Source organism: Manis pentadactyla, chromosome 8 (assembly GCF_030020395.1).
Source record: "Manis pentadactyla isolate mManPen7 chromosome 8, mManPen7.hap1, whole genome shotgun sequence".
NCBI lineage: Eukaryota > Metazoa > Chordata > Mammalia > Pholidota > Manidae > Manis > Manis pentadactyla.
Genome location: NC_080026.1, coordinates 134,570,493 through 134,631,440, shown reverse-complemented (window position 1 = coordinate 134,631,440; position 60,948 = coordinate 134,570,493). Strand labels below are relative to the sequence as shown.

General features: G+C 41.7%; 2 protein-coding genes across 5 annotated transcripts; one reads left to right on the top strand and one right to left on the bottom strand.

Moving 5' to 3' along the window:
• Nucleotides 1-2,334: 2,334 nt before the first annotated feature.
• MMP21 (matrix metallopeptidase 21) lies at nucleotides 2,335-11,813 on the top strand. 2 transcript variants are annotated; one of them, XM_036899053.2, is made up of 7 exons: nucleotides 2,335-2,878; nucleotides 3,264-3,804; nucleotides 4,815-4,954; nucleotides 5,172-5,313; nucleotides 6,310-6,564; nucleotides 8,732-8,904; nucleotides 9,155-11,813. In XM_036899053.2, exons 1-7 carry the CDS (start codon nucleotides 2,717-2,719, stop codon nucleotides 9,452-9,454), a joined length of 1,713 nt encoding a protein of 570 aa, XP_036754948.2. In that variant the 5' UTR covers nucleotides 2,335-2,716; the 3' UTR covers nucleotides 9,455-11,813. The 2 variants fall into 2 exon arrangements, with proteins under 2 accessions (XP_036754948.2, XP_036754949.1); XM_036899054.2 differs by lacking the exon at nucleotides 8,732-8,904 and having other exon boundaries at nucleotides 9,155-9,282.
• On the bottom strand, nucleotides 9,303-54,833 carry EDRF1 (erythroid differentiation regulatory factor 1). Of its 3 annotated transcripts, XM_036899045.2 has the most exons (26): nucleotides 54,526-54,833; nucleotides 53,382-53,590; nucleotides 51,792-51,858; nucleotides 51,126-51,251; nucleotides 49,992-50,116; nucleotides 49,604-49,757; nucleotides 43,628-43,729; nucleotides 43,237-43,358; nucleotides 42,453-42,564; nucleotides 39,633-39,780; nucleotides 39,445-39,553; nucleotides 39,034-39,145; nucleotides 37,333-37,593; nucleotides 35,130-35,201; nucleotides 34,680-34,830; nucleotides 32,484-32,672; nucleotides 31,951-32,151; nucleotides 30,341-30,559; nucleotides 28,577-28,800; nucleotides 27,159-27,317; nucleotides 26,858-27,007; nucleotides 25,410-25,563; nucleotides 22,720-22,835; nucleotides 21,688-21,839; nucleotides 12,306-12,460; nucleotides 9,303-9,442 (listed from the first exon to the last, which is right to left on the bottom strand). In XM_036899045.2, exons 1-26 carry the CDS (start codon nucleotides 54,631-54,633, stop codon nucleotides 9,396-9,398), a joined length of 3,744 nt encoding a protein of 1,247 aa, XP_036754940.2. In that variant the 5' UTR covers nucleotides 54,634-54,833; the 3' UTR covers nucleotides 9,303-9,395. The 3 variants fall into 3 exon arrangements, with proteins under 3 accessions (XP_036754940.2, XP_036754944.2, XP_036754945.2); XM_036899049.2 differs by lacking the exon at nucleotides 43,628-43,729; XM_036899050.2 differs by lacking the exons at nucleotides 51,792-51,858; nucleotides 54,526-54,833 and having other exon boundaries at nucleotides 53,382-53,505.
• Nucleotides 54,834-60,948: the final 6,115 nt, after the last annotated feature.

The following is a 60,948-nucleotide window of genomic DNA, read 5'->3' as shown; positions in this document are numbered from 1 at the left end:
GGGAATGACCCTGCTGGAGCCGAGGGCCCAGGCATCCCACTTGAGGGGGTGTTATTCACCCTCACCCATGTTACTCACGTTAGTGCCCTGACCACTCTGCAGCCAAGACAGATGACAGCCCATCAGCAAATGCAACAATCACTAGGCCACCGGCAATGGTGATCATAATCCCAAAAGTCAACAGTTTGCAGTGGCATCTGGAAGCTTCTCACACAGCCCTGGCAGACATACAGGCAACAGTGTGGCTTCCTGCTCCCCGGCACCCCAACCAGACACTCAGCATTCCCAGCATGCTTCCTCCGTGGAGGAAGAGTGAACCCCAAACCATAGAACCTTATGTGGGGAAAATATGAATTTCCCGGGGAGGCCTAGGATCCTAAGCCAGCCCAGGGTGGGGGTAAAGGGTGTTTTTGTGCTTGAGACGGGGCTGAAATGCCAAGTCCAGAGAGAAGGAACCCAGAAGGACAGAGACTGAACAGCCTTTTCTCCGTTTCTCAGGCAGTAATGTGCAGCTGAAAATGACAAACAGGCCTGCCCTTGAGCAAACAGTGAAGACTCCCAAACAGCGGGCCTCCTGCACTATGTTCACTATCGGAGTCAGAACTGACTCCGTCTGCACTGTATATCAGGCTTAAAAGCATCCTGGGGAAATAACTAAGGGAATCTTTTTCAAAATGTTACGTTGTTCAGTGCTGAGAACATGCAAACCCATTTTGTAAATGATGTGTTTTAGGAAAAAGGTTTTCCCACTGACCACTGGGTCTCTGCATTTAGGGGGATTCTAGAAACTTCCAGTCAAACCCCTCCCAAGGCTCAGAGATGGGGAACATCCTGCAGAGAGCAGGAACCAGCTTCTCCAGAAGCCCTGGTCCCTCATTTTGTCGTTACTGTAAGTCACGTGACTTCCTCTGCCATTTTTTTCCTCCTGGATCCAACTGATTTCCTCAAAATCTACTTTACCTGGAATAAGCAATTTGGCAGATCAAACACTCCAAGTCTTGGGAAGCCAGTCCATCCAGAGGCTTAGTAATAAACGAGGAGAGTGCTCTGAGAGGAACGCAAACACTCCGCATGGTGACACACTTCCTGCGTCCCGTTGCCTAGAGCTACATAAGAGCAACTACACAACACAGGGAAACGTTAGTGTCAGGACACACGATCCTTCAGCAGAAAACTCCTGGCACCTGCGGTCCTTAGGCGGGATCTCCTTGTCATTCGGATCAGCCCTCGTGGGAGTTTGCAGAATGACTTGGAGAAGCGCAGCCTTGGGCCAGAGCTGGTGGGACGGACAGCATCACCGGGGCTTTTAGCCCGTCAGGACCCTGGCTGGGCGACACCAGCTCCAGCTCGGAGCGCTCAGTTCTGTTCCATGTTGGAATTAGCCTGCCCCCCTTAATACTGACTCCCCCAACCTGAAAGGCACTTGCTTTCCCTATTTATATTCTTAGCCCGTCACTATTTGAATTTTTCCCTCATTGTTTTATTTATTGTCTGTCACCCCCACGTGAGAGAAGTTCCAGGAGGGCAAAGAATGAGTCCACCGCATTCACGTCCCCTGTCCCTTGGGCAGCAAGGACTACTTGCTGACTGGTGGACGCAGGAGTGACTCAGGACGGCCCTGCACACCGGCCCGCCTGCTCGCTCTTGTCAGCGGGCCTCTGACGTCGGAACTCCGGGCTCTCGCCCGCAGTCTTAGTGCCGGGAGGGCCTGACTCAGTTCCCTCCCTCTCTGGACGTGACCCGTCCGAAATCTCTGGCCCCTGAATCCGGCCCTGCCTAAGTTTCCCTCCCCCCGTCTTCTCCTCCTCCTCCAAAAGTCTCCTTGGTGTGGGAAATGTAGCGGGGCTGTTCTAGAACCCCAGGTAATTCTAGTCTGTCCTCACATGGAAACTCCTGACACCATGCGGCCGTTAAGTAGGAAAAATACCTATGTTCATGAAAATGGAAAGATGTCTGACGTTCCACCGAGTTTTATTTCAACTAATGAGAGAATTATGGTTTATGTGAAATTAAACACATACAAATACTTCTCCATGCCTGCACCATACGGGTATCAGCAAGGTTGTTCACCAAAACGTCACTGTCTGAATGATAGCTTTTCGTCCTTTACTCAGTACTTTTAAAATTCATATTTCCTTACACTGATTAAGTAGTCCTTTTATAAAGGGAAACAAGCACACACACACACACACCCAAGTCAGGGAAACAATCTCCCCGAACCCGAGCCTACCAAGAGAAAGACTGGACCCGAACCACGAGCAAACCGACGGGCGCGCTCTCCACGCAGGGGCGCTGCGGACACAGCTGCCGGGGCCGAGCTCCGCGCCTCCGGGAACAGGGCCGCCGGACCCCACGCCGGACCCACGGCCGCCCCGCAGCTCCCCCGCGCGGCCGGTCCGCCCGCCCGCACCTCACCTTGGAAACGGGATCCGGCGGCCGCCAGCTCGCGGACCCTAGCTGAGCGCACAGCAAACAGCCGCGGCGAGGGGAGGCGTTCGCACCCGCTCACGAGGGGCGCTCCCGGGGCCTTCAAAGGCAGCGCAGCCAGCGCCTGCCGCGGCCTCCTGCTGGGCACGCTTCGGGCCTGCGTGACGAACGCTCGGGAGCCTGGCGTCTCCCAGGGCTGCCCATAAAAGCACGGGGACCTGCGCCGCGGGAGGAGCGGAGCCCGGGCTGCACGGAGGCGCACAGGCGGGAGGCGGGGCTCGGCTGGGCCATGCACGCTGCCTCCATCTTCCCTCCGAGCTTGCTGCTCTGCTGGCTCGCCGCCCCCGCGCCGGCCCAGCCGGAGGCACTTTTCCACAGCCGGGACCACTCGGACCTACGGCCGTCCCCGCGGCGCCGGGCCCAGCCCATTGCCGACGTCCTCGCGGCGCAGGTAGGCGACGCCTGAAACCTCCACCACGCGCAGGCGCACACGCGGACACTTGCGTGCCTGGCTCACGCAGGCACGTGCACACCTAGGCACCTGCACGGAGCGGGGCACGCACGCACACGAAGGCACATGTACACACCTACACAGGCGCGTGCACCTACACACACACACGGACACCCAGGCACATGTAGGCCCCTGCACCGGCGCCTCCTCAGGTGCGGACCTCTCACAAGCAACCAATGAACAGGGCATGTATTGCTTCACATCCCAAGTGCAAACATGTGTAACAACAGGCAAATGCACAATATCTGGACACACGGATACGCACACATCGCTGTAATACGCCTTCAGGCCATGGCGCTGCCCTTCGATGTGCTTCCCTCCGCAGCGATTCCTCTCCAAATATGGCTGGGCGCAAGCACCCCCGGGGACGGGGTCCATGCCCCCAGCGTCACGCGGTCCCCGCCTTGAGGACCCGCCCAAGGGCCCCGCCAGCACCGCCCTGGCCCAGGCCGTGCGCAGCTTCCAGAAGGTCAACGCGCTGCCGGTGAGCGGGGAGCTGGATGCGGCCACGCTGGAGGCCATGAACAGGCCGCGCTGCGGCGTCCCCGACACGCGGCCCCTGCTGCCCGCAGCCCTGTCGCGCCCGCTGCCCCGGGCCCGCCCCCGGCGCTTCCTGCAGACGCTGCTTCCCGCGCCCGGCCCTCCCCAGGACGCCCCGCACGGTGGGGGCGCCTGGGCCTTCTCCAAAAAGACCCTGACGTGGAGGCTGGTGCGGGAGGGCTACAGCAGCCAGCTCTCCGTGGACGAGCAGAGGTACATCTTCAGACTGGCCTTCAGGATGTGGAGCGAGGTGATGCCGCTGGACTTCCAGGAGGATCTCACCTCACCGGAAGCCATGGTTGACATAAAACTGGGTTTTGGCCGAGGTAAATAGGGGAGACCGAACCCACCCTGTCCTCTCTCTAGGCACTGTGTCCCCCCACTTCCCAGCCTGAGGTAGGGCCCAGTTGGCATCACAGGCACCCCTGGTGGAACAGGTGACCTGGGTAACCTCTCCCGCTTGCCTGGGTCCCCTGCAGCGTGATGGCGCCACCCCCGGCCTCCTAGGGTGTTCTGAGATGGCTGCTGTCCCAGGCGTGGGCATATTGTAAGCCCTCTGTAGATGTTGCTTTAATATGAGTCATTGTAAGGCCCAGAAAGAGCCCTGAGTGGTCACCTGGGGACAGTAATGCAGGTCCCTCTTCTTGTCTAAGAGCAGGTCAACCCACAAGCATCGCTCCCAGAGAGCCCAGTGTGCTCATGGGAGCATAATGCAAACCAGCCTAACTGGCATCCTGCTCCTGACTGTCCTGTACTGGCCAGAGCCAGTGGATGGGCGCTTCTCGCCCAGGGTCACCTCCTCCTAGCTGGGCAGGATTGGACAAAGCAACCTCTCACAGCCCCTCCTGGGAACCAGGATGAGAACGGCTGCCCTGCCTTTCCCTGGATCCTCTTCCTAATGTGAGAGGTACACAGGGCAGTTTGTCAAAAAATGATAGAAATGGACAGAATGTGGCCACTGGGCAGAACCTCCTGTATCCCATGACCAACTGTTAGGGTCCAGCTCATATCTTGTCTCCTCCTCAAGCCCTTGACAGCACCCCCAGCCCCCGCCACACACACACACACACACACACACACACACACACACACACACTCTCTTCGCAGGCAGAGTGGACAGTCTCTCATCTAGGCTGCCACAACCTTGGTATGAAGCTCTGTTTATGTCTGTAGACTTTAAAAACACACTGTTTACAAACAAGCTGAATCTTGTGCACCCCTCATTTTGAGGAGTTAACCCAGAGTTGCTTCTGCTGCCGAGCAGTGAGGCCCCGGAAGGGGGAGTCTGTAGAGGGCATCCTGATACACCTGGGCCACCTCCCTCTCCCCTGGCCAGGCCGGCACCTGGGCTGTCCTCGGGTGTTTGACGGCAGTGGACAGGAGTTTGCACATGCCTGGCGCCTGGGCGATATCCACTTTGACGATGACGAGCACTTCACACCTCCCACCAGTGACGTGGGCATCAGCCTTCTCAAAGTAAGTGGTCTCACACTCTCGTAGCGACGGCGCAAAATGCAGGAGTCCGGAAATCCAGAGCTTCTCCAGGCAAGTGTGCACATCCTTCTGAGGAAGTTCCCCACCACTGTTTCCTTTCTGCTTAACAGGCTCCTCTGCTCTCAACTCAGGCCTGCCCTCTGTGATGGGTGGGGGTCCCAGGGTTGGCACCACACCAATGGTTTGTGTTCCCTTCTAGGTGGCTGTCCATGAAATTGGCCATGTCCTCGGCTTGCCCCACACCTACAGGACAGGATCCATAATGCAGCCAAATTATATATCCCAGGAGCCTGCATTTGAGTTGGACTGGCTGGACAGAAAAGCAGTTCAAAAGCTGTACGGTAAGGCTGTCGTGAGTGAGATCCTCCTCAGAGCTCCCAGAGGAAACGTGTTATCTCAGAGTGTGACAGGACCTCACTCGCTCCTCACCGGGAGGCTGGCCCCAAAGAGCACAAAGCAGCACAGCCCCAATGGCCACCGAGACCCTTCTAGCGCTGCAATGCCAATTCTTTCAGGTAAAGGTGACCATGGCCAGACTGTAGCCACAGGTGGAGAGCAAAACACTGCCATGGACGTTCTCTCCTGCGTTCTCACTTTCATGCGCTGTTATGTGACCTGGAGGAAGGAGCAGAACATGGTCATTTTCTGGACAGCAGTGGGCCCCCTGGGTGGTGGCATCTGTGTTGAGCTACAGGGAATGGAAGCCAGTGTAAGTTTGCTGCAGTCCCAAGGCAAAGAATGCAGCCACCTTGCCGGGATAAGCTTTATCGCTACTTGTTCAGGCCCAAGTGCCAGTGGCTATTTAATTGAAGTGATTAATGATTTAGCAGAGAGACTGAAGGGAAGGAAAGCTACCCTCCACTTTTCCATTTAAAACAGAGGCCACCCCCATTTCTGTTGTCAGCACTCAGCATCTTTGGAGAATAAATAACAAAGGCCAGGACACAGTTATTTCTGTCAGTGGAAATCTTACTCTTGCGTGTGTGCAGAACCAAACTTCTTCCCTCTAATGAACTCTGATCGTCCATCAGAAGAGGCATCAGCGATATTTAGGGTGATCATAGAACTAGCATCAAATTGAGACACTAGAGAGTGACCTGGGAGCACTATTAATATACACAGAACTCACGTGAGCCAGGACTGCTGCAGGCCACTAGGGTCCCTCCCTCCAGCTCCCTGTACTCAGCCAGGGAAGGCCTACTTCCAGTCTTACACGGTGTTCTGATTTAAGACATTTTAATAGAAAACTGGAGCTTTGTAATTGTCTCAAGTCACACATGAAAGCAGGAATGGTTGGTTTTGCTCCAGGTGAGAAGTGGCTGGATTTTTCTTTTAAGGTTCCTGTGAAGGATCATTTGATGCTGTATTTGACTGGATTCGCAAAGAGAGAACCCAACGCGGAGACGTGATGAGATTCAGCACATATTTTTTCCGCAGCAGCTGGTACTGGCTTTATGAAAATAGAAACAACCGGACTCGCTACGGGGACCCGATCCAAATCCTCACTGGCTGGCGTGGAATCCCAGCCCAAAACATAGACGCGTTTGTCCACATCTGGACATGGAGAAGAGATGAACGTTATTTTTTTAAAGGTAAAGGTTCTTCTGGGTGGTTCTATGCCTTGTTAAACAAATGCCTTCAGAACAAATGTTCTGAGTCCCTACCAGGGAATCTGTTGCAAATGCTTTCATGATCACCTAATTTCTGTCTGGTCCATCAAACCGGAAGCTCTTTGAACACAGCGATTGTGTTATATCATCCCCTGATCTTTAAAGAAGGCACTGAATGTCAAATGAATGAATGAATGAGGGAATGAATGAAGTGTGCTAAGCACTGAGGTGGCTGCCAAAGAACTGTGAGAAAGGGTCTTCCCTACAGAAGTTTTAATCTGGTTCTGGAGGGAAAAACCTTAGCTGCCTACCAATAGGAGAGTATGTTTGAAGCAGAGAATGAGCAGGTGAGGTGATTGCTGCCAGCTGGAACCCAGATGCCAGTGCCACCCAGGAGCTAGGGCTTGACCCAGACTTGAAGGATGGGTAGGACCCAGCGGGAAAATGATGCTTGGAATGGTGGCCTGTGTGCTGGGGGAGGCGGGGATGGGACTGATGGCTGGGGGTGGTCGGACGCCAGCAGCAGCAGAGCCTTAGAGCTTGAGAGTGAACAAGCATCTCCCGAAAACAGCCAAGCCCACGCAGGTTCAGAGGGGCGCTCACACGTGAGTTTAGGTTGGACCGTCGGGGTCAGCGTGAGCACGGGGAGCCTCGGACACCATCGGGACTGGGCTGCTTTCTGCCTCTTCCCTTATTTGCAAAGCACGTTGTGCAGGCATCTGTGCTGGTGCCACGGAGGCAGCCTGCCTTTGCAAACCAAACGTGTGATCTCCTCCCCTGCCCAAAGCTTAGGCTCCCAGATACGCGTTGTGCGCGCCCCTCTCCGCCTAGTCCTAGGAATACAACCGTTTTTGCTCCAGATTGGCTCCAGAAGAGTTAAGGCAAGAAAGAGCCTAACAGAGAGAACATCACATGCAAATCTTGCTGTGTAGGAAACCTGGGTTTAAATCTGCTCTTAATTTGCCTTCAGATCACACAAAGGAAGAATTATTTTAGTTCAGCTGATGCAGAGAAATCGCCTCAAGCTGGACTTTCATAGCTCAGGTCTGTGAGAGCTGGAAGCCCATCTCTGAGCGCTATAAGTCCCCAGTTAGAATTTATACTGGCAACAAAGAATCTTAATTACAGAATTGGGTCACCATGGGGGATTGCTATCATACAGCTGCATTTTATTCTTGGAGCTTTAAAAACATCTTAAATTTGACTTGCTGTGAATATTTTAGAACAGTAAACATTCCAGTCCTCTAGTTGGACATGTCACACTGTCCCCAAGAGTAAATTTTTCCAAATACACTCTTTGATTGCTAAGGAAGGTAACTGCTTGTGGTGGTTTATGGGTTGTAAACACCAAAGTACCAAACTCGGTGGCTTATTCTTTTCTATGCTGACCATATGGCAAATATTTAGGACTAGGAAGTAGTAAGGAGAGTTTAGAGTACTCCTGTGTTGTTTCAGAGCATAAAATTACCATGTAGATCCTGAAATGGAGCAGAATTACAAGATACTGTTTCATAGGGCAGTGGGAAGTCACTTGCATTGATTTCCAGGAGGCCCAGGTGGTATCCCTGGTTTAACGTAGGCTGTCTGAATTTGGGTGAATTGCTTCAACTCTCTTTACTCCAGTTTCCTCATTTTATACAGTGGGGCTGGTGGGAGAATAGATGATTGTAAAACCCTGGAAAAAGGTAGAATCCAATAGAAAATATGAATTTTTTTTTCTGTACAAAGAAGGCTTATATTGATTAGGATCAGAAAATGTATCAGGACAATTCATGGGCCCCCGTGTTATGGGAAGATCTTTAGACATAAGGAAGAAAAAAAATAAGATGCTTATGTGAAAAAGACCACATGATGTTTTTGCCTTTGACAAGTGGGCTGGGGTGCACGGGAGAGGTGGCCAACATTCTGACTATAGCAACGAGAAAGGTGTAAGGGAAACAGATTCTGGGGTCAAATCTACAAGTAATTCAAGACCTGGGGAAGTGGGGATTTGAGCAGAGGCTTCACTTTGCTGTTGAAAGTCCTGCTTTCTCCCGGAATAATGGCAGATCATCACAGCTGGCTGGGACCTAGACTGAAAGCTGTCCTTTGTCATTTCCGGTGATTTAATAGTAATAAGCCACGTTACAATTCTGTGTTTGGCTCTCAGGAAATCAATACTGGAGATATGACAATGACAAGGATCAGGCCCACACAGAAGATGAACAAGGAAAAAGCTACCCTAAATTGATTTCAGAAGGATTTCCTGGCATCCCAAGTCCCCTGGACACCGCCTTTTATGACCGAAGAAAGCAGTTAATTTATTTCTTCAAAGAGTCCTTTGTAAGTGGGCAGCTTTCCAGCCAGGTGTGGCTTCTGTCATCCCTCATGGACACCCACTCCTTAGCTGGAAGCTGTTCTCAGTTACTGCATACCTGTACGGCAATAGCAGATCATCCTGTCAGATGGAAAATTATTAAGAAATTCAAACCACAAGAATTAATCAGATTTACTTACCTCACTGCTAAAAATTAACCTAAAAAATCAATGATTTTTCAGAAAAGCCAGTCTTACCCTCTTGTTTGCTTTGCAGGTGTTTGCATTTGACATCAATAGAAATCAAGTACTTGATTCTTACCCGATGAAGATTATGAAAGCTTTTCCAGGAATAGAGCCACAAAACCATCCTTTCAGAAATATAGATTCAGCCTACTACTCCTATGCACACAACTCCATCTTCTTCTTCAAAGGCAGCACGTACTGGAAGGTAGTTAACGACAAGGACAAACAGCAGCGTCCCTGGCTTCCTTCAGATGGCTTGTTCCCAAAGCAGTCTATCTCTGAGCAGTGGTTTGATGTTTGCAACGTCCATACCTCCACCCTGAACATGTGAGGACAAAGACAGGCAAATGGAGAGTCAAGGGACTTCTCTTTAAGAGAAAGGTCTCATTTCTTTTACAAAGAAAAGAAACCAGATTTCTCAGTAACCAAAGCAAATAGGTGTCCCTCGGTTAAAAGTTAATGGGAAAAGCGTAATTTCAACTTTAAAAATACTTGACTTAAAAATAAATTTCTCAGGTAAAAGAATTCACCAAATAGGTTTATAAAATTTATAGGTTAAAAAAAAAAAACTCTGAGAATCCCTGGCTTTGCTTTCCACTCTCTGGGGCTCTGCAGCCACTTTTCCAACAGCCCCCCACCCCCCACCCCAAGCCATGGAAAGATGGGGAGGCAGCCATAGTCATGGGGCCCTTCACTGAAGCAAATGCCACTCCCTAAGGGTACAGAAATGATGTTCTGCACTGAAAACTAGGGATTCCGTGAAATGGTCACAGAATTCAGATTAACTACACCTCTAAACCTGTAATACTGATTTGTGTGTTTCTAGTAGCTGACCGTGTACAAAGGTTTTCCACCTATTTTTCTTGATCCTCACTGTTCTGGCAGTGTCAGGGCAGACCAGACCGCATTTCCAGTCCAAACACGGAGTTCACAGCTGTGCCCCGCCATGGGTCAGTGCAGTGGCGCTCTTGACCCCGGCCTCCATCCCCAGCCCAGCGCCCTCGGGCTCTCCGTTCCTGTGGTGCCCTTTAGTTTGAACACAGGCCTGCATCCAAATGGTTGTGCACATGGCAGATTTCTGGTTCACTGTAACTCATATAATGTGCTCCTCCCACTTCAAAGCAGGAAATACATTTATATGGCAGCTTATTTATGTTCTGAGGCCTAGACTACCAAAACAATTCTTGAAGCTAACTGGGTATTTTCCTTTATCAGTTAGCTCTAGGATGGCATTATGTCCCTTTGACTTTTACCTACTATAGCCATTACCTCTTCTCAACATGAACAAAAACCCCACTGTCATATGTAATGCTGTGGACACAATTTGGGCACTGAAATTAACTCAGACAGCTGTCTTGACAATGAGCCCACAAATACAATTCTTCTAAAGTAACAGCTAAAACACAAGTACTTTAAGAAGCTGTAGTTAAAACCAAATTACAAAACATTTTAAAAGGCCTTTTTTTTCCTCTAGGAATTTTCGTATTATTGCTTTGACAGGGAAAATAGCTATAATTTATATGTTCTTGCTTAAAAACAAATTTCTCTCTTGACTGAAAGGCCAAGGAGAGAGGCTAGAAGACAACTCTAATACTCCTAACTCTGGCTTATTTCCAAAGTAGAAAATCCTTTTTGAATTTATTAACCCAAAATTGGATATAATGAGTGGCAGTTCAGGGCTATCAGAGCAGCACAGTGTCATTCCCCGTGTGCCTGCTGCATTAGAAACAGAGTGACAGCCGTCTTGGTATGAGACCCTGCTGATTTTGCACCACCCCTTTATAGTTGAATCAAACTTTAAATGCCTCCATGATTAATTCTGGAAGATTGATGCAAGTCCATCCCAAGGACAACACAAACTAACAAGGAAGTGGACAAATGGCAAGAGAGAGTTCTGCCAAGCCATGACAGGTACCACCTCTTTCTCAAAGAAAACAACTAAAACTCAAAGTGTATGAGAAAGTAGTTTGTGAAAGCAGTTAGCTTAAAACAAATTTATTCCAATCATCTGGCACATCTGTTTCCTTCGAGTAGTAGCTGACAAGTGGAGGGGCTGCCAGCCCACGTGTAGGGTGCCTGGGGTGAAAATAACCTGCAGACAGCACGGAAGGGGATTGTCAGCAGCATCTCTTCCTATGTTCAGGACCAGGCCAGCAGACGCAGAGGCAGGGCCAGCTTCTCTACAGGGCATCATGCATATAAGTCTCAACTGACAACCCAACAGGAAAGTGTATGCTTCATTTCTATATTGTATTATCATTCTTGAACTCAAGGTTAACTGTGACAGGACAAGTACAGCGTCATACACTGTAGGCACTGGAAAAATAGAGTGCGTGTATGAAACTGGACAAGAGCCATGCAACGGCAAGGCAGAATATTCTAGTGAGAATTCAGTAAATGACAGTTTATTTTTTGTTTTAATCTTTACTTTTTAAAATTTATTAGTTAAACCAATTCAAAACTCAGTATGAACAATGTGAAGTGGAAAAATACAAAGACATTTTAAATAAATAATTTATTTATTCAAAATAGTGTTCTTACCTTATTCACAGTTTCAAGTTTAAAATGAAAAAAGGGGGAGGGGGGTAGTACCTATTTTTGATCAATTGCCATACAAAGTCAAAGAAAAGTGGATGGATCCCTTCAGAACATGCACTAAATAGAATTGCACAATGGCCAGTCTTAGAAAAATCCTGTGCTGAAGAGCTTAAAAGGAGCAGACCTCTTTCCGTGCGATTTAGAAGGAAACACTATGGATGTACAGGAAGTTTCTTTAACCCACCTGAACCACCAAAATTATTTGGATGATAGTTCCCTTCGACCAAAGTAACATTTAACCAAAATAATTATGTTTTAAACCACGTAGCCTAACATACTTCAAAAATGTTTAAAAGTGTAATTTGCATCAAGGATGTGCACTGATACCGAGGACCACATGCTTCTCAGAGAACTGAATGCTGGGAGCGTTAAGTCTGACTGGGATCTCAGCACTTCAGATGAAGCCAAAGGACTCGACCATGATTTGCCCATCATAGGACCCAAGAACTCTGTTTCCACTGCTGTGCCTGTGTTACGTGGCTATTACCCTTGAATTTAATGAAAAGAAGCACCGAATGGACACAGCAGCCCCAGGGACAGAAGGCACTGAAGCATCCCCTCCACGGCCCAGGCGGGTCACTGACCAGGGCCGCCCCCGCCGCGAGCAAGCTGATCCAGCAGGTGGACGAGGAGGTCGATTCTTTCCAAAAGGGCTGTGTTTTTGTTAGCCGTGGCTCTCAAGAGCTGGGAGTAAATGTGCTTGTTGGTTTTGAGGACTGTATCTTCTTCAATGTTACTGCTGCGTTAAAAAACAAAAGAAAAAAGGAGAGGTGAAGGGAACAGTGATGCCCACCAACAGTTCAAAAAGAGCTCGAAAAATAAATGGTAGCAGCCTGGCAGCCACTTCTGCCAGGGAAGCACATGTTCTATGAAGGCCTGTCCCATGCCCACCTCCCGGCCTCTGCTGCTTGTGGGCTTGTTCTTGGACATTTATTTACACACACCAATTAAAACCAATGTTCCTCCTTTTTACAAACACTTCAGAGCGTACGCTGCACAACGAACTGCTCCTGGCCGTGAATAAAGAGACCAGCGTCTCTGCCTTCATGGGCTCTGCATTCTCCCGAGGTGGGAGCTGGGGGAGACATGCAGTAAAGAAGAAGAAAGCAGCATCAAATGCTACAGGCCACGAAGACAATGCAGAGGAGACGGCGAGGGCCTGGGGAAGTGCACAGGATGTCCTCCCTTCTCTGCGCCCAGCCTGCGGGCCCTCAGACGGGGGTCACGAGCACACCCCTAGAGCAGCTTTGGGCTGCTACCCCTGGAGCTAGTCACCGAGGGCTGGAAGCAAAGATCTGTGACCCATAGTAACGCTGCAACCTCAGTGTATCTGAAATGTCGTCAGCGCATCTCCTCTGTGAAGACACCCCGGCTGGAGCTCTCCACACAACACTCCACTAACAATCATTTAACAAGAACTTCCTAGGTTTGCTGTTTGTTCCAAAAGTATTTCCCCCATAGGTTAGACCAATGGATTACATTTCTGTTACTACTGGAAAAGACTAGTACTTACATGGCAGCACACTTCTAGCATCCATTTTTTTTTTTAAAGAAAATATTCAGATGCATAATAAAAAAGAGAGAAATGTGGTATCCACATATAAATCAAGTATAAAAACCAAATGAGTATTCATATTTGAACCGACTGTTTAGAGTTCATAATGCATGAGCAAAACCGAAAGTTTCTGTGATGACTGCCCTTGCACTGTTCACTATGTAACTTATTCATTATGTAAGAATTTGTTCTCCATGTAAGAACTTGTTTGTTATGCCTCAGAAGATTGGAGACTGACGAAAATTAGGCTTGGGGTGGATTAATGATTGTGCATTGAGCATTGACTCCCCTATACAGAATTTTATTGTCGTTAACAACCATTTGATCAATAAATATGAGAGATGCCCTCACAAAAAAAAAAAAAAAAGACAGACTTCCAATGGTAAAATAAATAAGTAACCGGGATGTAATGTATAGCATAAGGAATATAGTCAAGATATTGTAACAGCTTGGTAGGGTGATAGCTGGAACCTAGAATTATGTATATAAATGTTTTATCACTGTGTTGTACACTTGAAACTAATGTAATGTAATACTGTGCGTCAACTACCCTTCAATAAAAAATAATTATTTAAAAAAAAAAAAAAAAGAAAATATTCAGATGTAATACAGACATCTGGCCCCACATGACCAGGGAACAGCCGACAGCTGTATGGCCCTGAGAACACAAGTCCACACTTGAGCCGCAGAATGACCCCTGGCCTGCAAGAGCAGGACTAGTAATCATACGTTACACATGTAAGAACCAAGGCAGGAAGGGCTAAATAATTTGGATCGAGGTCAAAACATTGTTTTCTGTGAATGCTTGGTTCCTTCCGCTCACCAGTACACAGATGATCCACCTTTGCTGACATGCCAGCCAAGTCAGACCTGCCAGGGGGCAAAGCAGCGCTCTAGGACTCCCTGTGGCCACATCAAGGCTCAGGCTGGGAGGCCTCCCCTCCTCTCTCAGGCTGCACTCCCTCCCTCAACGGGACCCGCTGTCCACCCTGGGCCGGCTGACTCTGGGCTCAGGCTGGACCGGTGGGGCTCTGCCCACACAGCCTGAGGGGCTCTCTAATCCTCCTCACCCTCTTACACTTTTATAGAGCAAAGCTCCTGATCTCTTCCCCTTAACACCCGCCGTGGCACCGAAGTGACTGTTTAAAATGCATTTACTATCTCAGTGGGGCCTAAGATGGATATGTTTTCATTTTTTAGAGGTTAACATTCATAAAACATCTGATGACCTTATAAGAAATTTAATCTCCTATCTGATAGTAATCAAGGACACAGCACCTAACAGTTAGAAATGGTGTTCCAAAAATGAATTATTTTCTGTGGACAATGATACATTTTAGCTGGATGCTTGAAGATAACTGATGACTGCTGGAATCACACATTAAAACCCTTTGATTTGTTCTAATCACAGTTCTGAATCTCAGATCTTCATCTTCCAGTTTCTACAAATCATTCCCTTAATCAACTCTCATCAATAGTTTCACTGAACCATGAGCTCTAATAAGAAGGGTTCCCTCTTTCCAAAGGCAACTTTCTTTTATCTTTTATTCGTCTTAACCAAATATTAACTGTATGTACCGGCCAAGAACAACCCATAAATCTAAAGGATCTGTTCTCTGCCTTGTGGTTGAGGGCTTCCCAAACCCTCAGAGGTTACTTCTGTTTTTTATAGTTTTTCATTATAAACTTAACCTCAGTGCCACCAAAAGGTCAAGTGGCACCAATATGCTGAAGCAATGAATATTAAAATACAGTACAAGAGCAAACACATTCCTAATCCAAAAAGGGAAAAACAACCCAATAAAAAAAATCTAGTGTTTCAAACAGGACAATGCTCATGAGGAAATGCCGGGATAACCTCAAAAGGAAAACAAGACTGTTTTAAATTAAATGCATCTTAATTTTCTTAGATTTCACTGCAATTCTTTAGGATTCTAAGAAAATTATGATTTTAGTTGCTAAGCTCAGTTTATACTATTTTTTTGGCAGGGGCGAGGTGGAGAAACAGTCAAAACAAAACAAAATAAACGTATTAGCATTTCCTTTCTTGAAAGTCTAGTTTTGATTTCTCTTTACTCCAAGAAGGAATGTTCCTGAATTCATGGTAAGCTAATGGGCCACAGCACAGGATGTCTCCCTCTCCACAACAAAATTATAGATGTTTTTATCTTTATATCAGTGAAACATGAGAGAAAATAGCCATTGACTTAGTAACCAGTATTTCTGTTTTGAAATCTGTCAATATATTAACTGCATTAACAAAAGTATCAGATTTAAGTCTTTTATTTAATAAACCTTGAAAAATTAACATATATTAGCTAAATAGAACTTTATGCATTATGCATGAAAACTTTTGATTAAAATGTTTTTCAACAGACTATTAATAACCTGAATAAACAAGGTTAGAGGATCTGCCTCTAGAATAAAAATTACTTGAAAAAAAGATTGATCTCCTACTAACCTGTTAGCCAATTACACCATCAATTTGTGAAAAATCATCACTGTTGCTCACTTACATTGCCATCTTGTGGAGACAATACACTTCTTAAAAATTTACCCACTGCTTTTCAAGAGGAAAAGCCATGAGTTTTCTCAACTGTGTGCCACAACCTACGCTGTGTCCTCTGCCTCTTAGTTCTCCAGAAGCTGCACGTATCTGTAACCAGCTGCACACACCTGTGTGCCCCCTGCTATGTCCCGGTCACAGGGCATGGGGCAGACGCCGAGGATCCACAGCAGGCCAAGATGGCAGTGCACTGGGTCCTCCCCAAACAAAAGCTCTCCCCGGGCCACACAGATTCATTCTGACACAATTTACTGGAGGGAAGTGGACGTATAGGTTAGAATGTATTGTAGAGGGCTGGAAAAAGTCATTCCCACCCTTATGACAAAGCAATAATAAATGCAGGACAAGCCACAAGTTCATGACTTTGCTTGAATCCATCAGAGAGCTGAGGTTGCAGGACAAACAACTAGTCTGAAAACTCAGGACAGACAGTCCGATATATGGAGAGGGAAAGTACTGCCTTACCTGGGGCAGATGCAGTCAGATACCCCTAAGGATTTAGTTGAATTAGGTAATGAGCTGGTGGAGGCTGAGTGAGGGCTGGTGAGGGAGCGGGGGCTCCTGGAGGCTGCAAATATGAGTTCATTCCATTTTGTAGACTTCTCTTCAAGGACCCCACACCAGGTGCACACACGAACGTGAGAGTCCTGAGAAAGTGACTCTCGTGTGCCTGCCCGCCTGGGCAGGGGAACCAGCCACAGCTACCAGAGGGGCACGCAACCCCAGACTCTCTCCCACGAAACAGAAGCTTAACCTGCAGGGTGCAGTGGGGGTGGGCAGACGGAGAGGAAGGCGACAATGTCAGCCCTAGGGCACTGGGTGAGTCACACGGACAGAGCAGAGGAACAGACGGACTCTACCCCTGGGGGAGGGATGGGGGCAGCATCAGGCCACACCTGAGCCTCGGGGACACAGCGTCTGCCCGGGACTGAGGCTTACCCCAAACACCTGAGGAGGCCTCGCCAACTCTCCCTCTTTGCTGAAGAGCTAAAAACACGGAAGGACAAAGAGCGGACGCGGCTGGGAGAGGCCTAAGAGCAAGAATGCAGGCCCCTTGTGAGGCTGGGGTGCCACGCTAAGGGAAGACCTAGAGCTGAAGGTGGAGAAAGACCCTCTGCAGACCTGCTCCAGGAACAGAGAGCATGCGGTGCTGGGAGGGTAGCCTCTGCAACAAAAACATCTCAACTGCAGCTCAACTCCAGACTAGAAAAATGAACTTTCCTGGCCTTGAAGGAAGACAAGGAAACAACACAGAACCAGACAGAATCAACAGAACCGGACTCAGATGTGACACCGATATTGCACTATCTGATAAGTAATTTAAAATGACAATGACACAACGATAAAGGCTCAAATGGAAATGTGGGCAACACGCAAGATCAGATTGGTAACTTCAGCAGATAAATGAACACTATACAAAGAACCCAGTGGAAATACTAGAAATGAGGAACATGGTGACAAAGAATGCCTTTAACAGGGCTCTGCGGGGAGCATGCGGCTGTTATGGCAATGCCCTGTGCATCCTTGGGTGCGTTAGGGCCTGGGTTTCAGTGTAGGTACCCCACACCGAGAGGTACAGTGGCTGCGAGGGGCCACAGACTTCAGAGGTCTGAGAGGTGCAGGGTACTTCTTCCTCACTGGCCTCCCGCCTATGCAGAGGGCCAGCTGCTGCTGCACATCTGGGACCAGGAATCGGCACTGCAGTGTTAGAGCAGAGTGGCTGAGGAGATGGCATCGATGGCCTGCCCTGGCCGTGGAGGATAATTAGTCTCCTCCCTTCCACAGGGCACGCTGGTGCCAAGCTGAGACCCAGCCCCAAGCAGATGGCAGTGCATGGTGCAACCTGGGTCTGCTCAGGTCACCGAGCAGCCGTGAGCAGGAGGTTAAGAACAAGAAGCCCCTCTCACCCAAATCATTAGGTTTTAGTAGGAGGTGGAACCCAAGCTCCTGAGGCACTTGTGCTAAAAATAGTTTTTACCATCTAAAAAACACTGACTCCTGGCAGGAGCACACTTTTGACACCGTGTTATTCTGGGGAGCTGTGATTTTGTTGTTGTGATGTGTCATCAGTAAATGCAAACAGATGACAAAGATCTGCTGTGATTTAAAAAAGTATCCCAACAAGGGCTGAAGTATAAGTTACTCAATTTATAGACAGAGTATACACCGGGTTGTGAGCTCAAAACAGAGACAAGGAGAAGCACAAAACTTGCAGTGCTATCTGGTTTCATTAGCTTTTTTTGAAGGAATAATTCTGCATACAAGAATCACATCAGCAAAGTATCAGGATAGGTCTAAAGATGATTTACTTTATTTAGTCTTTATACTTTTCTGTTATTTCCAAAGTTTTATTACTATGTATGTATTTTACATGAGAAAACACACAAAAATAATGCCTCAACAAGTTCAACTGTAAATGATACAAAATCAAGTAAAGAATCAGTGTACTTGAAGATACGTTAATACAAATTATTAAAACTGAAACACAAAAAAGATAAAAGGTGTAAAAAACAACAGACTATCTAAAAGCTGTGGAACAATATCAAACAGTCTAACATAGGTATAACTGGAAAAAGAAGAGAGAATGGATCAGGATAAAAATATACAGAGGAAAGAAAACATAACACATCAGGGTGTATAGCATGTTCAAACCACAGAGGGGAAAAAAAACAAAAAATCTTAAAGTCAGTGAGAGAAAAAAAAGGCACATTACATACAGAAGAACAAAGGTAAGAATAACAGCAAGTTTCCTGTCATAAAACACACAAGCCAGAAGGCAATGGAGTGACACCTTTGAAGTGTGGAAAGAAAAAGTCCATCAACTGGAATTCTATATCCAGCCAAAAGATCTTCAAAGCTGAAGGAGGAATACTTTCCCACACCATCACAATGGAAGAACTCATTCCCTGAGTAGATGTTAAAGGAAGTTTTTCACACAGAAAGAATGTATCAGACAGAAAATGCTATCTATGCAAAGAAGTGAAGAACACTAGAATGGAATAAATCAAAGTAAAATAAATTCCTTGTTCTATTTTTAACTGTTCTAAAAGGTAACTATCTGAAGCAAAAACAGTAGTAGTATATTGTTTGTTTATAGCATATTTGAAAGTCAGATGAATAATACCAACAATACAAATGATGGGAGGGGAGAATTGGGAGTATACTCTTTTAAGATCTTTGTACTATATGTGAAACAGTGTAATATTATTTGAAGGTGGCCTCTGATTATATCTGTGAGCCTTAGGTCAACTGCCAAAAATTTTTTAAAGTGGTATAAATAATAAACCAATAGCGAAATAAAATGGAATCATAGAAAATGTTCAATTAACTCAAAAGAAGGCAGAAAAAGACCAAACAGAAAACAGCTAGCAAGAGGGTGGACTTAATCAAACGATACCAATAACACATTAAATGTGAATAGTCTAAAGATGCTAATTTTAAGTCTGGATTTAAAAAAGCAAGGCTATAGGAAACTAACTTTTAATATAAATATGGCAAGGTTAAAAGCAAAAGATAGAAGACGACTTTAGTCAATAAAGAGCTGAGTAGCTATACTAATTCCAAAAATGTATGTTATATGATACTGGGGTCAACTCTCAAAGATATAATCCTAAATATGACAGCTTGAAAATATAGGAAACACAACTGACAGAACCAACAGGAAAACTAGATGACTCCATGACTGTAGTTGGGAGGCTCAACACTCTTCTCTCAGTGACTGATAGAACATGAAGACAGAAAGTTAGTAAAAGACCTAAATAACACTATGAACTAACTTAACCTAAATGCCGTTGACAGAACACTCCCAGAAACTGTGGGGTACCCCTACTTTCAAGTGCATACGTAACACCTGCCAAAACAAACCAAACTCTAGGCCATGAAACAAATCTAAACAAATGTGAAAGAAGAGGAATCATACAAAATTATGGTCTCAGCACATAATGGAATTAAACTAGCAGTCAGTAACAGAAATATAGCTGGGAAGTCCCAATATTTAGAAATTAAGCAGCATGTTTCTAAATAAGTTGATCAAAAGGAAGTCTCAAGGGTATCAAAAATTATTTTGAAGTGAATGAAAAATAAAATATATCAAAGTTTGTGAGACACAGCAAAAGCAGTATGAAATTTATAGCAGTAAATGCTTATATATATATGTAAGTGTGTGTATATATATAAATCAAACCAAGCTATTTCTTTGAAAGGATCAATATAAATGATAAACTTCTGACCAGTCTAAACAAGAAAAAAAAAAGAAGATGAAAACTATATGAAGAAAGAAGGGCTATCACTGAAAACACCTTTAGCCATTGAAAGAATAACAAGGGAATATTGTGAAGCCATACATTTGCCAACAGATGAAAAAGACTTTCATTCGTTCAAAAAGATGACAATCTAAACAGTACTGTATCTATAAAAAAAATGAATCAATGTTAAAAACTTCAATAAAGCCAACTCTAGGTGAAGTGTCATTAGTAAATTCTAACATTTACTAGGAAAGAAATAATTCTACACTCTCAAAAAACAGAAGAGGAAAACACTTTGCAAATTGATTTTATGAGGCCAGCATTGCTCTAAAACAAAAGCAGACAAAACCGTGACAAGAGAGCTTTGATCCTCATGAAGAGATACAAAAATCCTCAACACAGTATTAGCAAAAGGGAACCCAGCAATACATAAAAAAGAATACTACATCACAACAAAGTGGAGTCTATCCCAGAAATGCAAAACTGGTTTAACATCCAAAAAGTCAATGTTATCACATTAACAGACTAAAGAAGGAACACAACAGTATGGTCATTTCAGTGTATGTCCCAAAAGCATCTGACCAAAACTCAATGTCCCCTCATGATAAAACCTTCCGGCAAACTAGTAATAGGAGGGAACACCCCCAACTTGATAAAAGGCATCTACAAAACCCACAGCTGATGTTATACTTAATGGTAAAAGATGGATGCTTTCTCCCTGAGATCCTAGGAGCTGAGGGCAGGGGAAGGGTTGGCAGCAAAGAGGCAAAAAGGGAGAGTCCCTGGAGTCACGGTTCAACCTGTCCATCAGACCACCTGCTGGGTCATGGTTTGGTTGTAGACACGTCTCTGTGCATTTGTCAAAGCTGTAAGTACTATACACCACAAAAAGTAAATTCTACTGTATATAAATTAAAACATAACAGTACAGAGACAAAAATTATAAATTGGTAAATGTGCATAGGATAACTGATAATGATGTACAAAAAATCAGGATGATTTTTTTCTGTTTTCCAAATTTTATAATATAGCCAGATTGTACTTACACTTAAAAAAAGGCAAATTATTTATATTATTTTCCTGATCTATTTATTAGAATTTCAAATTAAATTATTAACACCAGCACAGAAACTGGCAACACACAATCACACTAGATGACTGAGGTATAGGAGAACATTTTTTTTTAGATGCTCACTCTTTAATTTCTTGGGCTTTAGAGAAATTTCGATGTTTTATCATCCACTTTTTACAGTGCACTTGGCCCTGAGCATCCGAACTGTAAAAGACAATGCTCAGAAGAGCTACTAGAAACAGTATCTTCGTTCCAGGCCATTCATCTTTCTCAGGGAAAATAATACAACGAATTGAATACTTACCCTCAGGAAGCAAGATGTGTTTGTTTCTATAATTTCAATAGGTAATAGGCTTCACAGACACAATTCTCACCCAATTTAACAAATCAGGGAAGAATAATACTTAAAATCCTGGATTACCCAATAAAAGACAAGACTATCCTCTTAGCGAGTCAGTAGAGGTTATCTGTGTGCTTTCTATAGGTAGGTGCTGGGAGAGAAAGTCCCACAAATAACAATCTGATTTACCTTGCTTTCCTTTTAGTTGAAGAGAGCAACTTGATGGACTGAAGGAGAAGGAATGAAAACCGAGATTCAAATATACTGAGGAGTTTGATCACTTCCTCTCGATTAAGGCTAGGAGAAGAATCCACAGCTGGAGAGGTTCCATCACTCTTAGGCTAAAAAGAACAGGAAGTTATTTCATCTAAGTACCTGTTAGAGTGTCTTTCTAAAGTGATGGAACTGCAGTTTCATTAACCCAGTAAACTTTTTAACCAAAAACAGAACATTTTAATAAAGAGCAAAGCTGAGATCATTTTTTTCCCCCAGGGACAGCCCTGTAGAGCCCCAACCCCCTCCACCCGCCCACTGGGGTAACTCTGATAGACTAAAACACATCATAAAAATGATGATACCTAAGAACAGGCACTTATACAGGATAAATTATACTTGAATGGAAACCTGACTTTGCAACATCAGACACTAAAAGAGCAAGATGGAAATGGGTACTACAGACTGTTTGACACACCAGGCCCAGAAATGTAAGAGGCTGGTGTACCATGGGGACTCAGGGACACTTCCAGCAACAGCACAAGGCACCACGAATGCCAGAGTGCCTGGGAAGCTAAAAAGGCCTTCCCAAGTAGCCTGTAAACCCATCACTGTTAACCTGCTAAGAGAGGGCATAGGCCTTTCTTTCTCTTAAAAAAAAAACAACAAAACAAAACAAAAGCAAAACTTAACAGACTTGATACTCCCAGGGTCTTACTAACCAAAGTCTATGTGGTTATTTAAAAAAAAATTTTAATATGAAAGATACACTTGCAAATTAGAGTTTAATATTTCTACCAAGAAAATATAATAAGTCACTCACTGTAGATATGTTTTTATGCAAAGCATAAATATATATGTATATGGTATGTGTATACATGTATACACATACCATATACATAAATATACATTCACACATGCACCCCATATGCCCACTATATACATCCACCACTCTGCATTTAGCTTAAGACACACAAAAAGGCAAAGATAAGTATTCTCTCCATTTACCTGGTCAAATTCCTCTGCAAGCTCCTTCCTCATGAGCTGGAATGCATGCTTAGTTCTCACCATTACATCAAGAGCCCCAGACAGTGTTTTTAATTTTCCAATATTACTATTCTGACCTAGAACGTTAAACACAAAAAGATCATTCCTTTAAATATAAATCTAAAAACCCATCCAGTATCAATGTATATTTAATGAAAACTCTTATTCTCAAACACTTAAGGATAGTTCATGAGAATCCCATAAATCTTCTAAATCCTACTTTTGTTTAGTAATTATGCCTACAGAAAAACATTAAGTCTAGATAAAGCAATCAATAATAATCATTCCTCTGCCTTACCACTTGATTCCTTCCAGGTGAGAACAAACCCTGTTTGGAACAGAAGCCAGCAGACCAACCAGGAGCTGTCTATGACTTGAAGGCCACCCCATTTATTTACTAGCCATGTGATGTTGGTCACATCCCTGAAGCACTTAGTATCAGTTGTCCTACCTGTAAAATAAGCCTATCAACTTGCTGTTCAAAGGCAGGAAGTCATGCCAGTTAAGCACAGTTTCATTTTATCCTAGGAACCAACTAAAACTTTTCTACAGGTATCCGACACTACAATGCACCTCAGCCCCTGCTGCCCTGGAGGTCACATCAAGTTGCCTGTGCTGTGCTATGTATCAGAGGATAACCACGTCCAAACAAATCTGGCCTCTGCCCTTGGCTCCCAGGAGGGGTTCTCTTATGCCCTCAGAATGTACTGCTGGTAAGAGGGCCCCAGGCCTCCCTGGATGGCCTGATCATAGGATTTACTGTCAGGGCTTTGGGGCCCACAACCTCCAGAGGGGCTGGAGACAAAGGTCAGCCACGCAGCAGTCAACCATGTCTGTTGGTGCCCAATAAACATTCTGGAGGCTTGGGTGTGCTACCTACCCTGTGGGAAGTGTTCTGTGCACACTGTCATAGATCACTGCTGGGGACAATTACCAGTGTCTGTGACTCCCCAGGGAGAGGACAATGGGAAGCTCCCTCAGACGCTTTGTGCCTGGACTCTCCCTGGGCTGATTTTAATCTGTATCCTTTCCTGTCATCAGCAGTGATCATGAGCACAACTTTCAGGGAATTCTGAGTTCTAGGGAACTGTCAAACTCAAGGGTGATTTTTGCAACCCCTGAACTTGCAGAAGTCGTCTTGGGGACCCACCAACTCTGCCAATGGGGAGGAACTAATGGCTGCCTCCTTCCTTTACAGCATAAACCACCTATTACCACAGTATCAGTGGGTAAATGGGATTTCAGTGTCGATCTGGGCATCTGCAAGGCAAGCTGCTGATTGTGTACAGAAATGCTACTGGGGGCAGGGGGCAGATTATAAAGACATTAGGAGGCTTAATTTGAGTCATACATACTAAATAAAAAACTATTGGGTAAGATGAGATAGAATGAAATGTGTTACAATAACTACAGCATTTTAACCTGACTTACAAGACCCACAAACCTGGCTAACAGCCCCAACCCCCCCTATGTATTTGCATTACTTTTCTCAGATACTCATAGTAGTAAACATTTTTTAAGAAAGGAATTAACCATACTTATAATCTTGGCAAATCTGTTTCCAGTATCTCTCTATATTCCTTTTTATGTAAATGATGTCTGCTTAGTCTAAGGAATTCAAACATGGCAGAAAATTGAAAGATGTAAATGAAAAAAGACCATCCCACCCCCACACCCAGGAAGAACTACTGTTAAATCCTGGTAAACTACCAACCACCCCCCAACCCCACCTGCTACCAGCCATGCACTATACACTGGCAAAAAGTTAACAGAAATACTTTTAGTAAAAAGTGTTTTTAAAAACTGTTTTCAATAGGTAAATGCATTCTCAAATTGTATCAAGCCCAAATCCATATGCCCAAAGCCTCCCTCCTGGCCTCCGAGGGCCCCTCCCCAGAGGCAGCAAGGTTTTCCATTTGTGGTACATCCTCCCAGGAATACTCCGCACACAGTGTCATATATGTAATGTTACATTTATCTTAATTTTATAGAAGAAAACAACTGAAATGACAACAAATGGATTGTTGTACTTCAAGTGACAGAGTTTCCTGTTTCTTTACCACAGGAGATATCACTCAAAAGACCCCTCGGCAGGAGTGGGAGCAGGTGCACAAGCGAGGAGAGTAGAGGCCGACACTCCTCTCCCTGCCAGGGACACCGTCACAAAGCCATGTCACCTTTGCTCGCCTGTCCCTCCCCTCCCAACTGAGCTTTACCTTGTTCAGGGTCTACAGTCACAGCCTGTTCTGGAACCATAGTCCACAGCCCCTGGTGTCGTTCTATGTTCAAAGGATTCACCAGGACCACTACTTCTTTGCTGGTGCTTCACTCCTCATTTGTTCATGATGATTTAAATATTTAATTGTCCAAACTTACCTGTCATAATTTTTTTTAAATAAGGGATCATGGGCTACATATTTCGGTATTTCTAGTCTTTAAACATAACCTAATCCATTTAAGTTTTAAAAAGCACTTCAAAAAGTGCAGCACCTTCTCCTGGCTTCTTCCCAAAGTCATTAACTATGAGAAAATTAAAAAGCAAACAGTATTACTTACCTCCAAGAAAGATTCACAGGTCGGCCTCAGTCTAAGACAATCTGACACTAGGCCAATGCTTAAAAAAAATCTGAGAAATGAAAAGTAAGACTTACTGGTCATCTGAAATTCTGCAAATGCTACTCTTTCTAACTGTACTCTGAGTAATTCACACGGAGCGTCTTTCAGAAGCTGAAAAAGCTTCACAGCTTTGCTGTAATGAAGATCTGCCAGCACCCGGTGCTGTTTCCTAAGATGTTCATCACCAACCTAGAACCAAAAACAAAATAAAAAATCCTAAGGCTTGGGTTTCACAAACTACTTAAGTCTCTGACTGGATCACTAAGTGCTTTTTAGTGCTGTTGGTTTTCTTTAAGCCTCAGAGTTTTAGCCCTTACATTTAGGTCTTTAATCTGCATTCAGTTAATTTTTGTATATGATGTGAGGCAGGAGCCCCAGTCCATTCTTTTGCATGTGAATATCCAGTTGTCCCAGTGCTGTCTGCTGAAAAGACAATTCTTCCCCTCCTGGATAGCTTGTTTTTGCCTTAAGGGTATTAGGCCATCTGGGTAAACTTGAATTTTGACTGGGGCCCCCTCTAGCAAGCAGAGAAGAGTCCAGGACCAGCTCAACGTGGAAAGAAATCCTCTCTGATAAAGCTGGACCACAAAGGACAGTGTTCCCAGGATGAGGGCAACACAGAAGTAAGGCAACCTATGTGAAGGGAGGCCCTTTCAGCCTAGGCTCAAATTATTCTTAGAAATACATGCATCTGAACCCCAGGATTCATGTATAAGACTGCTCATGGAAGATTATTTCTAACTGCCTCAAACCCAAATAGCCCCAAGCTCAGAATTCTTAGAATGGACAAATAAACTGTGACATATTCACTTAATGAATACTACTGAACTGGAAAAATGAGCAGCTACAAACACCAACCCGGAAGAATCTCAAAAACATGACGGTAACTGAAAGATTATGTACAGTATGATTCATTCTATAAAGTTCACAACTCGTAAATAATAAACATTGTTTAAGTCATAAAACACAGAAGAGGTGTGAACACAGGAAAAATCTAAGACACACCTGGGTGGGTGTGGAGGAAGATTCAACAGGGAGGGGCACACAGGGGATCTCTAAAGTACTCTTCCATTCCTCCACCTTGAGACGAGGTACACGGGGGTTTCTTGTTATTCTTTAAAACTGTACACATGCTTCACATATATTTTCTATGTACTTTTATAGGCATAGTCTATTTCACAATAAAAAATTTAAAAGATGGGAGAAGGGTACTTCAAAGTTTGTATAGGACCATTACTATAAAGCCTAACTGCATTTTAAAAAATCAAAATAACACACTCAGGCAAATAAATAATTTTGCACATCAAGATCCAATCAATTACAATAGAGAAAAGTAACTGGCATAGGCAAGAGAGGAAAAGTTCCTACATTCCTAAAAGTAGTTAGTAGAATAGATGGATTTAAAACATACAATGAAATGTAACAAAAGCACCCACACGCTTTAAATGGACTTGGCATTAAACTTATGTTGGCATGGCAATACCTGATTCCTCAGACAACTGTGGTACATGGATGCCAGCCTGTGATGGATGGTTGCAGCTCGATACTGACAGAGAGGCTGCCGAGCAGACGCCGAATCTACGTCACAGTATTTCAAGGACTTCATCATAGCCTCACTGACTTCTTTTTCAATCTGTTTATTTTTTTTTTAAGAGGAAGAAAAAAAAAGACAAGGTTACAACAAAAAAATTTTTTGAACATTTCAATACTGCTTGTCAAGGAAAAGATGCTCAGTATCTGTTAAACAAAGGGATAACTAAGGCTGAAGACCCAGCAAGCAGTACCTGCTCCTGAGCTTTTCTAGATAACGGAGCATAATCTTGCTGCAGAGTCGCCATAGTAAAGTAAGTGGTGGACAATTCCCAGTTCACTGAGTCCCAAACAGCTGGGTGTATGTCTCGTGCTCCCAGTGACCTCAGGGCTTTCAAATAGTAATCAACGGCCTGTGAGGGAGGAAAAGGGACACAGTTCCGGCTCAGTTTAGATCTAAGCCAACACCACATTAAAATAAAACACACTTCAAGGTCAGTCACCCAGAGAGGAATTCGATTCGGGGAGAATTCAGAACAGGACAATACTATGAGGAAAGGAAAGAAGTAAACCAATGAAAAGACTTCAATGAAGAAAGTTATTTTAGTGGCCTGCATGAGGACGCATTTTTTTCCTTTGGTTTTTTTTTTTTCGTTTCTAAATAAAAATTTGTTTACATTAACTAGTAAACTAGAAAAAATAATTTGATGAGTCTAAGTATTAAAAATGTGCTGGATTTGACTGTAAAAAGCAACTTCTTCCACCCTTTGCACCCTCATCCTGAAATATGTGGTCATTATATTTAAGCATATAAAATCACAATTCCATCACCCAGCAATAATTTCTACATTCCTTGCACTTATCCATTCTTTTTCTGTGTATACGTAAACTTGAAAAAAGGAAAAAAGCAGGAACACTTTTAAAATTTACCAAGAACATTCTTTACCAGCACAATCTGAACAGCTTTGAAGTACTTTAGATTAAAGGAGCACCTAGTTTTTTCACACCCTCTCCAATGCTGTGAGTTACTACTTGCCAAAAAAACATATGGCAGGTTTGATAAAAGAAATTCATTAATTTGAACTTTGAAATTTTTCTTACACATTATCCATTTATTTTTACATGTATGAATTTTTTGTTCAAGGTTATTTGCCCTTTTTTTTATTGGGACAGTTTATTTTAAATGATTAATTGTTTATATTAAGGGCTTACTAAGCTCTGATCTGTCTTGCACCCTATGAATATTTTCACCACTGTGATTCCCTTTTTAATTTTGCTTTCTGTTGTGCATTTAAAAAACTTTATTTTTACCCAACTTGTCCATCTTTTACTTTGTGATTTCTGCTTATTTAAAGTCTTTTCCCATTCCATCACTTTTGCTTTTACACTATCACTTCTCTGCCAATCTTTAGTTCATTTGACATTTACTATGGTTACACCAGTACAATTTACTGAATAATCTTTTCCCTACCAATTCACTATATCATCTTTGATTTGATACTAAATTCTTCTTATTTTTAGGCCAGTTTCTAAGTGTTAATGATCGAAGTCCCATGCCTTCACCACAGTCTTATTTTAGTTTTACAGTATTTTAGAGGAGCAATGGAAGGTAAATGACAATTAGGTATGGATGGATGAGGTCCCTGTACACATAAGCAAAATAATGTATTACCTTATTGTAATACAAGCCTTCTTCTGGTGAAAATTCACGTTTAAATTCGTCACCTGCACCACAGTGTGCCTGGGCACAGATCCGCATGAGTCTCCCAGTGTTACATAATAAAAGGGCAGCATTTGTAGCGTCATCAATTGACTCAAAGTTGTGAATTCCTCTTTCAAAACAGGAAAAGCTTTTTTTCCACAACTGTTGTTCTGCAGAAGACACACTTGTGCTCACTTCACAAAAAAAAAAAAAAAAAGAAAACTGTATAAGCAGACATGAGTGGTGACCCCACCAGTGTCCCCTGAGGTGGTGATGAGAGAATGGCGGTGACGTGACGTCCTGTGGGAGGCCAGCTACCTGTGACCCACGGCAGCACACAGTCTTCTCACACCTGGTATGGGCTCCACGTGTGCCACCCCCAAATTCCCGGGGAGGCCCTCATTCTGAATGTAATTATACTTGGAGACAGGGCCTTTCAAGAGGTAATTAAAGTTAAATTAGGTCCTATGGTGGGGCTCTAACCCAACATGAGTGCTGTTCTTGTAAGACAGACGGACACCGGAGGCACACGCAGCTAGAGACCAGGTGGGGGCCCAGCAAGTCAGGGAGAGGAGCCTCAGAGCAATCCAACCTTGCTGGCATCTTGATCTTGGGCTTCCAGATTTTGAGAAAGAAGTATCTGTTGTTTAAGCTGCCCAGCCTGTGGTATTTAGTAACAGCCAGGAGCAGGCTAACACAACACTCAAACACAATGCTCTTCAAGATGACCCAGCTGATACTAGAGCAAGGAAAAACTTCTGAGCAAACCACCCTTTTTAGATTCAAAACACATGGTCCATGGAGTTTGTGCTTCAACCTGTGCTTTACCCAATTCTCCTAGGCTTTCACTGAATTCTCCTTCACCCACTGCCCCCTTAGAGGTACCTGAAGAACACAGGTGAACTCTGTACCAGCAGGCGCACACCCTCCCTCCATTATCTGCAATCCTCAGCTCTGTCCCCCCTTTTCCTTCCTGTGTGTCCAGCCTTTACATTTTCATCCATTCTGGGGCTTCAACCATCTCCCTTATGTGAATGGTTCCCAGCCTATGTCTTGCTAACCTGAAGAGCTTTAAAGACGCACTTCTAATCGACTACAAATTAGGTCAATCACCCACACACACCCACAGGCAGCTCAGACTCACCTTGGGCCCCGCTGAATCCAGCACCCTCTGCCTGGATTGCACAGCCCACCTGCTGCTGCCTGTAACGTCCACTGTGATTACCTCTCTGGTGCCTTCCTAGTGCTGCCTGCTCTGCCTGGACAGCCCCTGCCCACAGCTGCTTGCTGACGTCTCACAGGTCATGAACCAACCTGCTCCCCAAAGGTGTCCCAGAGCCCTCACGGCTTTAGTGGGCCCCTCCTTGGCCTGCTCTGCTATCGCACTACATCTGTTCTTACGGCGCTTTTCAGAGATCCGTACTCATATCAGGTCCTGCCATGAAGCACTATGCTGTGGCCACTTGTGCATCCACATCAAGGCTGGTACAGGCTGGTCGCCCAATTCGCTTCTGAATGGATCAGAAGGGAGAACAGAGGACTGAAATGACGCGTCCCAAGGGGGGAGCACGTTCCTTCCTCATTTTATTTCTTGAGAATTTAAGAATAAAAGATTCTTTAAGAGCACTCCTTTATGACATAAAATAAAGTGCCATAGTTCTTTGCTTCTATCATGTTAAGTAAGATCAACAAAGTTTTGTAACTGTAGAAAGAAGACTTGGAAGAGATACTCACCTACTCTCTCACTCTGTAATGCAGCAGCCTGATTCATATAGAACACACCGATTTCATTTCTAATGTTACCCATTCTCTTCAATACTTGTACATAGTGTTCTGGGTTTTGGTTTTTTAAGTCACTAAATTGCAAGATTTCATTAGCAGCCTCGTAACATTTACAACTAACTGAAAGTTGACTCTCTAAGTCTGTAGACAAATCAGTTGCCCATGCAAATCCTTGAAAGAAAAAAAAGAATAATACCATGAATCATATGAACCCTTCTTCCTTAATATTTAAATAATCTAAAAAATTTAAATTTTTAAGACAATAAAATATATAAGTGAAATATAGTATAAATACACTAAGATTCAATCTAGAAAACTAAAACTTTCAGTTTCAAAGTAAAGATGTCACAATTTATTGAGAAAACAATTTTCTAGGACACTAAAACTTGATTAAAGAAATATTTTCCAGCCTAAACATACCAAACCATCCCCACAGCCCAGACTTTACCAGATATACTTGCTTACTGGTACAAACCTAAAGTTGTCCACTGATACAAGGCAGACCATGTTCTTTTTCTTTTTAATTAATGGAAAGAGTTCTTGAAGTAAAGCTCTGAGTGCCACCTCAGGCTAGTTAGGTACACTGTAGTTTGCCAATGTAAGTTTAACTCCCTGGAAAAGCTACTAGATAAGATCTGGGAGACTTAAACATTCCATCTAGTGGGGCCTGGAGTAAACTTAGGTGCAGGGACCAAAATTCAAGGGGAGCACCCCCGGTGGGAGCACTCTGCCACGTGAGAGTATCACTCTCACGAAGGATTTTCAGTGAAATCAGTACCACAGGAGGGGCAAAAACACACAGGGGTCCCCCACCGTGTCTCCAGAAATGAGTACTAACTCAGAAGGAGAAGAAAGCAAAAAGTGAGGAAACAGTGTATTTCCCCACAACGTACTTGTCAAGATGTTAACTCTCCACAACTTTTTGGGAAGCAGATACCAAATGACATACACAATTTTAGAGAACAAAACAATTCCAGGATGGAGTACCAACGACCGGTCTTTCATCTTCTTTGCTGCCTCCCTGCAGAGGGCTTATCCCGCTGTCCTGAGCCAGCAGGAGGGACACTGCTGCAGTGGACAAAATTCCACGACTTCCCGGTTTTGAAATCTGATGACTCCAGAACAGTGTGACATAGTTACGAGAGCCAGTTATGAACTAAGTTTAAAAAATGACCCCTATATCTGAGCCTCCAGGAATTATTCAGAAGACAATTCATCCACTTTTACCAACTGTTACTCCTCTGAGAGAAAATCATGGCTTGGGTAGCTGATGGACAAGCGTTCCCTGGAAAACCTCATTAAAGACAAATGCACAAGTCAACACAGTTGTCTAGGAGCCTCTTCTATAGTTAGTTCTAGTTTTATAATCAGTAATTATAAAAACTTCAAAACCATTTTATAAACAACTACAACAGGATTGTGCTCTATTTTTAAATTAATTAAGAGATAAATGCAAAAAAACAGAGCTATATCAAAACTCTACCATTTGTGCTGCTTTCCAATAAGCATAAGTGCAAGTGAACACTCCCGGAGGAGACGGACGGCGCGTGCTGCCGGCATACCTTGGCAGCTGGACTCCCTGTGCAGGCTGTGTAGTATCTCCTGATCTTCTTTTGTTTGATAATTAAACTCTTCCAGGTGCGCTGCCCTGTTATTTGCATTCTGGGCCAGCATTAGTTGGATATCGCCGCAGAGGGTCAAATACTGAGAAAGAAACAGCAGCACTTCAGAAAACGTATTGGTGCAGAGGCAGCAGTAAGTATCTGTATGGAAAGGGTGGGAAGGTGAAAAAACAGTGTGGTAAAAATTAGTGAGTACAGTAAATATTAAGAAAATGTTACCAGCTGAAAGCTGTATACCACTCTAAGTTTATCTTACGTCAGGAATCATACATAGCTTCATGCATTTCAAAATGAAGAGGTAATAAACCACTAAGCAGAAACTAAGTTATTAGGTAGCCCATGCAAAATTAGAAAAAGTTGTTTAAAATTAAACTTTACAACAGAAATAGAAGGAAAACTGCACCATGATTCAGATGCCTTCTCTGTTCTCCCTTCCCAGTAGCTGTGAAATGTATTTGTGTACAGAGACTTACCGTGGCTCTGCAAAGCTAACTTAATGTATCGTAACGCTCTTCCATATTTCTGAAGACTCATGGCAGCATCAGACAAAACGTAATAGGCCTTTGATGACTTGAGAATCAGCTGGAGTTTCATTTTATGTTGCCAAGTACCAGGGATCATTCCAGATTGACTGGAATAATTACTCTTCTGCAGGGAGCCCACTATGACATGGGGGGAAAAAAGGCAGCACGTTTTATTCAAATGTAAATCTCACCATAAAAAAATATTTGTTTCTTCAGAAAAACATTCCAGGCTTTAAGTACGACTGCTACAAGACTGTTAAATACTATGCTTTTACTACTTAACCACACGAGTAAAATGGCAGTTTAATACTTCCACTTGGGATTTCTGAAGGCCTTCTGCTTCCCTGCTGCCGTCAGCTGTCATTCTCTTTCAGGGTCACTGACATCTGCCTCCTTTCTCCAGTCTACGCACCAACCTGCCAAACTTTATCTGCCTGAAGCACAGCTTTACTCAGGGGGAACCCCTGCTCTAAGACATCCAAGTGCCTTCTCACCACATACTACGTCAGGTCTCAGCATCCTCGTCCGTGGCCTGGGCCACATGTGCTCAGTCTTATTTCCCAGTATTCCACCCTACGACCCATCAGCCAAAGTCGAGTCACTGCTTATGCTTGTTCCTCCTCTCCCATCTTAGTGGACTGTTTGTTCCATCAGGAATACTCTTTATTTAGTAAGTCCAGCCCATTACTACCTTCTTCATCCAACAAATGATCACTTTACTAGGCACTAGACACAGTGACATGAAGTTATATGACCTCTAGACGTCAGACAGGAGGTAGACATGGGCTAATTAATACACTTTGTTGTGGCTTAAGTGCAAAATTACACGGGTAAGAACGAAATGTTGGGGGGAACCTCCCCCCAATCACCCAGCCTCAAGCTTCCTCATTTTTTGATCAGCTACAACACACGAGTCTTTGAAAACAATGAAAGGTACTTAGTCTCTATTATGGTTTTATTTATGCATGCTGTTTCCTCTACTACCATATGCATTTTCTATGCATGAGGCATTGTAAGAACACTGAAGATGAAGTTCTTGCTCACAACTGTGTTTGCATGGGTACAACTGTCAGATGCAGCTGACTGACAGAAGGCAGGCTTCAGTAAGTGCTCACAGGACAACGTGGTAAGGGAACCAAGTAATTCTGACTGGGGACAGAGGTGAGTGCAGAGATCTTGAACATGAGCAGGATTGTCAACAAGTGAGATGAGGAAGAAGGAAGAGACAGAAAAGACATTTCAGAAAAGTACCATGAGGAAGGCACAGAGATGCTGGCATCCCAGTGTGGCTCTCTTGGCTGCATAGACGCTCAAGCCTGACATACAGGAAGCACTACATAAATGCCGGGGAAATACCCGCATGCCCCCCACCCCCCATTAGACTCATGAAAAGAAGAAAGATCCAGAAAGCACTTGGTATTATTTTCAGCATACAGGCTTTTAAAGTATTTTTCTAAACAACTGAAACTGATTAAAAAAGAGGGGTGCGGTAAGGTTTGAAAAAGAAATGTAAATTAGATTAAACTAAACAAGAAACCCACAACTTTTACTTCAAAGTCCATGCTGTTCACAAAGGGATGTGCCAGAGGAGCAAATCAGACAACTCCCAAGTGCCAACGCTGGCTCATTCATGCATCGTGAGGTGCCAAGAGCTAATACTCCCAGGGTGCTTCTCAAGTGCCTGTTCCAAGCACCTTACACATATTAACTCATTTGTCCACGTAACAACCCTTTAAGTAGGCACTCTTGTTGTTTCCACTGAGAGGGAAAACGAGGCTCAAAAAAGTGGAGCAACTCGTCCAGCAGCGCCAAGGTCTGGAGCTCCTAATCTGCGCTTAAACGCGTGCTGCTGCCACCGAAGCAGAGCTTCCGACAATCTAACCAGGCCGAAGGCGTTAGTTCCCCACAGCAGGCGACAGGAAGAAGCAGGTTCTTCATGTTCTTATTAGAATTATCTATGAAGGATCGAAATTATTTTGCTTTGTTTTGTATTTCAAATAAAAGGATATCTTCCCCTATTTTCCATTCACGATACCCTTTTTCTGACTTCCTTTCAATAAGTGCCTTAATTGACATAATCTACTGAATAAGCACTAGTATATTTTTCTATTGAAAAGACCTTATTTACACATCAATTCAACTTACTTTTGTCCAAAAATAAGGCCATCTGCTTCTCCAGACCCTCAGGACTCCCACCTGTGGATTCATCTTCATATTTTAATGGGATTGGGGTACTGGGGTCAGCAGCAGGAAGGTCGCTTTCTTTTTTAAGGCTGCTGTCCACAGATTTTAAACCCTTTAAAAAATAAGGAAAAGCATTTACTACACACGTAAATGAAGGTCAGTTAGAAACTAAATATAAGACAGTATCTGGACAACTGAAAACATTTAGGAAAATCTGTACTTTGAAAGCAGACTTTAAAAAACATTTAACCAAAACGAGCTGGGGAAAACTAATTTTCACTTTACATTTAAAGGGAAAAAAGATCACATCAGAATATCATTCAGAATAACAATTAGATACCTATAAACAAGTGCTGCTTACATATCAAATATGAGCTTTACTGAAGTCATGACAATCAAGCTAACACTTACCTCCAGGACATAGCTAAGCACAAGTCTACAGCGCTCTTCTGTGCCATGGCAAACTGGGAATGCACAACTGGGCTTCAGAAACAAACATTTTAAATTATTAATATGCTGCCAATAGGACAAATTCCATAGCTCTCATCTCCTGGGGATTACTAAAATTCTACAAATCACTAATTTCAAAATCTGCTTATGTATTCAGCTTAGTGAGGTATCTGATACTAAGGTTAATGTTCTGTTTTAATTGCACACTAAACTGATATAAAGCATCATCAACAAAAATCTTCCAGCACATATGTTGCTTTAAGTCCTTAAAAATTTTTAAATAATTCTGACAAAAAAGTGAGACTGCAAGTAGTAATGCTTTACATAAATGTACAGCTAATCTAATAGGTAAGCTTAACTCCTAATGAGCACAGGTACTTGGTAACACACAGGTAACCGTATCATTAGTTTAGCAGTAAGTTAACAAGTATCACCAACAGTCCCATTGTGTAATTTATACACTTAATTAAGAGCAGAGCCAGTTAACAACCTCCTTTACTAAGTGATATGATGTGTAAGGGCCCCTGTGAGGTGTCTCATTTCAGCAAATCCTGTGAGGCTGGAATTACTGTTCTTATTTTGCAGAAGAGAAGCAGGCACAGATGTTAGTGATGCATCCAAAGACACACTGAGTGAGCACGGATGCTGGGGCTCTGCAGTCAACTGACTAACCACACTTCAGAAAGTACACAGTAAGGCAAACCTAACTGAAAGCATGTTTATATGAATATCATGGCTGCATTTTTTGAGTGCTTCAGATATTGATAAAAAGTGCCATCTCTGTATACGACTGTGAACTCACTCACATACTACTACTTCTTTACTTATCATCTAATGGCCTCCAAAATCCATGGTCTTGGGTTACAGTGCAGTTTCCCAAATACATGTAACTTTTGCAATCAATAATTTTGTTTGGAATCAGAAAAACTTTTACAGCATTATGGGGTTCAAGCTGAAAGTGCACTGAAAATTCAGATGAACAGTTATCAACTTTTTCCCTGTGTCATTTAGTCAACTATTTACTGAGCACCCACTTGTGTGTTTTTAGACACTGAGACACAAGAGTGTCCATACCTTCAGGGAAGTTACATTTTATGAAGGGAGACAGACAAACACAAGAACTTTAGGTAGATTAACATCTCCATGAAGGAGATAAAAACAGAGATGCTTTGGCTTAGAGTGGTCAGGGAAGGTCTCTTGGAGGCAGTGACATTTCAATAAAGACTTAATGCTTAGAAAAAGGCAGCCATGCAAAAGTCTGGGGACAGGTAGGTTCTGAGTACAAGCAAAGCCGCTGCAAAGACTCTCAGCTGGGCATGACCTTGATGAGTGTGAGAGATGGACAGCAAGGCAGTGTGGCCTGGGTAATTGAGAGGGGAGAGTGAAGGCAAAGACCAGAAAGAGGAGCAACACTTGAGGACAACAGTGTCCTCTAAAAACCTATGTAGATATAAAGTTTGTGTATGAAAGTTAAACTCAGAGCTTAAAGTAAGATTATCTGTAAATATGACTAGTTCAGAGAACAACAAGAACCCTTTCAAGGCTGACCTAGATCTGATTCGAGAGAGGCAGGACTAGAAAGTAATTGTAACAGAAAACTGAAGCATAATTACAGCATCCGGAAAATGACTGATGGCAGGACAGTTAATGCAAAATCCACGTAAAGGGCAGGAGTTGTTACAGTCTATCTGCCTTCACCTGGGCCAGAGAATGGCCACAGCCACTGGAACAGTACTGCCCTGTGGCACAGGAATAATGTACCTGATGTCTCCACACAGGGATCTACAGGCCACCCCTGGTCTACTCTGATTCTCTGTTCCCCAAGCAACCTACACATTCAGTGTCCCAGCAGCTCAGAACCCAGGAAGAACCTTGGTGAGGAGACATGAAAACACTCTGTCACTGGAAGGAAAATCTCCTCATAACAATTAATAGACTGATGCATGTTTTACTTATTTGTTCACCATAGGTTTGCATGTGGGTCAGTTAATCTGGGACAATTACAAAACCAGGTTTTAGCATTCATAAAGTTAATGATTCTTAGACCCTAAACCATGAAGGATTTGTTGAACTAATGCCATCTTTTAAGAGACTAACTATATTCAATTAATAATTGTTTGCTTTTCCATTGATAAAACTTTAATACAAAGTTTAACATGCTTACTCTGATTTGATGAATGGATTTGTATTTTTCTGGAACTGACAATTCTCCAACAGACTTAATGATAGCGACTGCTTTGTTATCGTCTGATGGATCAGAGCTGGTGCTATAGGACCCATTTTCATCACTGTCTGGCATTTCCTCTTCCTCTTCACTGTAACTTTCATCAGAATTCTCATTTAAAGGAGACTCTGAACTTTCTTCTTTTTTAGGCTCATCCAATTGAAAAAGTTCTGACAGCATGTAATTGGCTGAAGCAATAATCTTATAAGAAAAAAAAAGAAATACGTGTAAGAGAATTTCATCAAAATTGAGCACTCTAAAGTGGAATGAATTTTACTACAATACTAACAAATTTTAGGAGGTCTGCAAACAGGCTGTTCCCACCACCGACTATATAATAAACACAGAAATGTTCCCAATTCCAAGTTATCAAAACTCTGAATGAACTCTGTAAAATCATCATGAGTTGACATGTTTCTTATTTCCTAAAGTTATTCTGTCCCCAGCCCTCTCTTTAAAAAAAGGTGGCAACTGTATTTCACTGGAGACAAAGAAAAGTTTTCATGTGTACGGTATCATAACTAAAACATTAGTAAGGTATCACTTCATATCAACTGAGAAACCAGAATTTCTCTCTAGAAGCTATGAATTAATAAGAGTTTATCTTTAATAGGCAATTAATATTTACTATATGTATGGTTCCAGGGGGGGAGCCCCTACTAGCTTAATGAGGGAAAAGTCCATCCTGGTAGCTCTTAAAATTAGCATTTATATATTACCATTTGTCTCACTGTTATCTACTTTTAAGTAACTCTTAGTCACAGACATTTAGTTTTAACCATTTCCTAACATCTTCATAAACTATTCGATTTCCACTAAATACCACTATCTCAATCAGCAATTAGATATTTAAAGCAGAAATTCTTTTGCCATTTTTCCTCAAAGACAGTTTCTCTTGGCTTGGTTTCTAGGGTAATCCTTATCTCCGAACTGAATGTGGCTACAGTTAAAATTAACTTGGATGTTTAAAAAAAACTGTATATACTACACACACCTTCTGATTTAAGTAGGATACAACAACTAGCCTTACACCAAAAAAACGGAGTTGTCAAATTCAGACAACTGAAGATAGGGTGGTATAAAACTGTGGGGCATATGACCGAGGGATTATTTAAGAGATGTTTCTATATACTCAAGTGTGGAATGGGAACTATATTTATACTGGCACAGTGTTAACAAGATTCATTTCTGTACATGAATCTTTTAAAAGATACTATAGAAGAGTTTTTCCACTTTCTAGTAGTGACAAAGCAAATAAAAAAATAGCACAACTGTTAAAGTTGTAAGTCTAAATTTACAGAACAGTGCTAACCTAGAGAAATTTAATGTGAACCACACACGAAATTTTAAATATTCTAGTGGCTACCTTAAAAGAAGTGAAATTGATTTTAATCTATTTGATTCAATAAACATGTAATAGGTACACACACAATTTTTAAAATTCAGTATTTTATACTTATAGCACATCTCAATTCAGATTAAGCACATGTTAAGTGCTTAACAGCTACATGTGGTTATTATTACCATACTGGATAGGGCAGTTAGAGACTATGAATCAGGCAGCTTTAGTGTCTGAGCAACACTTCTCTATCAAAATGCTAGAGTTTATTTTTAGAGAGCATATAAAACTAATCATCTTACTTGAGGATGCCTGCTTTTGTCCAACAATTTAACACAATTAAGCAGCAATGTTCTAATAGTTCCATAGTGTTTCTTATTTTGATTCTTCTTCATCATCATGTTGCAAGCAACCCTAAAAAACATGTTTATATCAACTTTACTCCACATTCATCATTCTCTGCAAAACTCAAAGTCTGGGCATGCTCTGCTTCCCTTCCAAGAGAGTAAGGGTAAAAAGAAACATCTAAATACTATACTTTACAACCCGCCCCCACCAAGGTTAGTTTGGTACAGTCCATATGTATATACACACACACAGTTTTTCAAACTATGAAAACCTAAAGGGCATTTAAAGGCCTAGGCTTGAATAATGTGGTTGTACACTTTCAAATTTGAAATGAAGCTATTTCTCCATCTTCTTAAAGCACTCACTTATACAAGAGAATGGCCACTGGCATTGTGAATGGATTTTGGTATTTGTCTTCAGTTTCTTCACAAAGAGTAGTGAGATCATAGAGCTTCACTATATCACTGCCACTTGCTGAAAAGAGAAACAAATGAACCTCATTTTTACAGTAGTCACTCAAATCAATTATCGTTCATTCAAGAAATTGGCTCACCTTTAAATAGCCAATAGGTATGTCCTTCTTTCGTACAATTTGATTTCAGAAATGATAAAATATTCTGTGCAATGTCTTTTATGACTTTAGTAGAAAAATTAGAATTTTCCAAATTGGGAATCTCCTCTGTCTTTATCATTTCATACTTCTGTTAAACATAGATAGAAGGCAGTTTAAGAGAAAACAACAACACTTTTCTCATTTAAAAATAACCAAACACGTAAGTCAGTCCTGCAATTAGAGACCTATGCAGTGCGAAAGAGTTTAAACCAATGACTAGATCTTTTTTACTGCTCCAATGTTTCAAAGGAATCTGATCCACAACATTAGCAATGCTGTTGGTTTACCACAGAAATAATTCTCAAGGGAAAATCACTACCAGATTTTGAACCACAAAGGTAGGCATGATCTTATTTCTGTTCTCACAAAGACCTAATCACAGTGTACACATTTTTTTATTCTACCCTAACGGCTCTCAGTTGGGAAGATGGTAAATGAAGGCAGATGTCACCCAGAAAGCCTTTCCCCTGACACTAGAACCAGCTGGGAGGGTTCTTCAGTAGATACTACCCTTCCCTTGAGCTATGGACTCTGTTTCTTTACAGAAATGGGGCACAGGGTTGGATGGTGGGGATAGCAATAAGAGTAAGGGCTGCATGGACATCACTACTATTATTTTTAAGTGCCTCCCTATTTTTGTCCAGCTTGTCCTCTGTTTACACTTCCCTAAACGCCTCTTACTACATTTTCTGAAGTAGTCTATAAGACTAGAAACTCCAAATCAATTGGAAGATAAGACCAAGCAGTCTTAAAGTTGGTTTTCATCTTTCATGTTTCACCTGAAGCCCCCACGTCATCATGTCCTTCCTTAAAACACCCTCTGCAGGAAGGAGAACCCCGCACTCTGGCTCTCCTTCCCTGCCTGAATGCCGCGTCCCTTTCGGCTGACATGGGGAAAGCCCCAGTGCTTGACAGTAAAGATTCCCTTGGTGATGAACTCCGACAGGTTCTAGGCAGATGACTCCATTTATTTCTCCAGCCCTGTCTTCTCTAAAGCCTGCAAATGTACATTCTAATGTTTTCCTCAATCTGAACACATGATGAAAACAAATACAACACCTCCCTTCCTGGCCCAACTCAGTGTCCCATCTCAGGCAATGATCCCACCATTACTCTAGGACCTGAGCCGTGGAATTCCTTTGACTCGTCCACCCTCCCCGACCCACAGCCTCTCATCAAATTTTGCCATTTAGGACGATGGTATAACAGTGGTTCTTGACCAATGGTGCAAATCAGGATCATCCACAAAGCTTTCTTTTTCTTTTTCAGACAAATACACAGATCCCACCTATCCTGAAATACTGTGGGCCTGAATAAGCGTATTTTTTTTAAGAGGTTACAAGTGATTCTGATGTAGAGCTTAAGAATCACTGGGTTGGAATACAATGGTTAAAAGTATCAGTATTGATGGACAGTGACTGTAATGGGGTTTGTGGGGGGGACTTGGTGAAGGGGGGACCCTAGTAAACATAATGTTCTTCATGTAATTGTAGATTAATGATAACAAAATAAAAATAAATAAAAACAAAAAAGTATCAGTATCACCTCGGCCAGATGCAGGTTCAAATACTGGCACCACCACTTACTAGCAACGTGGCCCTGGGCGACTCACTTGAGCTCCCTGATGCTCAAGTTCCAAAAGGGAGTAACAGTATACGAGCAGCTGAGAAGAGCAAATAAGGTAATGCATAGAAAGCACTTAGCAAAGGGTCTGGAACAAAACCAGTACTCAATACACGCTAGCCAGTCTCACTGTTGTCGATCCCCAGTATTTCCTCTGCAGTGTAAGTACATACACTACTTGTGAAAGCAGTGCAATACCTAATGGACTTATTGCCTCCACATCCTCCCTGTCTGTCCTTCATGCCATCTCCAAATAGATAGTCCAACACAATGACGTTTACCTCCCGGATACAAAGCCCTCAATTACTCCACAGATTACCATACAAACCAAGTCCAAACTCCTGAGCTTAGCATTATTCGGCCATGACCTTGCTAACCTTTTTGCTGTTTTGCTACATGAATCCTGCAGTTCCCTAACTGGAATTATCTGCAATCCTTTCATTTACTTACACCAGTCTTTTAAAATCTATCTCTTGCTTTTTGAGACATTATCATTCAAGATCCAGTTAAGACACCACTTCTTCTAGAAAGTCTTTCAGATAAAAAAAGAATTGGCCTTGATTTTCTCTGATCACCCAGACTTCTGTGTGTGTGCTACACTTCTAATACCTAATCTACCATCTATTTTTCTCTTTGCACACTGTTATTTCCCATTAGAAAACATCTTTCTGAGTAGTGACCAAACTTCATTCTTTGTTTTCCCTCTAACATTTATAATGGGACAAAGTGCTTCATAAAGAGAAAAATGCTCAACAATTTGCTAGGAAAAGCTATCTGCTTTATGCAATTATTGCTGTGGCCTCCCCCTAAAACTCTGCATATATTGAGTAGATATTTGTATACAGAATACTTCCACTGTATAGACACTTATGAGTACTTATAATGGGCGGTTTGTTTTTAAATTAGAGTTCTATGGCTACAAATGGAGGTTTTAGTTTGCTTGTGACCTTCCCATACATTACCTATGAAATATTCCTGTAACATCTAAAATTCTGATAATACTCAAATTTCAGTTTACTAACAGCTATCTTCCTTGCCAAAAATATACCTGAATATTCAAGGCATCAAAAACTTTGGTGAGGTGATCTTTGCACCAATTTGCATTTAAGAGATTAGACAAGTCACACTGTAGCTTACCTGTACGATTCCATTTACATGAAAACACATCACAAGCTCTGGTACATTGCATATCAAGTTGTCCAACCAATAGTCAATTCCGGTTAGCACATTAATTGGTTTGTTGTTATCCCTAAAATATAAATTTCCAGCGTTATTTGGTTTAATTAAGATGTTTCAAAAATCAAAGTCTAAGAAAATCAAAGTACTTCCCCCACCTTAATATTTTAATTTTCTGCAGATGAAAAATGCCATGTATGTTTTTCTAATGGAATATGTGTATGTAAGTCATGTGGTATGTTGTGTGTAACATCCTTCCATAAGCTTTGCTTGGATTTCTAACTGGTATCTGTTAGAGTTTTCACAAGACAGAAGGAAATATGACAGCAGATGTCTGTAAGCCTATTGCATGCTCCTCATACAACCAGAGGCGATAGACTGACCACCATGCGTGATAATGCCCCAGTCAAAATTCATATTGGCTAATTAATTAATTAATTAATTAATAGGAAGCTGGTAAACCACCTCCTTAATTAGTTCAATAAATTCTACTACATTCCTATAAGTTGTAGATTTGAACATAAAACTAGGCCAATACAACAGATCTTTGACACCATTCACTAAGGACTAAAATGAAACCCAGCTGTAGAGTTTTCAGCATTTGCTGATAAAAGCTCCTTCCTTACTATGGCCACTTCAACTGGCAGGGGAAGGTGGGAAGTGAAAAACCTAGAAAAAGATGATGATGCCCTAACAGTGAGAGCAGAAGGAGCACTGATTCTACAGGAACACTACTTTGGTTTACCTGAGACGCAGGCTGACTGCTGGATATCTGCCTCCTCCGAATATGGGCATGTTGGAGCCAACTAACATATGTATATCTTCAAATGTCCATAAAATATTCCGAACAAAGTCATTTTTAAGACCCTTTGATTTAAAATAAAATAGGAGTGATTATTATGTAATAAATAGGCGGTCCCTAATTTCCCCCCATGATTCACAGAAAGACTAGAAAAAGAAAAAACAAGGAGACAAAGTAAGTTAAAGTCACAGAACTATAAGATCACAGAGCTGTTTAGAAAGCAATTTTCAGAATCAAGTAAATTTTTTCCTATTGATTCCAATTTAGACTAGTTTTTAAATGGCGAAGTAGACTGGGGATAGGTGTCCCAATTTGGACACCACAGAAAGCATACCTGACTGTTCTCCCCGTCATTGAATAAAGTAGTCAGGTTTTGTTCTTTGGGTGCTGAGGCCACATGCCCTACTATGTATGAGGGTTCAAGAGGCTCATTTCCCTGTGAAAAGTGCAAGGATAAAGGAGTGACTCTGCTGCCGCACTTTCTTTAAAATGGCCTGTTTTAAAACACTATCACCTGAACAGCCAAAGCATATACCTCAAGTCTACTTTGTGAATTACAGCTAATACAAATTATTAACTCTCATTGCTGGGTGGCTTACTTCAGCTCTTAATTCTCATAGCTACCATAAGTTGATTGCCTTTAGAGCTTACTTAAAAATGACTGATTCTTTTAAGCTTTCCAAGTTTAAAATTTTTCTCTTTTTTGGTTGAATGTGAATCCCACTGCTCTTTCATCCTACCCCATCTCTCCCGGATTAAAAACTTTCTAAGAAACCTCAGCTATATTTTTGAGATGCTGGTCTTCAGACCAGCCTCTAGTTTCACATTTCCTGACATGTGCTTCACAGAATACTAGGGCCCAGGGATACTCAATGAAGAACTTCCAAAGTAAACTCTGAGAAACGCTGCTTACTATAGGTTTGCATTTGGAAAGTAACAACACTTATTATCATATAAAAGTTTAGGGTGTCCTGCAGTAGAAAAATCAACTTCACCTTTGTATAGTCCAATGTTCTCAAATATGTTTAATCTCAAGTACCCTTTACTATTAATACATTCTGTGGAATATATTTTGGAAAACACTTATGAAGGGGGAATAGGTAAACTCAGTCCACCACTCAATTTTCCAAAAATTAAGGACAGCTGCCAGTGAGAAACATTACTTTAAATTTTTACCAAGATGGGCACACATATGTGTGCACATGCACTGCTTATTCCATGCACGTGTCTTACTTCTCATCCTGTGTGCATACTAACATATACCAATAGGCTTAGCACTTGTCTGTGAAGTAAGTATACCTAACTGCAAGCACAGGGCGGAGATGTGTATCTCCAGTGCTTTTTCTGTGTCTCATCTTTTCCTTAAGAGTCCTAATAGAACCTAAAACATTATTTTATTATTTGCTTATACAGACAAGTTATCAACCTACAGACTAACTCCCGAAATTGTATCTGCCAGATAGTTGCTTTAGTGGAAATTTGAGCTCTAGGTTATAATGTTCTTAATAAAGATTTGGCTCCAAGTCTAACTGCAGATACCTATTTAAACTTTACATTGCTTAACATAGGCCTCAAATCAGCAGTTTGTTTTGGGAACAAGAATTTATGAGGGAGTAGAAATAAATGAAACAGAGACTAAAAATACAATACAAAAGATCAATGAAATTAAAAGCTGGTTCTTGAAAAGATAAACCAAAGTGACAAACTAGATAGACTCATCAAGGAAAAAAAAAAGAGGATGCAAAAAAAATCAGAAATGAAAGAGAAGTTGCAACTGGGACAACAGAAATACAAAAGATTATAACAAACTACTATGAAAAATTATATGCCAACAATTGGGACAGCCTAGAAGAAATGGAAAAGTTCCTAGAAACATGCAATCTTCCAAGACTGAACCAGGAAGAAGGAAAATCTGAACAGACCGATTACTAGTGATGAAATTGAACTGGTAATAAAAAAACTCCTACTGAACAAAAGTCCAGGACCAGAAGGCATTACAGAAATCTACCAAACACTCAAGGAACTAATTCCTATCCTTCTCAAGCTATTCCAAAAAACTGAAGAGGAAGAAAAGCTTTTAAACCAAAATCAGACAGACACTACAAAAAAGAAAATTACAGACCAATATCTCTAAGAACACAAATCCTCACCAAAATATCAGCAAACCAAATTCAAATATACATTAAAAGGATCATTCACCACAACCAAGATGGATCTATTCCAGGGATGCAGGGATGGTTCAGTATCTGCAAATCACTCAATGTGTCATACCACATTAACAAAAGGAAGGATGAAAACAATATGATCATCTCAAATAGATGCTAAAAGAGCATTTGACAAAATTCAACATCCATTCATGATAAAAAAATCTCAACAAAGTGGGTACAGAGGGAACATATCTTGATATAATAAAGGCCATATATCATAAATCCACAGCTAACACTACACTCAATGGTGAAAAGCTAAAAGCTTTTCCTTTGAGATCAGGAACAAGACAAGGATGCCCACTCTCACTTCTATTGAACATAGTGCTGGAGGTCCTAGCCACAGCAGTCAGACAAGAAAAAGAAAAGGCATCCAAATTGGTAAGGAAGAAGTAAAATTGTCACTATTTGCAGATGACATGATACTATAGATAGAAAACACTATATATATATTTTCTATATATAAAAAACTCTAATGACTCTACCAAGAAGCTATTAAAATGAATTCAAAATCAATATACAGAAGTCTATTGTATTTCTGTATACAAATAACAAATGAGCAGAAAGAGAAGTTAAGAAAACAATCCCATATGCAATCACATTAAAAGGAATAAATATCTAGGAATAAATTTAACTGAGAAAGACCTGTACTCTGAGAACTATGACACTGATGAAAGACACTGAAGAATACACAATAGATATTCCATTATCATGGATAAGAATAATTAATATCGTCAAAATGGCCATACTACCCAAAGCAATCTACAGATTTAATGCAATCCCTTTCAAAATACCAATGGCATTTTTCACTAAACTAGAGCAAATAATCCTAAAATTTGTATGGAACTACAAAAGACCCCAAATAGTAATAGCAATCTTGAGAAAGAAGAACAAAGCTGAAGGAATCATGCTCCCTGATTTCAAACTATACTACAAAGCTACAAAATCAAAACAGTATGGTACTGGCACAAAAATAGATCAATGGAACAGAGTAAATAGTCCAGAAATAAACCCACACTTACATGGTCAATTCATAATAGGACAAAGAAGACAACAATATACAATAGGAAAAAGACAGACTCTTCAATAAATGGTGCTAGGAAAACTGGACAGCTACATGCAAAGGACGGAAACTGGATTACTGTCTCACACCATACACAAAAATAAACTAAAAATGGATTAAAGACCATAAAATGAGACCTGAAACCATAAAAATCCTAGAAGAAAACTTTAACAGTGAGCTCTTGAACATTGGCACTAGTAATTCTTTTTCTGATATGTCTCCCTGGGCAATGGAAACAAAAGCAAAAATAAGCAGGACTACATCAAAGCAAAAAAAACCATCCAACAAAACAAAAAGACAATCTACTGAATGGGAGAATATATTTGCAAATGACATATCTGAGAAGGGGACCAATATCCAAAACATAAAAAGAACTCATAAAACTCAACATCAAAAAAATAATCAGATTAAAAAAATGGGCAAAGGACCTGACAGACATTTTTCCAAAGAAAGCACAAAGATGGCCAACAGACACATGAAAAGATGCTCAGCATAACTAATCATTAAGGAAATGCAAATCAAAACCACAATGAGGTATCACCTCACACTAGTCAGAATGTCTAGTATCAAAACAAAATAAACAAAGAAAAGCATAACAAGTGTTGGTAAGGATGTGGAGAAAAGGGAACCCTCATACACTGCTGGTGGGAATGCAAATTGGCAGCCACTATGGAAAGCAGTATGGAAATTTCTCAAAAAAACCCTAAAAACAGAAATACAATATGACCCAGTGATTTCACTTCTAGGAATTTACCCAAAGAAAACAAAATCACTAATTTCAAAAGACGTTATGCACCTCTGTTTATTTCAGCATTATTTACAAGAGCCAAGATATGGAAGCATCCTAATTGCCTCTGGATAATAGAGTAGTACTCAGCCATAAAAAAGAATGAAATCTTTCCATTTGCAACAACATGGATGGACCCAGAGTAGTATTATGCTAAGTGAAGTAAGTCAGAGACAGACAAATACCATGTGATTTCACTTGTATGTGGAATCTAAAAAAACAAATGTATAAACAAATAAAAAATAAGGCTCATAAACACAGTGAACAGACTGGTGGTTGCCATGGGGAGGTGGGTCGGAGAATGAGTAAAACAGATGAAGGGAATAAAGAGGTACAAGCTCTCAATTATAAAATTATGCATGGAGATGAGAGTACAGCATAGGGAATATAGTTAATAGTATCTTTGTATGTTGATAGATGGTAATATACTTATTGTGGTGAGCATTTAGTAACGTATTCGTTGAATCAATGTGTTGTAATACCTAAAACCAATATTGTATGTCAATTATATTTAAATAAAAAACTTTAAAAAGAATTCATGTGGTGATAGCTTGCAATCAAAAATAAACCTCTAGATATTGAAATTTAGGCAGTATGTTATAAAATATTCTGTAAAAGATTATTTTTATTGCAGGCTAGCTCTGCTCAGGAGTATGTCATCACTAAAACAGTATGATTGTTTATAAGGCCCTTCTCAATATGTGTGGAACACATGGATATAGTAGAGTACTTCTTTAAGAAAGGACCTACTGAAATCAGAAAGATCAGGGTTTAAATCCTAGCTTAGACTTCATCAGCTGTACGACCATAGACAAACACCTACTCTTTATGACTTTAGTTTACTTGTAAAGCAGTACCATCAACACTCAACAAACGGATTTCCAAGGATGAAAAACTTACACACACACACACAACATAAAGTACGTGGCATAAGAGGCATTAAACAGATGCCAGTTCACTTTCTCCACATACAGTCTTACAGATTCTAAAAAGCCTCCAAGATTTTTCATTGTAACCCCTAAACAAGGTAATGATAAAAGAATAAGGAGATGGGTGGTAGGAGATTAGTAGTTCTATTGTATGGTCTTTTTGTAATATGCAGGTTTTGAAGTTAAGGAACACTAAATGAATTTTTAAAAACTCCTTAGAGAAACATAATCACATATGAGAAAGTGATTAAACTATAGTATAATGTGTATTATATTGTTATATGTTACAAGATACACAGTATAATAATTACAAAGCAAATGACCCATGAACCATTACCCAAGTCATTTCAGGGACCTGCAGGCACCCAGCACCCATGGCCCTTCTCATCACACACCCCCACCTCCTGCTGGCTAGCTACCACTATGTAAACTTGTATGTTAATTCCTTCCTTCCTTTATGATTTTCCCAACTTTGGAAAACTTAAATTCATTACTAGTTTAACGAAGTTTCTCTGCCTTGATGCCTACTAAAACTGCTATCAAGTTAAATGTATTTGTCTCCAGTAACCCTGTAATTTTGTGAAGACAGCAACAATCTGGATGAATAATGTTCAGTATGTGAGACATACACAAGAGGAAAAACACAATTTACCAAGTTGAAGATCTAATTTTTATCTTCTTTTGAGTTTTCTCGATATATTCTCCTGAAAACGGGCATGCACAGTTTACACTATGGAGTTATTTCATTCTTTGATAAACACAGTAAGGACAAAGCTAAGCAAGCAATAAGAAGAAACCATGAATGTAAGAGACAAACAGACAACACGTTCTACTCCCTCTTCCTCTCTAAAAGCTTCATAATGTTAATGCAGATTAAGTATCAGAAAAGCCATTCAGAAAATCTTAAGGGAAATTTTAGGCCTGCCGATCTAATTAAATGTTAAAGTAAGAAGGTCAAACAGGCTTGTGAGTCTCAAAATTTGATAGGCAATTATTATATATCTGAAGTTCAGAATATACTGTATCCCTATATTATATAATTCTTTTATGACTTTAAGAAGATAATCAGTACTCATAAACATACTGGGAAGTTTTTTTAAATGCTGGTAAAATGTCTAAAATATTTTGAAATTTTTATCAAAACTCTGATATTGCCATTCATAATATTCTTTTGTTAAGTTCTATTTTTAAGAACTAAAAATATACACTGTATTACTAGTTGTGAAACACACAATGATAGATTTTTTTACTCCTGTTATTTTTATTAACAAGATAGTTAAGAATTCTTAAATGAGCTTGCTGAGTCAGCATCTAAGTAGTAACTAACCTGACTGGATGCACTGGGATCTTCAGAAACTGAGGAAGGCATTTCAAAGGGGGCGGGCCACGAAGCCCCGCTCGGGTCACGTGCCTGACCTGAACTGGATGACTCCTGCTCTTCTGCAGATGGGACGGGCTGAGCGGCTCCATCACCATTGATACTGGCCAAATTGGAAATAAAAATATCACATTGTTACTAAAGTTAACCTTTTGTAACAGTCTGGTTCTACAAACTAGATTCTGTAATCTAGCATAAATCTTATTTTTCTTAAGGGAATATGCTGAAATGTCAGCAATACCACAGTGGCAAAACTTAAATTACTTTTACTGGCTTCAAATTAAATTTTAGATCAGATTTCCATTTTCCTCTTCAGATAAATGTAAGCGCCAGGTACCTGTAATATAGAAACTTGGAAAGAATAGCCTTCTGATACCAGTGCTCTTTGCTCTTTTTCTTCCTCTGCCACTTCTGATCAATAAGTCTTTGATAAAACTCTTTCAGCCATGTCCAATCACCAGTCTGAATAACACAAGGAATTTATAAATACAACCTGTAGTTAAAACAATTTTGTTACCTGTTACCATTTTAGATGAAATAATCTTCATTTTTTGAATAGTTTCATAAACACATACACACTTATTTTTCTAATCTTTCTAGACTAAATTACTATCACCTCTTTAAGGAAATCTCCCTGTCTCCCTCTCCTTCGTACACCAGGCTAGGAGAGGCGACCCATTTCCTTTAGCACCTGGAATGAGCACCACTGTGCACACCATACTGAGATTATCTGTGTATGCGTTTATAACCCCCAAACTGTAAGCTGCTAGGAAGCAGGGACTGTGATTTATTCACTTGTCACATCCAAAGGCCTTACCCAGTGGCCAGCTCACACACAGAGATTGAACTCAACTGTGGTCTTTTCAAAGAGAAAAACATTTATTTTAACTTGTCTTCCTTTATCAAAGCATCACAGGATCATTCTTTAAAAAGAGTACCTTATGGGACTGGCAGGACCAGGACATATTTTCAAACAATCCATGACAAGGTTAGCATAGAAATGAGAGTAAGCCCCATGGAACTGGAACTGTTATTTTACGCAAGTATCCATCCTCAATACTTGGGGGGGAAACGGTCATTTACCAACACAGAGTTTGAGAAGCTCTACTTTAAGGGAACCAATAAATTGTCATAACTATGTATTCATAGGAAAATAGCTTTTAACATTTTTCACATTTCCTGATAGTTATGTTTCATGAGAATCTCCTTAATGGAGACATCAAAGAATCTTTCAAAAATTTAAACCATTCCCTAAAATCGTGACAACTGGTATCAGTAAAATAAGTTTTTTCCCATTCTCTGTCTTTTCTATTTTTTTTAATTAAAATTTCTTATCTTCAGTGAAACTTCTCATTTCTTGGTTGCTGAAGGACTCCACTGCATTTCCACTCTGGCCTTTCTTTGAAACAAAATCATTATTTCTAGTGCCCTTAAGTTGTTAAAACAGTCTGGTTGTTTTCAGAAAAAGTACCTGAGATGATCTCATAAAGAGTTCCTGAATGTCTAACTCGTCCAGTAAGAGAGTCCTTCCTATGCGGTGCACCGCCATGCTTACGTGGGACTTGCTGTAGGGAATCTTCAGGAGTTTTTTTATGTTCTTAAAAAAATCAATAGGAAAAACAGTTTAGAAAGACCTTTTTGGTATTTGTAAGCGTTCATATTTTAACTTCATTCAATTTTAAAGCATAATAAATCTTATTTCCCTAAGGTTATGCCAACTGTACTTTACACAAAGAGTGAAATACAAACACATGGAAGACAGAGTTTTAAAACTAGCATATCAGATAAAATTGGACAACTAAGGAGCAATAGATTTTGTAGAAGTATCATTTCCAATTCTCAGCTGGTAACATGATAGAAAATCACCCCAAACATTATAATCACTTATAATTGCTCTTATTAAAATTCTACCATCAGTATTAATATTATTACCACCGCCAGTGCTTTGGGGGTTGCTGCTTCCTCTTTGAAGACAGGAGATGTGGTGGAGTGTTACTTTAATAACAAAAAAGGTAGGTACTCAATAATCAGACAGCTGTACCTTATTTTGTCAGTAGTTTTTCAAGACTATAGAAAAGCATGCTATAAAATCCCTAGGACAAACACCTCAATTACATTCTGCAATAAGGACACTTACCTCAGAGTCGGAGACAACATCCACATCGTTTCCCACTGAATCGATAAAGTCGTATGCCATGCCAAAGCTAACGGAGGGAACAAAGGCTGCAAAGGTCAGCTCACTGTGACGCAGACAGAGCTTATAACAGAACACCGTATGGATTTCACTGCTTCTAGGATTCACATGTGCCACATTCTTACATCCCTGAAATCAGCAGGACTATCACTGTTACAGTTGGCTAGTTTCTCCTTCTTAGTGGTACATAAGGATGTGACTTAAAACCAATGGCACCTTAGATTTGATTAAATATAGTGATAATCACTAGAAGCAATTCATAAAAAACATCCATAATAAAAACAATTATTTTCATTTTTGTAATCACAAAACTGAAAAATATCTCCAAGAGAAAATGGTTTAAGACGTTTTTAGATTCGAAGTTAAGAAAAATAGAAAAACATCAGGATTTATATATATAAAATGCACCTGATACCAATTCAGCCAGAAAGCAAAAAGGAAAAACTTGTGGAGGAACCATGTGAGGCACATCTATAATCTACAAGCCTCAAAAGCAGCTGATAATACCATTTTCAGTTAGTAAGAGGCAGAGAATCAGGATATTTACTCAGGACTGCCTAAATTCGAAGTATGCTCTGATGATTAACCTGTGGTCTAGGCAAGTTACTTAACCTTTCTAAGCTTCCGTTTTTCCATGTCTAAATTAGTTAACAGTACCTTATTCAAAGGGTTGTGAGAGGTTCTAAGAATTAAATGAGATAAACATACAAAGTATTCAGCACAGTGTTTGTACACAGTCAATATAATTATCATTAAACCACCTCACATTTATGTTGACATATCATAATTTATTAAGTCATCCTCCTAAAAGAAAATACTTGGACTATTTCTAACTTTTTGCTAGAATAATGCTACAAACAACATTTTACAAATAGAACTTTTACTTTCTGAGGCATTAGGATAATTTCCAACATACTGGCTCCTAACGTACTTATGGCTCTTGCTATATGTTATGTGGGAATATTTTAGGTTCAATCACTGAAAGGAAAAAAAAAAGAGAACCCCACACATTCAATGATCTACAAGAATATGGGTGTTAGTACATATTCCTCTCCAAGACCTCAAGACACTCTCTTAACTTTAAATGCCACCAGGATTTCCATCAAGGGTCAAAGACAAGGGTGTAGGTCACCCAAGGTTTCTACATCAGGCTTTTCAGACCTGACAACCCACCACATAATGAAAAAAACCAGAGCACAGACTAGGCAATGTTAAGGGTTTTCCTCCTTGTGTGCTACCCTGGTTCTTTGTATTCACAATTCAAAAGAATGTCACTTGGCAGTGGTCAAAACTCAGCTTTGTTCGTAACATGATGAAGATGTGAAAGAAGCATATTCAACTGACATCTTCATATTACAATATAATCCTATTAGTAGGGAAAAAGAAAAAAAGACTTTGCAAGTCGGTATGATGTTTTTCTAAAGAGAAATCTCACCAAGTTAATGAGCATTACACATTAAACCAAAAAGAAAATTAGGATTTGAGGGCAGGGTGAGGGATATGAGGGACACATTAAATGCCATTGATTTATACCTTGAAAATGGCTTGCTTTTCTTACTATTGCCAAGAATGGTAGTTCCTGCTGGCCCTAGTTTGGCACTCTCTCGTAACCAGTTGGCAGGTGGGAGTTTCAAGTCCGTTTTCTCTTCAAGGCGTGCAAATGCGGTTCGAGGAGGGGCAGAAGAATACTTCACCACAGCACGGCTCTTCACTTCACTGCCTCCAAGAAATAAATCTGATTCCTAATTAAGATATTGGATGAAAATTAATGAACACTACCTATGAATGAAAAATACCACCTTTATAAAAAGAAAAAACACACCTCAAGCCTCACAAGAAGGTATGCTACATGTTACTAACAGCACCCAGTAACGGTGAGCATAAACTGACATTTATCTCTTTTTTGCATGATTTCAAAGAAAAACCATGAGTCAGGGAGTGGGATGGTTATGGTTATCAGCTTAGGAAACAAGCTCATCTACCGTTTAAAGCTTATTTATAGGAAGTGGAGAAATAGAAAACGAGAAGTTAATAGTGCTACCTTAAGTAAATTCAAAATTTGTTAAAACCCGTTCAGTATTAAAGATGTTATTTTAATTTCAATTACATCATTTAGAAAGTAGTTTGTAGTGAATCTGTGGTTATTTTGTTTTGAAGCAATTGATTCGTCCGTTCATTACACAAATACTCTGAACCGCTAACTTCATAGCAAGGCACTGGGCGCTTACACACCCCAAGCAAGTTCAGGGTCTGAGTTCGCTACTCTAACTTCATTTCAAGCGGCCCCATCAAGGCCTTTACGCCCTTCAAGTATTAGGTCAGTCCCATCTCAGTGGGCATCTCGGTGAGCTCCTCCCTGATACCCCCTCTTTTCCCTCCAGCTTTGCACGCCTGTGCCACATTTTGGAACCACACATTTATTTACGTTCGCTCCTTGAGAGCAGACATCGCATCCATCTCACCTGCCGACTACCACGAGCGGGAAACCAGAACTGCTTTTGGCATGAGGGACTTGCCAGGGAATACCTGACTGGCACACTAGCGTCCAGTCCGGTTGCGGACTGTCGGGAAGGCGCGGGGAAGGCGCCAGGGCCCGTCGGGAACCGTGACATCCCTTCCCAGCGGAGTGGGCGCACCGCCCCCGGAGCCCTGCAGCCCCGCCCCGCGGAGGGCTCACCTGTGCAGAAGGTTCCTCGGACTCTCCTTGGGACAGGAGGCTGAGCCCTCCCTGAGCAGAGGCCCCGGCCGGCGGAGCCTCGGCTCCGGCCTCCCTGGAGTCCCCCATCACCTCGGTCCAGGAGCCCAGAGGAGCCCGGGCAGGAACCTCAGCACATCGACGCCGCACGCCGTACAACAGGCAACACACACGCCGCGCACACCGCACTTCCGGTCTCTAAACTGACCGGAGGAAGTTGCGGCGACGCGTTCACATCTCGCGAGCTTTGTGCCCGATGGCCGGGCTCGCTTCGAAGCCACCTTCGCGGCGGGGGGAGGGGCTGCGGTGCGCCTGCGCCTGTCAGATCGGCTTACGCCACTTCTCGCGGTACCGACTCCTGGCTCCACCCCTCGCATGCCTCTGGTCTTTGTTGGCAAACAGTTGGGACTTGGGCGCCTGCCGTGTGGGTTTCCCGGGTGAAGGCTGCGTGGGCGGGGCGGGGTATTGTCGGTGTAATCAGCAGCTCCCGTTGTATAAAATAGCGACGTGTGAGCGCTGCTACCTCCCCAACCTTCAGTTTGCAACCGGGCTCACAGCCCCGGGAAAGAAGCCGGGATCGGGCGAAGGGCGGTCCAGACTGATCCCGCCCGACCGTCGTCCTGGCCCCGCCTCACAGCGCCGCGGCGGGGGCAGTCCCAGGGAGGAGAGCGGTGCGGTCATTGGAGGATGCGTTCCGGGGGCGGAGGCACCGCAGCGGGGTTTTGCTGGGTGCAGAGTTTGCTGCTTAGTGACTTGTGGAGCGTCTGTAAGACCTTGCTGTTTGTCAGGCTCCAGGGAACTAGACAAGGGCATTCCAGAAGGTCCAGGGACTTCTTACGAAACGCTGGTGTGCACAGGAAACACCCGGGTATCTAGATGACGTGTATATCCGGAGACCCTGCGTTTATTACAGACTCGCGGGACATGATGCCGGCTCTTTGAGTAGCGAGGAGGCAGAGAAATAGCCAAGGCCGTTGTAAAGCTTAGAAGGTGCTAGGCTGTTTTATCCTTAGACTCTGCACGCATATCACAATGCTGCTACAGTAATAAGAATTTTCTTGTTTTGCAATAAAATATTGGGAGCTTTTTGGAAAATTAATTTTGCCTTGCACTTATTGGCTATCTCAATTTGTGCCATATATGAGGCTCAGGTAACTGCATATTCAGAAATCCTTGTGACTGAGCAAGCTAAACTTAAAAATGTTTTTAAATTAGCAAAACATGTTTATTTAACAATGGGTTTGACATAATAGCACATTTTGTAGACACTTCAACAGGTATTGTTCTTGATACAACTTTGTATTTTGTAGTCAATTTTGTTTTTTTGCAAGTAATACATTGTTACTTATTACAGAAAAAATTGAACACAACTAAAATGTCTAACATCAGGAGGATGGTTAGGTCTGTTTTTGGTATATAATGCCATTAACTTGCACAACTAAATTGTTCTTTAAGAATATTCAAGAACATTTACATTGTACATATGTGAAATAAAAAATTTAAAAATATGCAATATAATCCCAGTTTAAGAAACCTATCTATTTCTGTGGCTATGTCCATAAAAATATTTTTCTGAGTGGTAAGATGAAGAGATTATAAATTTTATAAGTTTTTTCCCCAACTTTTTCTGATTGTGCATTACCATAATATGTAATTCTTAATCAGCTCTTAAGCTATAGGTAACTTAGCTAATAATCTTTAAATTCTGTTTTATTGTAAAATTCTTTGTAAGAAGGATTTCTTGAGACAGCAGTAATTCTTTTTTTCAGGACTCAGATATATTGCAGGCTTCTTGAGAAGTAAACTTTCTGAACCCTTGATAATGCTTGGTGAGAAAATGTGTTGGAAACAGCCTGCAAAAAGGCAGAGAAGAATGAATCAGAGAGCCAGGAACTCAGTACAAAGGTCAGCAGCAAAGAAGCTCATGGGTATGGAGGGGCTCATCAGGCTGGGGGACCAGAGACTCCCAAGAAGTCCCTGTGGAGGGAAGCCTAAGGAGGGACTGGGTTTTGGGGGGACCCCTCACAGGGCTGGGACTAGAGGGATTTAGGTAGCAAAGGAGGATGCTCCCTGAGGGAGGGAAACTGGGCACATCTGAGCTACATGAGTTGATAACATTCTTCTAGCTCTGAGTGCTAGTTCATTTTTTCTTTTCCCTATGCAGAAATGTTTACTTGCTATAGATTTTTTAAGTTACCATTTTTTCTAATGTGATTGAAATATAACGTTATGGGAGAACACTGATAGTTAGTTTCAGAATTCCACATTTGAAGATGCTTACTCTGTTCATTTTTACATTGTACCAGTGTCTGTCTTGCCCCTCCTTCCCTGCCCCCATCTCCCAGCCCCACTCAGGATCTACATCATCATCTATGGCCTGCTTGGCCTTGTAGGTAGTTATCCTGGTTCTTGTAAGTGATCAGTGTTCTCACCTGTTTACCTGCCACACCAGTGCCTGATGCTCTTGCCACTTAAAAAATGTTGAATGAATGAACTGCATATAGCTTTCAGCTTCGACAAGTTGTTCCTTAAGTCTATGTCTGCTGGTGTTTTTCCTTTGCCTACAATACCTTTCCTTTCCTCACCTGTCTTGTTCCTCAAGACCCATCTCAGGTATCATCCCTAATAAGTCTCTCCTGACACCTCACCTTCCTTACCCCTTAGGGTTCCTTTATTGTTTCCAAAGATTGTATGTAGCTTTATCCCGCACTTGCCACTTTATAGAAAAATTGCTGTTCGTATCTGCCTCTGTTGCTGACTGTCAGTCCTCAAGGGGTAGTGTCCCAGCTGATCACCTGTTTTGCCAGCACCAGCACAAAGAGCGCCAGTTGACAGAACTGGTTTAGCCCTTAGGCAATGTAGGTAAAATGACTAGAGCCAACAGCCTTTTAAAATGCTTATCAAAATGTTTGAAACATAAAAATGTTATTAGCACCAAAAGATGTATTTTTTAATTTGCAAAATCAAAGCTAAAAATATTTAATGAAGCATCTCCAAAGTATTACAGCGTCATGTCATTATTAAAGTTAGTAGTCACCTACAGTTCCATTCTAAAACAATTTTTTAGGTTAGACTTACCCCACTTACAAAGGTCTTCCCAGCACACTCACGATTTCAGAGAAGTACTGATCATAAATTCACACAGTTATATTCAACACACAGTATTTTCCAAAGCAAAATAGGTATCTTTTCAAAAAGTTTTAGTTATATGTAAGGCATATGTGCCTAAAGCCCTTAGAGTTCCTAAACAGCCCTGTCTGCCTTGAGGGGAACATGCAGGGAACCCTTAGGAAACCCTTGGTGTTTATGCCCCTCTGTTTGACAGTCCCCTCTGTGACCTAGTGTCTTGGATCTATCATCCCACCTTGTTTGTTTTGCGAAAGGCCGTGAGCTTCTGACTCCTGGTCCTGGAGCTAGAAGAGAGATTTGAGATTTGAGCCAATCCCATTCCTCTTTAGATCTAGAGAGCAGTACAGTCCAAAAGGAGAACAGAATTGACTTGAGCATCACGTGGAACTGCTTTAATAGCAAGGCAGTACTGGTACCCAGGTCTCCCGGATAGCCTTCTAAAAGGTTAAGTTGCAGACTTGACCAGAACTTTAATTTGCTTCAGAGTCAACTGAACCAGAGGAACTGGTTCATCGAGCAGATCCTCCAGCCACCTCCAGATTCTAAATCAGGATCTCTAGGGTAGTGCTCAGGAGTCTACATTTTTAGTGAGATTATGGTATCGACTGCCTTGGCCTGCAGACCACACCTTCCAAGAATGATCTCTAAAGATGATCCCCTGGAGCCACAGGAAGAACTCTAACTTCCTTTTTTTTTTAATCCGAAAAGTAAGGGCAAAATCAAGCCTTCCTACTACTTAATATGCAGATTGACACAGGCACCTTCCTCAGGCCATGATCAGCTGGAATGTGTCTGTTAAGTGAGATTGGGCTATGTAGTCTAGACACGATCCCCCAGTTTCAGTGACTTAGAATGGGGGTTGCCAGGTGAAATACAGAACACTCAGTTAAATTTGAATTTCAGATAAACAGTGAAAAAATATTGTCCCAAATATTTAGTAGAAGTATGTCCCATGCATACATGCAGTAGTCCATGTAAGCTTTGCCGCAGACCCCAGGCTGATAGAGCAGTCTTGAGTGCAGTGTTGCCAGTTGGAGGTGAGGAGTGATAAGGAGTGATAATGAGGTTGATGAACCACTAGCTCCTAAAGCTTCTGTTCAGAAGTGACTGCCACACGCTTGTTTGGCCAGAATGAGACACATGGCCAAGGTTAGCATCATTGTGGCAGATTAGACTAATGCTCTTCCAAGAAGGAGCACTGGGTATCTGTGGACCACTATGTAGGGTGCCTTAGATGGACTATTGGATGCCATCCACATGGTTAAGTCTGGTGAGAAAAACAAGGCCTTTAGGAGAAGCTTTTCAGAGTTTCGTAATGAGATGAGGGATGACCTTGAAAACCTCTGGTACCTCACTGAGGTCACAGATGATCTTGTGCCAAGCTCAAAAAATGAGTTACTATATTTTCTTTTAAAGTGCTCCACATTTCCTCATCTTTTCTGTGATGACAAGTAACTGGCATTAAGATGCTTTAGAAGGAGTTTCACGAAAATAAACAGAATGTTCCTTCAAGATAAATTAAAGGTGATGTTTTAACAATGAGTGAAGAAGACATTTGTTTTCAAAAGAATCTTACAGAAAGAACATTTTTGAAAATCGATGTTTGCAAATCTTTCCAATGTTAGTGATTTTGTTGCTAAAAATGGCATGTATTGCTTATTAAAAAATTGCTATCTGCACACTCAATTTAGAAACTGAAAATTCTCACCTTTTTTAGAAATCTTCCAAATGGAGATTTTGCATTTTAAATATATTAAGGAATTCTAAAGAGGGCAGAGGTGCAGATCTGGCTTACCTAAGTAAGGCTGGAGTGTTAATGGAAGGGGGACCGCAGACACACAGACAGCAAGCCCCCCGTGCTTCTCAGCCACACTTTCAAGGCTTGGGAAAACCCTATCCACATGTTAATTGTTTTCTTTGATACCGCTGAATGGGCTACTCAGAACGCCCAGGGAGAGCTCTTTGTCAGCCACCAACTGATTTGTTCACCCCAAAATGTGCCTGCAACATTTCACGGTTCCCAGGTTGCCATCAGGATTTTTCCTTGCTCCAATCTCTTATACATCCTTTTTTTAAATTTTGCCTTTACAACAATCTATTGACCTTTCATCCTCATGTACTAGTAAACAAATTGCATGTAAGACAACTAAATGAATCTCTCTGAATTATTCCTTGATATCATTTAATTGGTTTTTAGGACTGGTGGACTTCAAAGATGGAAATTTAACCAAATTTCAGTTAACACCTTTTCACAATTGTGGCTGCAACTGAAACAAGCAATTTGAATGGTAATCCTGGAGACCATGTGGTTCTTCCTAGTTTCCTTATCTTTTGAGATATTTTAAGTGATGCCAGCCACTGAAACCAAGTTTTAAAATAAAAAGAACCTAAGACACTTCAGGTTGTTATATCTGTGTTTTAACCAATCAAAACAGAAAAACCTATTTGACTTCTTTACCCCCTTTAAAAAATACTAGAACAGAACTCTGAGAAACACACTCACTGGTCCAAACTCAGTAAGTGGACATGGAGACAGAGAACAGCAGAGCTAGGCTTTAACGGCAGTCTTGCAAGATCAGGTGTGTGGTGGGCAGGCACACCTAAGAAGGTTGGTGCAAGTAATTTATTCCCTAGCACGCGGGTCCCTCCCCTGGTTCCTCATTGGCTGAGTACTGCAGGCCTTACATTCTTTCCCGGATGTGGCCTAAGCAAGTTATATCCATATTAGGCTTTCCCTTACATGGGACTTAATTTCATTGGCTGGTTTAAAACTTTCTTTTCCCAAATAGGTACAGCCCATTCCTTATCAATTTCCACCCCCTACCCCTCACTCCCAGCCTAAGCGACTTCCTGGCATATATTTCACCAGGTGGCCCTTTGACAATACCTTACTGTTAAAACGTTTAAACCTCCTGGTGGGAATAAATCACATTTAGATTTTATGCTTTTTCTAACAAGAACTAGTTTAAAGTCAATAAATAAAATAATTTTAAATATTGTTTTAAACATTTTCTACTTTTGTGTTTTTATGTTAATGTATTACTGCTAGTATATTAGTAATAAATATAGCAAGGCTGCATGTTCAGAATGTTTTTCAACTCATAGTAACATGTGATAAAGTACATAGACCACTGCTATTAGAAAGACTTAGACCACCATGGTACCAAAAACCAGATGCTAGCTACTCTTAATATTAAGAACAGTTATCAAGTTAATGATCTATATTTTCCTTTACATTTTAACTTGACAAGAGTAGAAAAATTTTAGAGGGTAAGA

Bases quoted from the DNA above. Each gene is read 5' to 3' on its own strand.
- EDRF1 (XM_036899045.2), bottom strand. From the start codon at position 54,633: ATGGGGGACTCCAGGGAGGCCGGAGCCGAGGCTCCGCCGGCCGGGGCC. The intron at 39,781-42,452 runs GTAAGCTACAGT...TATGTTTAACAG, and splicing joins ATGTAAATGGAATCGTACAG to AAGTATGAAATGATAAAGAC. The intron at 34,831-35,129 runs GTAAGTGTTAGC...TATTTTTTAAAG, and splicing joins TGCTTAGCTATGTCCTGGAG to GGTTTAAAATCTGTGGACAG.
- MMP21 (XM_036899053.2), top strand. From the start codon at position 2,717: ATGCACGCTGCCTCCATCTTCCCTCCGAGCTTGCTGCTCTGCTGGCTC. The intron at 4,955-5,171 runs GTAAGTGGTCTC...GTTCCCTTCTAG, and splicing joins TGGGCATCAGCCTTCTCAAA to GTGGCTGTCCATGAAATTGG. The intron at 6,565-8,731 runs GTAAAGGTTCTT...TTTGGCTCTCAG, and splicing joins TGAACGTTATTTTTTTAAAG to GAAATCAATACTGGAGATAT.